The sequence below is a fragment of the Zingiber officinale genome, chromosome 9B, assembly GCF_018446385.1.
Source record: "Zingiber officinale cultivar Zhangliang chromosome 9B, Zo_v1.1, whole genome shotgun sequence".
In the NCBI taxonomy this organism is placed as follows: domain Eukaryota; kingdom Viridiplantae; phylum Streptophyta; class Magnoliopsida; order Zingiberales; family Zingiberaceae; genus Zingiber; species Zingiber officinale.
The window spans coordinates 30809110-30881198 of record NC_056003.1 but is presented as its reverse complement, the minus strand read 5'-3'; positions in this window follow the sequence as shown (position 1 = coordinate 30881198).

Sequence of the window (72089 nt, the reverse complement as noted above, 5' to 3'; positions counted from 1 at the left end):
CATATCCAAAGTGTTGGTACAAGTTACACTAACGGTCTAACTTAGGTTTTGATGAATGACAAATAAGTTAAGTTAGGTATTGGTGTGATCTAACCACCTTACTAAGTATGCAGGAAATCAACTAGATAGGTCAACGGGACGATCGGATATCTAGCACGAAGCCTAGATAGGTCAATGAGCTAATCAGATATCTGGCAAGAAGTCCAGCTAGATCAACGGGTCGATCGGATAGCTGGTATAAAGTCTGGCTAGGTCAACAGGCTGACCGGATAGCTGGTGCAAAGTCCAACTAGGTCAACGAGCCAACCGGATAGTTGGTGTAAAGTCTAGCTAGGTCAACGGGCCAATTGGATAGTTGGTGCGAAGTCCAGATAGGTCGACGGGATGACCGGATATCTAGTAGGAAGTGTAGTTGGATCTGTGGACCGAACAACTGGTAAGTAAAGGTAAGTCATTGGAGGAGAGTGACTAAGTGAGGGCGTGTCTCGGTCGAGGGGACAGTAGGCGTCGATCCAGGTTAGGTCTATTTCAGATCCCTAATTTGAGACCTTGACTAGTTTCTGGTCCTGGGAGGATAGAAACTAATTACTACCACTTATTATTGTGCTAACTTTGTTTTGCAGGGTAGATATTTTAGTTATTAGACTAACACATTTTGTATGGTAAAAAGGACCAAAAGCCTTCGAATGAATAGTGTCCGAAGGCGCCTTCAAGCAGTAAAGGCGCCTTCGTATTGTTCATGGAAGTGGAATGCGCGCACCTTCCAAGGGATGAAGTTTGGCGTTCGGAGCAGATAACACAGAATTTATGGGATAAAATATATCCCATTAAAGGCGCTTTCAACACCTATGGAAGGCGCCTTCCATGCTCTTTATAAGTCTACTTGCCCAAAGCTTCATTAACAACTAGTATACAAGCTACTAAGTGTTCTTTTGAGGTTCTGACTGCTCCGGGCTCTTGTTACAACTTAGCTGTGAAGGTGATATGCCAGATGACTATTCTGAGGACTTCTGATCGCGACCGGTAGACCGACATCGATACACGAACAAGCCACTATGATCCTAAGTGTTGGTAACATTTTTGTACTTAAATTCTGCAAATGGGAAGTGCAGTCTGTTGCACTTCTCCCTCTTCCGGAGGTACCGGAAGAGGTTTTAGTGAATTACCCATTGATAGGTCCGCGGGACGTGGGTCTTGGAGTGGGAGTCGTCGAAGGCTCCGAACTAAGTAAAATCGTTGGTGTTTCCTTGTGTTATTCTTTTTAAGTTTTCCGCTGCGTATACTTGTTTCTTTAAAAATGAAAAAGACTAGCTTTCCAAAAATCACGTGATTCACCCCCCTCCCCTCTCACATGTGTATCGGTCCAACACAAAGTAGTGATAAAATTTTCAAAAAAAAAATACTTTAAGCAGTAATGAATATTTTTTATAGAAAGATATATTTTCTAAAAAAATACTTAAAAATAGTTTCTAAGTTCAAAAAATTTTAAAAAATTTTCTAAGAATGTAATAGACCAAGTATTTTCTAAGAATGTAATAGACCAAGTATTTAGACAATTCTAAGAAAAAAATATTAAATCAATTTAAAAGTAAGACATGTATAAAAATTTAATCTAAGTATGATTTTGGAGCCCAACATATGTCCTTCCTACTGGATTAATCAAAAACTTTCTAGGAATATATTTTAGTGATAATTTTCTAATTTGACCCCTATGATATCTAAAATGCTAATTTAGTCCTTGATAATTTTTAAAATTTGAAATAGCAATATTCAAACATGTAGAATTCTTCAAATTTTCTTTTTGTTCTTTTAATTTTAATTTTTAATTTTTATTTTTTTCAAAATCTTCTAATCGACAAGATTTTACTAAAGTTCCTTTTAGTTCTTTGTTTTCTTTTAATAGTCTTTTAGTATCATTTTCTAGGTGATATGAATTTTTAGATAATATTTTAATAAATTTATATAACTAGTCAAGAGGTAGAGACCATACCTAACTTACCTTGTCAATTTTGATATGTGAAGTGTTGGTGTAATATCCCCTGTGTCAGGTTGACTAGGTTAGCTAAGCTTGAGTTGGCTCAATCTTGGGTCTTGATGTTTGGATTTCGATATTTGATAATATATGGAGACTACATATGCAATCATCCAATTGAGGAGCTTATTGGTGCAATTCCCTTCTAGTCAAGGTCTAACCAGTTAGATGTGAAGAAGAGTCAAGTAGGTCAAAGGGTTGATCGGATACTTGACTGGGAAACTCCTAACTAGAGATTAGGCAAGGAAAAATCCTGGTGAGTGAAGTTAGGTGAAAAATCCTAGTGAGTGAAGCTAGGTGAAAGCCCTGGTGAGTGAAGTCAGGCAGATGAAAGTCTCGGTGAGTGAAGTCGGACAATGGAAAAATCCTCGTGATTGAAGTCAGATAAAAATCCTAATGGGTAAAGCTAGGTGAAAGTCTTGGTGAGTGAAGCCAGGCATAGGAAAGTCCTAGTGAGTGAAGCTAGGTGAAAGTCCTGGTAAGTGAAGCCAGGTAGAGGAAAGTCCTAGTGAGTGAAGCTAGGCAGATGGAAAGCCCTAGTGAGTGAAACTAGGTAAATGGTAAGTCCTGGTGAGTGAAGCCATACACATGAAAATCTAAGTGGATCATGGAGGACCGGACACCTGGTGTTGGGAAGTCCAAGTAGGTCAAAGGAGTGACTGGATACTTGGCACAAGGAAATCCAGATGGGTCAAGGGTGACCAGACATCTGGGAAGGAAGTCCAAGTGGGTCATTGAGGACCGGACACTTGGCAAGAGACGGTAAGTCCAAGTCAGCCAAGGTTGACCAGACACTTGGCACGAGGAGAAAAATCCAAGTGGACCAAAGGATTGATCAAACACTTGGTGAAGAAGTCCCAGCAGGTCAAGGTTGATCGGATGTTGGGTTTGGGAGCCCTAAACTTGACTCGAGCGAGCTAGGGTTGGTCAATTTGATCAATTGGATATAGTGTTGCGACAAACAGCAGCTCAATCGATCAGTTGATAGATTAGGAAGCGAAGTCGCGAGCACAGAATGGTCCCTAATCGATCAGGCAATTGATTGGGCACCGCTAATCGATCAACCGATCGATTGGGGGTTGGAAATTGTGTGTGACTCGAGAAAGATGAATCGATTGGTCGATCGATTCAGGCTTTTCCAATGAAGAGCACAGAGGCGCTCTGAATCGATCAGCCGATCGATTCAAGCGTCCCCATTCGATTGGTCAATCGATTGGGATACGATTGTTGCTTAGGATGCAGATTTTGGATAGTCGAGATCACTGAGATCTGACGTGGCAATTGATTGGGAGGAGCTCCAATCGATTGGAAGCCCTAGAAGCGCGGATATAAAGGCGACGAAGCGTTCAAATGCTGTAACCTTTCTTCTCCAACTCACGCGATCTTCTTTGACACTCATCGCCAGTTCTTGGAAGCTCTTGGGGATAAGTGTTGTTGCACTTCCAAGGTTCAAGAGGCATTCTTCAACAACAAGGTCAAGCAAGGAGAGGTTTTTCTTTTGTATACTCGTATTTCCTTCTTACGTGTGTTGTATCTTGTTGTGTGAGTCTTGTGCGAGGTTTCTCCACCTCCGGTAATTACCGAAAAGAAGTATTTTTCATAGTGGAGAGCGTGTCGTGTGAGGATCCTTGGATTAGTCACCTCATCTTGAGGTGGATATCAAGTAAATCTTCATGTTAGTGTTGTGAGCAAGCAAACAAAGCGCGATGATCTATTCACCCCCCTCTAGCTACAAATCAACCTTAACAAGTGGTATCAGAGCGAGGTCGCTCTTCACCGGAATCATCGCCGAAAAGGGAAACAAGCTAGAGGAAGAAGAAGTTGAAGCAAATTTCAACAAGTCAAAGACTTTATCAAAGGCTCAACTTCAAGATGGAATTCCAAGATGGACTCGGATTTGACACAAGGGTGCCTCCACCATTCACAATGACAAGCTTTGATTCTTGGAAATCAAGAATCGAAAATTTCCTTCTGATAGAGATAGAGCAATAGTTTGCTCTAATGGAAGACTTTCAAACTCCAATGGATTCAAAATGCAAAATCCTCAAGAAAAGAAAATGGAGCAAGAAGCAAATTCAAAGGTGCAAAGAAAATGACAAGGTAACTAAATTATTGGTTAGTTTGTTGCCAAGCACAATCTTGAGTAAGATAGGAGAATTTAAAGATGCCAAAGAGCTTTCGAGTAAATTGACAAAGATTCATGAAGTACCCTCCACTACACCAAACCAAGAATAATCCAAAGAGGACGACTCTTTAGATCAAGATCAAGAGGAAGAGGACTCCGAAGTTAAGAGATGTTCAACTTCAAAAAAAAAAGTCCAAGAAGCTTCATCCTCAAAGAAGTGCAACCAAAAGAGCAAAGAGAGATCATACTCTTTGTTTCATGTGCAAGAGGATGAAGATGAAGAGGTCTCCACCTCTAGGATTGAGGGGGAGCATCATTCACTGACATCGGAGCAAGAAGATGCTTCCACCTCCAGGTCAAATGAAGAAGAAGAAGATGGTGCCACCTCCACAAATCAAGAAAACTCAAATGAAGGATCATGTGCCACCCTTACAAGCAAAGGTACAACAATTTCAAATTTAAATAATAAAAATCATATTATATATTTCGAGTGTAGGAAAAAAAGGCACTACAAGAGTAAGTGTCCCAAATTGGCCAAGAAGAAGGCCCAAGTGGCACCTAAGGGCAAGGAGAAGCCCAAGGAGACTGTTGGGGTTGCAAGGTTACAAACATAGTCCCATATTGGAAACACATGGGAAAGATCATGGGTTTATAAGAGAAAATATATCTCCATTGGTATGAGGCCTTTTGGGGAGAGCCCAAGAGCAAAGCCATGAGGACCTAGGTCCAAAGTGGACAATATCATGCCATTGTGGAGATATCTAAATTCTTTTCGATCCTACAATTGGTATCAGAGCCCGGACTACCAGAAGGTTTAACCGCCGACTGTGCACAAGTGCTATGGTCTGATTGAGCCATGTGAGTTCAATATTGACCTCGAACAAAGAAAGTGGGGGCTCCTATGTTCGGATCAAGAGGACCAGACACCAGGCAGGAAGTCCTAGTTGCGACTAGGCAAGGAAGTCCTAGTAGGTCAGGTGGACTGAGGGGCAGGAAGACCTGGTGGGTCGAGGATCGGACGTGGGAAGCCTATGGTCCTTTGTTTGAGGGGGGATTGTTGGGGTTGCAAGGTTACAAACATAGTCCCATATTGGAAACACATGGGAAAGATCATGGGTTTATAAGAGAAAATATATCTCCATTGGTATGAGGCCTTTTGGGGAGAGCCCAAGAGCAAAGCCATGAGGACCTAGGTCCAAAGTGGACAATATCATGCCATTGTGGAGATATCTAAATTATTTTCGATCCTACAATTGGTATCAGAGCCCGGACTGCCAGAAGGTTTAACCGCCGACTGTGCACAAGAGCTATGGTCTGATTGAGCCATGTGAGTACAATATTGACCTCGAACAAAGAAAGTGGGGGCTCCTATGTTCGGATCAAGAGGACCAGACACCAGGCAGGAAGTCCTAGTTGCGACTAGGCAAGGAAGTCCTAGTAGGTCAGGTGGACTGAGGGGCAGGAAGACCTGGTGGGTCGAGGATCGGACGTGGGAAGCCTATGGTCCTTTGTTTGAGGGGGGATTGTTGGGGTTGCAAGGTTACAAACATAGTCCCATATTGGAAACACATGGGAAAGATCATGGGTTTATAAGAGAAAATATGTCTCCATTGGTATGAGGCCTTTTGGGGAGAGCCCAAGAGGAAAGCCATGAGGACCTAGGTCCAAAGTGGACAATATCATGCCATTGTGGAGATATCTAAATTCTTTTCGATCCTACAGAGACCACCCCCGTGACAAAGAAGAGCAAGAAACATATAGTGTGCTTCTCTTGCAATCAAAAAGGACATTACCGGAAGTAATGTTCTAAGGGGAAGAAATTGACCAAGCTCAAAGGAGGAAGCTCAAGTCAAGGGGGAGCTCTTAAGAGCAAATCCCAGATATCATTTATTGATCCTATTCCTTTAAGTAATGATAAAAAAGAATGCTAGGAATAGTTTATATTATTTGAATGCTATTTATCATGAAAATAGGAAGCATGATAGAATTAAGGAAAAGCATGTAGCTTATCATGCTAAGACTGGCACACCTAGGGTTAGAAAGGTAGATAACAATTTAGGCAAAAATTCTAAGGACTTTAGACATAAGCCTAGAAATAGAAATGCTCAAGGATTTTATGAAAAATCAAAATCTATGGATTTATGGAAAAAAATCAAGTCTTGAGGTCAAGGCTTGATAAAATGGAAAAGACCCTAAAAAGAATGGAAAATATTCTAAAAGGAGAAAATGAGCATAACCAAGGCTTAGGAACACAAAAGCCATCAAATGATCATAGAGGTTTGGGATACAAACCTAAGGCCAAGAAGAATGTGGCTTCATATCATAGGGTTCCATATAGTTATAGAATCAACCCTAGGTCTAGGGGTCAAATCAAAAATACAAGGAAAGTAATCCCTAGAAGTATTTTTGCAAAAACCAATGTGACTAAGACTTCTAAAAAGTCTAGGCAAGTCACCAAGAAGGTCATATGGGAGGCTATCCCTAAAGTTGATCTAGAGAAAGTGACCAAGGCTCCTAACAAACCTAGGAAGGTCATTAGGAAGGTATCTAGGGTATAGCCCCGGCCCAGAGGCCGGGCCGTCCTAGGTTATTACCCAGGGCCCCAAGTTTGGGAGGGGCCCACAACTTTTAAACGTTTATATAATTTATATATGTATATATTAATTGAGAATCAGGTTAACTTGTAAACCTTGCACTGTTGCACATGCTCTGCCCGTTTGTCGCCACACAAGCTCTTGCAATTTCCGTCGACGCCTCTCCTTTCTCATATTCTCTCTATTTTTCAGTTTTCTCTTGGATTTTTTTTTACTAATTACATCACGTTTATCTTAGTCTTCCCTTTTCATTTTTTTCCTTTCTACCGACGACTCTGCGACGGTGTCACAGCGAGGCTGCACCTTTGCCTCTTCTCTACACGGCTGCACTAGCACCTCCTACACGCTACACTTGAAGGTTTTGAACCTCTACTGCTTGCGTTGTGGTTTGCGAGTTACGACGCTTGTGGGTTGCCATCTACTCATCTTTTTTATCTAGGTGCAATTATTCCAGTTGATTTAAATTATAGTTTTATTTCAATTGATTTAAATTATAGTATTGCAATTATTGTAATTTTGTGCATTATAATATGCTGCCTAGAAAACATATTTCTGGATGTGAAAAAAGAAAAAAAAAAGAATAAAACAATTAAGTGAATCACAAAGAGGTGCTCTTAATAAATTCTTTATTAAAAGATCAAGTTCTAATGAAAATATAAAAAATTTAAATTGGGATAATATAAATGAGTTTAAGGAAATACATGATGTTAACGAGGAGTCTAATGAAATTCATGACGTTAATGATGAGTCTAATGAAATTCATGACGTTAATGATGAGTCTAATGAAATTCATGATGTTAATGAGGATAGAGATAATTTAAGAGAGCATGAAAATGTTACTAATGTAATAGATAATGAGAATATTAATATTGATAAATAATTTGTTCCTCCACTTGATATATATGATCCAAGGAATTGGGATAATCTTGATAATAATTCACATAATATTTTAGTTGAAAAGAGGCCTATAAGAGAAATGAATCTCATATTTCCTTTTGATAATTACTCTAGACATTTTTCAAGTAATTATTTTAAAAAATTAAGTAATGGAGAGGTAAGAGACCGAAAGTGGTTGGTATACAGTAAACATGTAGATAAAGTTTATTGCTTTTGTTGTAAGTTATTTAAATATGAAAACAATAGAAGTTCTTTAGCAAATGATGGGTTTAGAGATTGGAAACATATCAGTGAACGACTTAAAGAACATGAAAATTCTATTGAACATATAACTTATATGAGCTCTTGGAAAGAATTAAAAAAGAGATTAGATAAAAATGAAATAATTGATAAAGATCTACAACTAGAAATCTATGTTGGTGCGGGAAGCATCCGACGATCGAACCTTAGTTTTGATAATGGCAAAGGAATTCAAAGTTAAGTTTAATTGTTATCTAATGTGTATGATTGAGTGTTTCAGGAAAGTCTTAGCTGCGGTTAGGAAAGGAAAAACCCCTAGGGGTGGTAACCCTAGGTCATAGGGGGTGGTAACCCTATGCGAGAAGTCTTGGCAGTTCGGAGCTTCGGGCAAAAATCCTAGGGGCGGTAACCCTAGGTTAAAATCCTAGTGTCGCTAACCGGGTATAAGTCTGGATGGGTCGAGGACCGGACATCCAGCATGAAGACCAGAAGCTTAGGACCCTGAGCAAAAGTCCAGTCGGTCTGGAGGACTGAACTGGCAAAAGGTAAATCTCCTGAGTGGAGTAGGTGATGACGCGTTCTCCGTAGAGGGAACAGTAGGTGTCTGTTCGACCTAGGGTTTCTGGTAGGAAATCCGAAGTCAGAACCGGATAGTTCGGAGACTGTCAAAATATTCTATTGTCATATTTTATGTGTGCTAACTTTGTTTTGCAGGGTATGTGTGTGTTTTATGGACTAACATGTCTTGCAGGGACAAAGGAGCAAGTCAAGCCTCGGTTGAACAGTGTCCGAGGCGCCTCCATGGAGCTTGGAGGCGCCTCGGGTGCAAAAGAGTAGACGTTGCACGCTGCAAGCTTTGAGGCGCCTTGAATAGAGGCTGAGGCGCCTTGAATGCTTCCTTTGAGGTGCCTCAGAGTGTGATTAAGGCGCCTCCAGACAGATAAGAGGCATTGACGAGAAGATCATCGCAGCACAAAACACGGGATAAGGCTCCATGTTTGAGGCGCCTCAATGGGGCTTTGAGGTGCCTCAAGCAGGCTATTTAAAGATATCTCGAACAACACTTCACTTTAGAACTTCCAAATCAATTCCTCTTCAAGTACGCTGCGAATGAGACATTCCGGTTGAGCTACGACAAGTCTCCGACGACCCGAAGCTTCAAGATTGTTATTTTTCATCGTCGGTATAATTGTTGTTTTAATTTTAACATTGTACTTCATACTTGTACTGAACTTTACGAGATTATAGTTGTTGCCCAACGTAAACGCTCAACGATCGTGGGCCTTGGAGTAGGAGTCGCTCAAGGCTCCGAACCAAGTAAATAGCTTGTGTTCGTGTGTTGTTCTCTTTCTAATTCCGCTGCATTTTCTCGAACGTTTTTACGAATCCGAAATGAGTGAAAGCCATGAGCGCTATTCACCCCCCCCTCTAGCGCTTTCGATCCAACAATCTCTAAAGAAAAATAGCATTGGAGACAAGTTGTTACAAGAATATTAGCAATTATAAAATGTCTTTCTAAACGTTGTTTGGCTTTTCGAGGATCTAATGAGAAACTATATCAAGAAAGTAATGGAAACTTTTTAGGGTTGATTGAAATGATTGCTGAATTTGATGTTGTGATGCAAGATCATATTAGACGCATTCAAAATCATGAAATTCATCATCATTATCTTGGTCATAAAATTCAAAATGAGTTGATTTCTCTTTTAGCTGATAATGTTAGAAGTATTATCATTAAGAAAAATAAGGAGAGAAAATATTTTTTAGTAATTATTGATTATACTCCAGATATAAGTCATCAAGAAAAATGACTTTCATAGTACGATGTGTTAATATGTCATCTAGCAATGTGAAGATAGAAGAGTATTTTTTTAGAGTTTCTAAAAGTTAATGATATATCTGGTTTTGGACTTTTTAATCAATTAAAAAATGTGTTAAAATCACTTGTTCTTAGTATTGAAAATATTAGAGGTAAGGTTACGATAATGGTTCTAATATGAAAGGAAAACACCAAGGAGTTCAAATAGGTTGCTTGAAATAAATCCAAGAGCGTTATACATGTCATGTGCTTGTCATAGTCTTAATTTGACTCTTAGTGATATGACACATTCTTGTATTAAAGTTGTTTCTTTTTTTGGAGTAGTCCAACGCATATACACAATGTTTTCAAGTTCTCCTAAAAGATGGAAAGCTTTACTTGATAATGTGAAAGGATTAACTGTCAAATATGTTTCAAACATGCGTTGGGAAAGTCGTATTAAAAGTGTTCAAGCTATTAGATTTCAGGCTCATGAAGTATGAAGTGCTTTATTAGAGTTATATAACATTTGTGATGATGCAAAGTCTAAGAGTGAAGCTGAAAGTATAATTAACTCAATTGAAAGTTTTGAATTTTAACTTGGTATGGTTATTTGGTATGACATTTTATTTGCTATAAACATGATAAGTAAAAAGTTACAATCAAAATCTATGTGTATTGATTCTGTTATGAAACAATTAGATGGTGCAAATCATATTTTGAAAATATAGGAACGATGGTTTTGCAACCAGTTTGATTATTGCTAAAAGTCTTGCATCTGATATGAATACAGATCCAATATTTTCAATGAAATGTCATATTTTTAGAAAAAAAAATAATTTGATGAGAAAGAAGATGATGAAATTCCACTATCACTGGAAGAATCTTTTAGAACTGATTATTTTGTGATTATTGTAGACATGGCAATTTCTTCTTTGAAAAGTAGATTTGATGAAATGAAAACATTTGAAAATATATTTGGTTTTTTGTTTGATTCGAAAACATTAAAATCATTAGATTATGATGAGTTGAGAAAATGTTGTGTTAATTTAACATCCACTTTTACGCATGAAAATTCATTAGATGTTGAGTTAGATGATTTGTTTACGGAATTAAAAATATTACAAGTAACTTTACCAAATGAGATAATGCCAGCAATTGATATTCTTAATTTTATGAAAAATATAGATTGTTATCCAAATGTTGCAATTGTTTATAGAATATTGTTAACTATGTCTGTTACCGTAGGATCAGATGAAAGAAGTTTCTCAAAATTAAAATTGTTAAAAACATACATGAAATCAACAATGTCATAAGAGAGATTGAATGAATTAGCAATTTTATCTATTGAAAAAGAGATTTTAGAAAATCTTGAAATTAATAATATTATAGATGATTTTGCATCTAGAAAAGCTAGAAGAAATCATTGTAAATAATTTTTACTTTATGAAAAAAGAAATTAAGACCTATTTTGATCGTTTCACCTCGGGCCTCCCGAATGTTAGGACCAGGGCTGCTAGGGTAGTCATCTCTAGTGAATACCTAGAGCATCCAAGGAGCACCAATAGGTTTTGGGTTTCTAGAAGCATATTCTCTATACCCTAGATGGGTTAGAGAGTGTCAACTCTATTTGGGTAGGGTGGTTAACCCAACCTTGATAAAGTTGACACTTTGAGGTATTTTCAAGATTTTTGTTAACCTTTGAAAATGAAAAGGATTAATTGATTACTCTTTGGAAGAGTAAAATGTGCCAAAATTTGAGGAATTGTACTTAATTTTAATTGGGATAAATAAAAAAGAGTTAAAAAAAAATGCCAAGTTGGGTTTTGACATTTTCTTGAGAAAATGTGGGCAATCTAGGATTAGATTTTAATTTAGCTCAGGATTAAGGATGCTTAGATAAATTATCTAGGTATATTTTATTTATACTAATTGCCTTGATTGTTTGCCCATTATTTGCCATGACATCATATTTTGCATTCATGCTTATTATGAAAAATAAATAAAAATATCATGTCATGTCATACATACATTATATAGTTATAGTATGTTTTCTTTTGAAAATTATTCTTTTTGATATATGTCATAACTCATCATGCATCGTTTTAGTTTCCTTGTAAATAAGGACAATGACATTTACTAACAAGTGACATCCTAGGTGGATGTTCAAAATTTCTAAAATGCCTAGATAGATATGTTTAATCCCTAGTTTAGGGTAAAACCAAAATCTACATCTTACAAAGACTATAAGTTGACTTGTATGTGTTTTAGTGCAAATTAGATACAAGTGAGATGTTAGAAGGGTGAACAAGACTCAAGATTTTGATTTAGTGCATCAATTTGAGTTTTGATTTCATCAAAATACATAGTTATGTGTACTCCAATCATTGGGAAAACTAATGTACAAGTAAAGTGCATTGAGCCCAAAGATCATGGTTAAAAATTGGTTTTGAAAATCATTTTAAATATACTTTGAAAAACCTTGGTGAAGACTATCTTTTGATAGTAATCATCATTGAAAAGTTAGGCACAAACTTGGAAGAAACATTAAAGTTTTTATAAGTTTTCAAGTTTATGTCAATCTTTGAAAATAAAGTGTATTTTCTTAGAAAACTATTTTTCAATGATAGTATATACCCTAAATAATATCTACAAGAGTTTTCATGATTTTTAGAAATTTGTAGAATTTTTAGGGCATTTCTGAATTTCGGCTAAAATTCACTTTCAGGAAATCAGACTTTCAATCGATAGCCCGATCGATTGGAGTGTCTCAATCATCATTTTTGTCGTCTCTCCCTCAATCACCTTTTTTTGCTGTCGCTCCTACCTGTGCCATTTTCGCCGTCGCCTTCGCCATTTTTGCCATCTCTCCCTCTCATCTCTCCATTTGGGCAACTCGATTTCTAGCTGAATCAAACAATGTTAGTGCTCGTTCAAATCATTATATTAGTTTTGTTAGATTTTGTGTTTAGGTTTCAAGTGTTCATGAAAATCTCTCGAATTTCAGTCGTGCGTCGTTCTTCCCTGGTTTTTCACTTGTTCATCTATAATTTGTCGAACGCACCAGGATCTGTTCCGTTATGGTCTAACGAATGCAACACAATGTGTTCGATCAATGAACATCGAATGAAACACTAAACGTTTGGTCTCCAGCAGCAGAACACTGACAGATTTGTTCGGTTGTGTGTTGTTGAACACATTGTGTTTTGTTCCATTTTGAGTGGCTGAACATCTCTGTTTCTTTTCAATACATGTTGGTTGTATATCTAATTCACTTGTTTTTTATGTGCAGTAAAAATGTTGAAAACATTTTCAAGGAGGAATAGGCCAACGACTTCTGACAGAAAGCATCGACAAGAGAGACTTGCATGAAAGGTACAATCATTACAAGAAGAGGTACAATAATCACAAGTACCCCAAGAAGAGATGCCACAACAAATAGATGTGCATGAAGAAGTACCAACACAAGTACCACTACAAGAAGATGTGCAGGAAGAGGTACCTCCACAAGAAAATTTACCTTCAGGAATGAATGAGGGTGAAGGAGAGCACAATCCCGTTGGAGAGAACGATGAAGATGATAAAATATTACACGAACCATTTCCAGGTGATCCACATGATCCATCACTGTTGTGGGATTTTAAAATGCATGTATAACTATCTTGGATACATTTCGATTTGATTTTGCATATATAACTATTTTGGATATATTTTTGGAGTAGTTTCATATGAAATATGTTTGTTGGAAAAAATTATTATTTAGAGTTTGTAAATATGAATATGTTTGTTAGACGAGATTGATTGGTAAGTTTGTCAACAATTGGTGAGCTAAAAGCTAAGACCCATGAGTAAAAGAATGTATCAATCGATTGACTAATCAATTGAAAAACATTCAATCGATTGAAAACATACTCGCGTGAACAAAGCGTTCTCAAATCGATTAGTTGATCGATTAGATTCCCAATTGATCAATCGATCGATTGAGAAGCATACTCATATGAACAGAGCGTTCTCAAATCGATCAGTTGATCGATTGAATTCCCAATCAATCAGCCGATCGATTAAGAAGCATACTCGCACGACAAGAGCTCTCTCTTTCTATCTTTTTTTTTTCTTTTTTTTTTTATTGTTGGGCCTGATATGGAGAGATATCAGACCCACATTGGGCCTGATATAAAGAGATATCAAGCCCAACGTGGAGATTAGGCTTGATCTCTCCTATAACAGAGTTGAGAAAAATAAGAAAAAAAATTACTTTTTTTAAAACCTTTGAACAACCACTAAGAATGCTGAAAATAACAATTGAGAGCATATTTAGAATTCTTGAAAAAAATAAATCACTCTTTTTTTTTGTTGGACCTGATATCTCCCCAAATTAGGTCCACATTGGGCCTGATATAGAGAGATATCAGGCCCACATTGGGCCTGATATGAAGAGATATCAGTGTTGGAGCAATCCCAATAGTTCGTGCGACCATGTGTTTTGGTGTTTGAACTAAGGGTTTAAGTTAGGTTCACCCTTGTATTTGATATGTGTATTTGAGTTGTGCAGGTTTGTAGGATACACATATGACTCAAGTTGATGACTTCGGGTCCGGTGAAGGATGGAGCATTCGAGGGACCGTGGACAAGGCAGTGAGGATAAGACCCGAGGGAAACGACTTCGAGGCATACGCGAAGGATGACATTGGAGACGAGCCGCGGGCTTGAATGCATCCGAGGGATGAGAGCCAAAGGAAGTAGGCTTGAAGGCAAGAGGTTTCAATCCAGATATTCTCTCCATTGTTATTTTTGGTATTCCTAGTGGTTGTCCAAAGGTTTTGAAAAAAATAAATCTCTCTTTCTTTTTTTCTTTTTTTTTTCTATTGTTGAGCTTGATATCTCCTCATATCATGGCCACATTGAGCCTAATATGGAGAGATATCAGGTCCATATTGGGGTTGATATGAGAAATATCAGGCCCAACTTGGGCTTGATCTCCTATAACAGGATTGAGAAAAAAAAAGAATTTATTTATTTTCCAAAACCTCTAGACCACCACTAGTAATGTCAAAAATAACAATGGAGAGCATATTTGGATTCCTTGTAATTTTAGAAATCCACATGACCAGAAATGGTTGCAATATGAAATCTCTAGGTCGATCAGTGGGTTTCGAAACCCATTGATCGACCTAGAGACCTCAGATTGCAACTATTTTAGTGTTGGTTATGTTGGTGCAACCTTAGGTCAAGGTTGACCTGGTTGACCCGACTCGAGTTGACTTGACTCGAGTTGTATTTTGATGTTTGACTTGGGAAGATTGTCGGTGCAACCTTAGGTCAAGGTTGACCTAGTTGTGTTGCATGTTGATGTTTGACACTCGTGAGAGAGTTCTATTCTTGATATGGGACAAGAATAGATGTTTGGGAGATTATTGGTGCAACCGTAGGTCAAGGTTGACCTGGTTGACCTGATTCGGGAAAAAGTCCAAGTATGGAGACTTGGCAACGGAAAAGTCCAAGCAGGGAGCTTGGCACGCGAAAAGTCCAAGTATGGAGACTTGGCACTGGAAAAGTCCAAGCAGGGAGACTTGGCACTGGAAAAGTCCAAGTATGGAGACTTGGCACTGGAAAAGTCCAAGTAGGGAGACTTGGCAACGGAAAAGTCCAAGTATGGAGACTTGGCACTGGAAAAGTCCAAGCAGGGAGCTTGGCACGGGAGAAGTCCAAGTATGGAGACTTGGCACGGGAAAAGTCCAAGTATGAAGACTTGCACGGAGAAGTCACAGTGAGTGAAGCCGGGGAAAGTCCTAACTGGGATGTTAGGCGGTTGGAAAGTCCGGTGAGTGAAGCGAGGTGGAAAGTCCTAACTGGGATGTTAGGCGGTTGGGAAGTCCTGGTGAGTGAAGCCAGGCAAGGAAAGTCCAGTGAGTGAAGCCGAGCGTGGGCAGGAAAAGTCACGGTGAGTGAAGCCGGCAGATTGAAATCCGGTGAGTGAAGCGGTGAAAATCCTAGTGAGTGAAGCTAGGTGAATGAGAAAGTCCTAACTGGGATGTTAGGCGGTGTGGAAATCCTGGTGAGTGAAGCCAGGTGGAAAGTCCTGGTGAGTGAAGCCGGGCAAGGGAAAATCCAGATGGATCAAGGGTGATCGGACATCTGGTGTTGAGAAGTCCAAGTGAGTGAAGCTTGGCATATGGAGTCGGAGAGGGCTCGGTAGCTCGTTCTCCGAACTAGGTTAGAGAGGGCACTCTAAACCGAGGAGTTGGATCGGTCTGGTGACCGATCCAGTGATACTGCGTTTGCCCTGATCGGTCTGGTGACCGATCAGAATCAGATCAGTGGCTCACTGATTGCAATCTGATCGGTCTGGAGACCGATCAGGAAGAACTCAGAAGCAAACTGAGTGCAATCTGATCGGTCTGCGGACCGATCGGTGATAATATCGCGGAAGGGAAGGGAGCTCGATCGGTCTATGGACCGATCCAGGTCCTCTGATCGGTCCACGACCGATCAGACCAGCCTCAGACCGATCGGATGGACCGATCGGTGCCAAGGCCTCATGCGCCTAGGCTGATCGGTCTGTAGACCGATCAGGGTTCTAGCCGTTGCGACACAACGGTTAGTTTCTTCGCTGTTTCTTCTTCGCAGGTATAAAGGATCGAGGCATCTTCTGTGCGAAAAGATCTCCTTCTTCCTTCTTGCTGTTCTAAGTGCTGCTGTGCTTGAGCTTTGTTGAGCTCCTCCAAAGCTTCGCGTGAGCGCTGGGTTCCTGCTGTTGTAGGCGTCGCGTGAAGTTGCTGCTTCACCTCCAGTCGACAAGAAAGCAAGCAATTGGTAGAGTGCGATTGTATTCATATTGTATTGCTTTTCTTACTGCTCTTGTACTCTTTGTTTGCTGTTGCAAACGTTTGTGGCGAGGTTTCTCCACCCACAAGGAGTATATTGTATTAGCCGGTTCTCCGGGGACTCATCCACCGACGGATTGACCGGACTCGTCCACCTTACGGACACGCCGAGGAGTAGGAGCCCTAATCTCCGAACCTCGTTACATCCTCGTGTTAAGGTTTGGTTTTCTTCTCTTTCGTTTCTTTGTATTTCCGCTGCACTAACCTAATCGTAGGAAGAAACGAGAGCAATTTGGGGCGGCTATTCACACCCCCTCTCTAGCCGTACGAAAGATCCTAACAAGTGGTATCAGAGCGAGGACGCTCTTCGTCGGATCAACACCCGTGGGAGCAAAGCTAGAGATGGATCAATTCGGAGAAGACATCACGATTCCACCCTTCTACAACGACAACTTCACATATTGGAAGGTAAGGATGATGTATTTTCTTAGGACTAATATGTTGAACTGGTTTTGTGTACAAGAAGGGTTTTCTCCTCCAATGGATAAAGAAGGAGAGCCTCTAGAGAAGAACAAGTGGACGAAGGAACAAGTCCACCAATCCACGATCAACAATGAGGTAACTAAAACAATTGAATTTTCATTACCTACTAATATTTTGTGTAAGATAGGTAAATACAACAATGCCAAGGAATTGTGGGATAACTTGGCCAAGTACCATGAGGAGAGCTCCACTTCAAGCCATGAAGAGGAGCCTAGTGAGCCAAGTAGCTCACATCATGGAGGGAGCAAATTGGGAGTTGAGGGCTACTCAACATCCAAGGAAGAAGAGGAGGAGAGTTCCTCTTGCTCAAGTTCGGAGCACGAAGAAGAAGCTTCTACCTCCGGGAGGGATGAAGAAGAGAACATCCATTCATCCTCAATCCTAGGTAACTCAAACACTTTAAGTTCAAGTAAATTGCATATAATGTGTTTTGAGTGTAGGGAATTTGGGCACTACAAGAGTAAGTGTCCAAAGAGGGTAAGAAAGACTCCACCGGCGCCAAAGGTCAAGGAAGCCGGAGTCCCGAAACGCAAGGGCAAGGAGCACATCGTGTGCTTCCAATGCAAGCAAAGGGGACACTATAGGAGTCATTGTCCGAGGGGGAGGCAACCTCACAAGGGCAAGAGACCGGGCACATCGATAGGGGGAGCTAAGGCAAACCCTAAGGTATCATTTAAGTCTCATTCGTGCAATACTAGTAAGATGCATGCTAGAAATTTTATTGCACTAGTCAATAATGATAAGCATGATAACATTAGAAATCGATACACATGCTTAGGTGCCAAACATGTTAGCCTAGATAAGAACAATTCTAGAAATGCTAACCTAGAATTAACTCATCTAAGGCTAAGGAGAACCTAGGTAGAAACCCCAAAACAACTAGACACATGCCTAGGAATACCTCAAAGAAAATGACAAATCAAAATTGAGGTATTAGAGAAGGAGAATCAAGTCTTGAGGTCAAGACTTGATACTTTGGAAAAGGCTCTTAAGAACTTGGAGAAGTCATCTCTAGGGTTTAAGGGTCAAAACCAAAGCCAAGGACAAGAAAGGTTTGGGTCACAAACCTAAGTCCCAAGTGGTCAAGCCCACTTACCACAATGTTCCATTCGATTATGGAATAAAACCTAGGGCTAGGAAGATCACCACCAAGGTCACAAGGGGAGTCACCCCTAGAGTTGATCTTGATGAGACCCAAATGACCAAGGCTTTAAAGCCTAAGAGGGTCATTAGGAGGGTTGCTAGGGAAGTCATCCCTAGTGAATTTTTAGTGAACCCAATGAGCTCAAGTAGGTATTGGGTTCCTAGGAGCATTTTCTCTACCCCATAGATGGGTTAGAGAGTGTCAACTCCAATAAGAAGGGTAGTTAACCCAACTTTGAGGAAATTGACACTCAAGGAGCATTTTCAAGGTTTTGAGAACCTTTGAAAATGAAAGGGGATAATCTTTATCATTCACTCCTTGGAAGAGTAAAGTGTGCCAAAGTGAGAATATTTTAATCTTATTTGGCACAATTTAAGAAACCTAGAGAAAAACCATAATTGGGATTTTGGTTTTCTCTTAGGGATATATGGGCAATCTAGGATTAGAATTTAAGTTAACTAAGAGATTAAGGATACTTAGATAGGTAATCTAGGTATTTTATTTGTGTTAACTTACCATGGTTGTTTGCCATATGACATGTCATGACATCATGTTTAGTTTTATCATCATTTGAAATGTCATGATAGTGCTAGGCTAGTTTATATGTCATGCTTTATTTAAGTTTTCAAACTTTATGCCATGACATCATGACATTGGCACATGTTTTTACTTATGATATCATTATATGCCATGTCATCATCTCTTGCATTATAATCAATGTAATTGATTTAAGGACAAACATATAATTTGATATTGAGATCAAATTGGTGTTTAGAGAATGCATGAGACCTTAGTCTAAGATACCTAAACTCATATCTCACATCAAATTTGACTTGGATGTGTTTGATACACTTTAGATGTGTGTGAGATATTAGGATCATGAGTTAGGATCAAGGTGCATAGTTCTTGTACCTAGATGAGCCTAATTCAAGAAATTGAGGATCATAGGGAAAGCTTGTGTACAAGTCATGTACATCTAGCCCTAAGATTATGGTCCTAAATTCAAATGGTTTTAAAAGCATTTTAAAATTGATTTGAAAAACCTTGATGAAGCTTTCCTAGTGATAGCATTCATCATTGAACATTGTGATACAAAGTTGAGTTAAAACTTGAACTATTTCAAAGTTTTTGAACTTTGTATCAAGATTTGAAAATGGAAACTATTTTCATAGAAAATTATTTTTCCATGGTAGTGTATGATATGAGGAATGTATCCTCAAAATTTCACAATTTTTCGAATTTTCTGGAATTTATTAGGGGTTTCTGAATTTCGGGAGAGGAAAAATCAGAAATCCCTGTGATCAGTGTCTGGATCGGTCGCTGGACCGATCCAGGGAGGGCTGGATCGATCACTGGACCGATCCAGAGTGCTGTGGATCGGTCTGGTGACCGATCCAGTGAGGTCTGATAGCGTGCCAATGTGCTGAAATTCGACTGCATGTCTGAAATTTCGGCTGAAAGTTGGTTTTTAGATTTCTAAAGGTTTGAAACTCTCCAAGACATTGTTGGTGCAATGGTCAAGGGGGAGTTGGCCTTTAGGGGGAGTTTTAACTATTAGTCAAGGGGAGTTGACTTTTAGGGGGAGTTTTTACTCCTTGAGGATTAGTGATATGGGATTATCACTAAGTGGACTGTTGAGCTTAGTATCAAGGGAAAATAAGAGTTTCAATGAAAGGTATGGGACTTTCATTAGGAAGAAACTCTTGACCTTGATACCCTCCTTATTCTTTTTGATGTGTGTCAAAAAGGGGAGAGTGTTCATTGGAGAATTATTGGAGAACCCAAGTTAGGTTATCGGTTTAACCTAAGCTAGGGGAAGATTGTCAAGGAATGTTCGAGGAAGAACATTGGAATACTTTTTGATGTGTGTCAAAATGGGGTGCAGTTAGTATAGAACCCAAGTTAGGTTATCAGGTTAACCTAAGGGGAGAATGTCTAGAGAATGTTCAAGGAAAGAACATTGGACATTGGAAGATGGTTGGAAAACCGAAGTTAGGTTATCGGGTTAACCTAACTTGATTATGGTTTTGTCAAACATCAAAAAGGGGGAGATTGTTGGTGCAACCTTAGGTCAAGGTTGACCTGGTTGACCCGACTCGAGTTGACTTGACTCGAGTTGTATTTTGATGTTTGACTTGGGAAGATTGTCGGTGCAACCTTAGGTCAAGGTTGACCTAGTTGTGTTGCATGTTGATGTTTGACACTCGTGAGAGAGTTCTATTCTTGATATGGGACAAGAATAGATGTTTGGGAGATTATTGGTGCAACCGTAGGTCAAGGTTGACCTGGTTGACCTGATTCGGGAAAAAGTCCAAGTATGGAGACTTGGCAACGGAAAAGTCCAAGCTTGGCACTGGAAAAGTCCAAGTATGGAGACTTGGCAACGGAAAAGTCCAAGCAGGGAGCTTGGCACTGGAAAAGTCCAAGTATGGAGACTTGGCACTGGAAAAGTCCAAGCAGGGAGCTTGGCACGCGAAAAGTCCAAGTATGGAGACTTGGCACTGGAAAAGTCCAAGCAGGGAGCTTGGCACGGGAAAAGTCCAAGTATGGAGACTTGGCACGGGAAAAGTCCAAGTATGAAGACTTGGCACGGAGAAGTCCTGGTGAGTGAAGCCAGGCAGTGGAAAGTCCTAACTGGGATGTTAGGCAGTTGGAAAGTCCTGGTGAGTGAAGCCAGGCAGTGGAAAGTCCTAACTGGGATGTTAGGCAGTTGGGAAGTCCTGGTGAGTGAAGCCAGGCAAGGGAAAGTCCTGGTGAGTGAAGCCAGGCAGACGGAAAAGTCCTGGTGAGTGAAGCCAGGCAGATTGGAAATCCTGGTGAGTGAAGCCAGGTGAAAATCCTAGTGAGTGAAGCTAGGTGAATGAGAAAGTCCTAACTGGGATGTTAGGCAGTGTGAAATCCTGGTGAGTGAAGCCAGGTGGAAAGTCCTGGTGAGTGAAGCCGGGCAAGGGAAAATCCAGATGGATCAAGGGTGATCGGACATCTGGTGTTGAGAAGTCCAAGTGAGTGAAGCTTGGCATATGGAGTCGGAGAGGGCTCGGTAGCTCGTTCTCCGAACTAGGTTAGAGAGGGCACTCTAAACCGAGGAGTTGGATCGGTCTGGTGACCGATCCAGTGATACTGCGTTTGCCCTGATCGGTCTGGTGACCGATCAGAATCAGATCAGTGGCTCACTGATTGCAATCTGATCGGTCTGGAGACCGATCAGGAACCTCGCGAGAAGAAAACCGTGGATCGGTCTGCTGACCGATCCACCCATGGCCTGATCGGTCGGCAGACCGATCAGGCATAGATCAGTGGCGTGAGGAACCGAAGCCTGATCGGTCTATGGACCGATCAGGAGGTTCCCTGATCGGTCCACAGACCGATCAGGGCTTCGATCGCGACACCTGATCGGTCTGGGGACCGATCAGGTGACAAACAGAAGCCTCATGCGCCTAGGCTGATCGGTCTGTAGACCGATCAGGGTTCTAGCCGTTGCGACACAACGGTTAGTTTCTTCGCTGTTTCTTCTTCGCAGGTATAAAGGATCGAGGCATCTTCTGTGCGAAAAGATCTCCTTCTTCCTTCTTGCTGTTCTAAGTGCTGCTGTGCTTGAGCTTTGTTGAGCTCCTCCAAAGCTTCGCGTGAGCTTCCGGCTGGGTTCCTGCTGTTGTAGGCGTCGCGTGAAGTTGCTGCTTCACCTCCAGTCGACAAGAAAGCAAGCAATTGGTAGAGTGCGATTGTATTCATATTGTATTGCTTTTCTTACTGCTCTTGTACTCTTTGTTTGCTGTTGCAAACGTTTGTGGCGAGGTTTCTCCACCCACAAGGAGTATATTGTATTAGCCGGTTCTCCGGGGACTCATCCACCGACGGATTGACCGGACTCGTCCACCTTACGGACACGCCGAGGAGTAGGAGCCCTAATCTCCGAACCTCGTTACATCCTCGTGTTAAGGTTTGGTTTTCTTCTCTTTCGTTTCTTTGTATTTTCCGCTGCGACTAACCTAATTGTAGGAAGAAACGAGAGCGATTTGGGGCGGCTATTCACACCCCCTCTCTAGCCGTACGAAAGATCCTAACAGGTTAGTCCTAAGAAAATCGTACCGGTTCCACTGTACAAAATTTTTTTGTACAAGTGTCGAACCTTTCCTTAAATAACCTATTGTGTTCTTTAAAAGTTAAATTATGAATCGCAGACGGAACTTAACATCATTGATTCTAAATTTAACTTATCTGTTTTTAATGGTTTAGATTTGAATCACAAGCAGAACTTAACACTATTGATTCAAATCTACCTAAGTTATTAATTCCATAAATATTAATTTCCAAAATTGGCTTCCAGGACTGCATGGCAAGGCACATGGCCTTCTTGGATATAGGAGCAACCACCACCGCCTAGGCAAAGCCTTTTAAGGAAAGCTAATATTTATTTCCTTAAATAACTCTAGGTTAACCAAAAAGAACAATCGAATAACAAATTCGAAAAAAAAAGAAAACACAAATTCGAAAAACTATTTCGAAAACTCTAGAATCATATGTCTCTTGTGTTTGGTATTTCCAAAAATAACAATACAAAGAAAACTAGTATGATGCGGAAAATAATTACTAGTTATACCTTTCTTTGTAAGCAAAAATAATCTCGTGATCTTCTACCGTATTCCTCTTCTAACCTCGGACGTTGTGTGGGCAATGATCTTCCGAGACGAGAACCACCAAGAACTTTCTTCTTCCTTCTAGGTTTCGGCCACCATAATTCTCCAAGAGAAGTAGAGGTCCGGCCACCACCACCAAGCTCCAAGGGATGCAAGAAACAAAACCTCCTTTCTCTCCTTCTTCTCCTAGTTAGAACCGGCCACCATCAAGAGCACCAAGAGGGGTTGCCGCCGGCCAAAAGAAGAAGAGAAGAGGGAGAAGCTAGGGCCGGCCACCAAGGAGGAAAAGATAGGAGAAGAATAATAGAGTCGTTAGCCATGAAGTCACTTCTACCCTCTCTTTTATAATCCTTGTCTTGGCAAATAAGGAAATTTAATTAAAAACTTCCTTAATTCTTTTGCCATGAAAAGGAAAAAATTATTTAATTAAAAATAATTTTCCTTTTCATTATTATATGGTCGACCACTTATTTCCCCAAAACAAGGAGAGTTTTAATTAAAATAAAAATTAAAACTTCCTAATTTGTTTCCAGAAATTTATAAAAAATTTCTCCAATAATTTTTCCCTTCATGGTGGATTATAAAAAAGAAAATTTTACAAATTAAAATCTTTCTTTTAAACATGTGGATGATTTCCAAAAAGGAAAGTTATTTCTAAAAATTAAAATCTCCTTTCAATCTACAAATAAGGAAAGATATCAAATCTTTTCTTAATCTTTTGTAGAAACTAATAAAAGAGAATATTTAATTTTTAAAACTCTCTTTTAAATTATGATCATGATTAAAAAGGAAAGTTTTCTCAAAATTAAAATCTCCTTTCAATCTACAAATAAGAAAAGATTTCAAATAATTTCTTAATTTTTTGTAGAAAGCTATAAAAGGAAATATTTAAATTTTAAACTCTCTTTTAAAAACATGATATCCACATAAGAAATAATTTTAATAAAAATCCTTTTTAATATTCTAGTGGCTGGCCACCTAAGCTTGGGACCCAAGCTTTGGTCAGCCACCTATAATTGGCTCCACCAATAGCTTTGGCCGGCCCTAGCTTGGGCTCCAAGCTAGCTTGGCCGACCACCTTAAGGTGGGTAGAAAGGTGGGTATAGGTGGGTATAAATCTCTATATACAAGAGGCTACGATAGGGACCGAGATGAGGAATTGATTTTGGTCTCCCGATGAAAATAAGCTTCCCGTGTTCGCCCCGAACGCACAACTTAATTCCATCAATAATAATTCATTCCACTAAAGAACTATTATTGAACTACCGCACCAATCCCAAATTACATTTTGGGCTCCTTATTATGAGTGTGTTAGTCTTCCTGTGTTTAAGATGTTGAATGTCCACTAATTAAATGAGTTACTGACAACTCACTTAATTAATATCTTAGTCCAATAGTAGTACCACTCAACCTTATCGTCATGTCGGACTAAGTCTACCTGCAGGGTTTAACATGACAATCCTTATGAGCTCCTCTTGGGGACATTATCAACCTAGATCACTAGGGCACAGTTTCCTTCTATAATCAACAACACACACTATAAGTGATATTATTTCCCAACTTATCAAGCTTATTGATTTATCAAACTAAATCGCACCCATTGATAAATTAAAGAAATAAATATCAAATATATGTGATTGTTATTATATTAGGATTAAGAGCACACACTTCCATAATAACTAAGGTCTAGTTCTTTTATTAAATCAGTATAAAAAGAACTTTCCTTAAATGGTCCTACTCAATACACTTAAAGTGTACTAGTGTAATTTATTAGTCAAGATAAACTAATGCCTAATTACACTACGACTATTCCAATGGTTTGTTCCTTTCCATCTTAGTCGTGAGCTACTGTTTATAATTTTTAAAGAACCGATAACACAATCTTCTGTGTGTGACACCACACATTATGTTATCTACAATATAAATTAATTGAACATCTACATTTGGTATATATAAATGTAGACACTTGACCAATATGATTCTTATAAATGTTTATACAAAAGCTAGGCTTTTAGTATACACTCCAACAAATTAGGTCCACATTGGGCCTGATATAGAAAGATATCAGGCCCACATTGGGCCTGATATGAAGAGATATCAGTGTTGGAGCAATCCCAATGGTTCGTGAGACCATGTGTTTTGGTGTTTGAACAAAGGGTTTAAGTTAGGTTCACCCTTGTATTTGATATGTGTATTTGAGTTGTGTAGGTTTGTAGGATACATATATGACTCAAGTTGATGACTTCAGGTCCGGTGAAGGATGGAGCATCCAAGGGACCGTGGACAAGGCAGTGAGGATAAGGCCCGAGGGAAACGACTTCGAGGCATACGCGAAGGATGACATTGGAGACGAGCCACGGGCTTGAATGCATCCGAGGGACGAGAGCCAAAGGAAGTAGGCTTGAAGGCAAGAGGTTTCAATCCAGATATGCTCTCCATTGTTATTTTTGGTATTCCTAGTGGTTGTCCAGAGGTTTTGAAAAAAATAAATCTCTCTTTTTTTTTTTCTTTTTTTTTTTCTATTGTTGAGCTTGATATCTCCCCATATCAGGGCCACATTGAGCCTAATATGGCGAGATATCAGGTCAATATTGGGCTTGATATGAAGAGATATCAGACCCAACATGGGCTTGATCTCCTATAACAGGATTGAGAAAAAAAAAGAATTTATTTTTTTTACAAAACCTCTAGACCACCACTAGTAATGTCAAAAATAACAATGGAGAGTATATTTGGATTCCTTGTAATTTTAGAAATCCACATGACCAGAAATGGTTGCAATATGAAATCTCTAGGTCGATTAGTGGGTTTCAAAACTCACTGATCGACCTAGAGACCTCAGATTGCAACCATTTTAGGTCCTGTGAATTTTTAAAATTACAAGGAATCTAAAGATGCTCTCCATTGTTATTTTTGGCATTCCTAGTGGTTGTTCAGAAGTTTTGAAAAAAAATCTCTCATTCTTTCTTTTTTTCTATTGTTGGGTCTAATATCTCCCCATATCAGGAGATATCAGGCCTAATGCGGGTCTGATATGGAGAGATATCAGGTCCACATTGGGCCTGATATGAAAAGATATCAGACCTAACGTGAGTCTGATCTCCGTAGAACATGTATTTGATTCCTATTAAATATCAGAAAATATTATAACATTACAAATATAACTTTACAAAATGTAAAAATATGCATTAGTATTGTTCACCCAGTGTTCGACTACAAATGGACAAACATGACTCACATGCTCGGAACTAAGATACCAAACATATTCAGCTATGTTCGGAAACAATCAACCGAACATATTTCGTTATGTTCAATTTCCAAAAGCCGAATATTGCTCAAAGTGTTTGGCATGGTATGACCGAACACTGCGTTTGAATAACTTTCAGACTACTACAATTCAAATCACAATGATAAAAATATATTATTATACTACACGAAAAAAATGGAAAAAAAAACTTACATTGTTCGTGGGAATTGGATCTTCATGATCCATCGTGTTTGATTTGTTATAAAAATGAAGTTTTGAGATATATTAGATTGTTAGAGTTTAGATAAAGAGAAAAAAAGAAAGCAAAAGAGAGAGGCGGAGGAAGGAGAAAGAGGGGCGGAGGAAGAAGAAAGAGGGGAGGGAGATATAAATTTTATAAAAAGGACAGACTTTTCACTTAAGGATATTTTTGAGAAAGAAAAATTGTGGTGTGTTTAGCTATCCATAGGGTGCGGATAGCCGCTCCCAAAAATAATTCGAGAAGAGATTTAGAAATTTTGACCTTCAAGTGCACGTTCCTATACGGATTACGTTGATTTAAATTTATAAACCAATGAAAATCATAATTAATTATTTTAATATTTCCCCCATTTTCCGTCTAATTAATTTAATAATTAATTATTGTACGAATTTTAAATTTGGTTTAGAATAATAAACTGAAAATATAGGAAAATAAATACTTTATGAAAAAAATAATAGAACGCTTCATTTAAAATATATATATATAAACTCTCTATTTTTTTTCCAACGTCATCATAATAATTTTTTCCAAGTGGTTGCTTTTTCAATTTAGTCAAAGTAGCTTCAATATTACTAAAATTATTATCTTTTAAATTTGATTAAATTATTACATGTGTAATAAACTTTAGCCAAAATTATTATCTATCAAATTATTTATAATGATTTTAGTTAAAATTAGTATAACTAAAATTACTAAAATAATATTTGAATGAGAATATTTTAAAAAAAAAATAAGATAAGTACGTTTAACATTTTTTTAAAATAAAATATCCTTTTTACAATAATAAAAATAAAGGAAATCTTATAACACAGCAATTACTTTTTTTTTACTAATCAAATAGAATTATTTATAAAAAAATATTAATTTTTTAGTTTTCAATGTAAAAATAATAATTAATTGATCTGGTGCGACTCACAGAACAGCCAGAGCGTGGGCCCAGGCTTGGCCCAGTTCTGCAACCGAATCAGATGGCTCCGATCATATTATTGTTTCGGATTTGAGCCGTTTTAGTCCTTATCTCGATCGAGTTGCAAGCAAACGGGACCGGTCTAGGCTCAGCCAACTAATCAGAACCGATCAATGTTAGATTTTAGTAAGAAATATAAATGATCCGGAGACTGACGAGCTTGGATAATAGGAGGGATAAAAATTGTTAAAGTAGTTCTTAAATTAAAAAAAATCTCAGTCCTCTTGGTTCTATAATTTTTCTGGCTGGCTGATATGTATAGATTATATATGCTTTTATGTATATTTTGATGCACATTCACGTACTTTTATTAATGCTTGATTTGTACATTTTTACACCTTTTATCATATGTTTAGCATAATTACTCTTGTTTATCGAAGATTTCTTCTTTGTGTATTTTTCTATTGACATGAGCCACTTTTGGGATGAAAATAGTGCTCGTAGATGATTCAAAGAAGCAAAGACAAAGGACTTGGTCGTGTGAAGGTCAAATGGTTGTGCCACTTATAAAAGGTGGAGAAGACTCTAGGCGAGTGATTCCACACGGTCGTGCCAAGAAGCAGGGGAGGAGATAGATGGCCACAGCCGTATGAAGCCACATAGCCGTGTGGCCTTCTAGAGGAGTAACGGACCTTGGTTGTATGAAATCCATACGGCTATGTGGATCATCCAGAGACCAAGGAGAACATGGTCATGTGAATCCATACAGTCATATCACCTAACCAAAGGAAAGGGTGGTCGTGTGGCATCCACAAGGCAATGAGTGACACAAGTCGTGCCAGGCTCGTGCCTAGCACTACTTAAGAGGATTTCTTCTCCTTTCCAAGGGGAGGAAGGTTCTCCCTTTAGGAGATCCATCTTAGTGTCGATATACATTCTCCCCACTCTCCATTTGATGATTTAAGGTTGTTATCATCATCTTATCGACTTTAGAAATAAAGGATTAGATCCGAAGTGTTGGGATTTTTGGGCCGCAAAAACCATTTTTTCACGTTGCGGAAACCCCGAATCTCCCATGCCACCAGATATGTGTGAAGTTTATAAAACATAATTTCATGTACGAGTTTACTAAAGCCTAGATCTACACTAGGAGAAGGAATTTTACCCTTGATGCGAAGCCCTTCGCAATCCCGCTAGTCCTCGGTTCGTCGGATCTCGAAAGTGTTAAAGTAGACACTTCTCTATGTGTATCCACACAAGCAAGAGATGGAGAGGCCAAACAAAAGGTGTGTTAGCACCTATGAAGCGTTCGGCCAAGAGAGGAGAGGGAGAAGAAAATTGAGCGCAAGAGGAAGAAGATGGAATATTAATGACTGCCTTGAATGAAAAAATCAATCTCATTCAACACTAAAAGTGGCCGGCCACTTCAAGGCTTGTAACCCCCATGGAATATCAAGAGTCAAGTCTCTTGATCTCCTCCATGAGGTGGCATTTGGTCAAGTCAAACTTGACCAAATGAAGAAGCCTTGATGATGTGGCATTGGTCAAGTCAAAGTCAAGTCAAAACTTGACTATTCATCTTCCTACTTGATTCAAGTCAAACTTGACCACTTCTCTCCCTTGGTTGATCTAATCTAACCATTGATTCAAGTCAATTTTAATTTAATGAATCTCTATTCATTGAATTATATTAATTAAATGAGTCTAAGTCCAAATTAGACTCACTTAACACATGAACCAAATTGAGTCCAACTCAATTAGCTCAATTTGGATTACTCTTAATCCAATTGGGTTCATCATATGAACCTAATCATTTAGGTTCATCAAATAAACCTAATCTCCATCTAATTGCCCTTTGTGTGTGACCCTATAGGTTCTTGTAACGTTGACAATGCTCCTAAACCCATTTAGAAGCATAAGTAATGAGCGGTATCTAGAAACACATCATTACTACCCAAGTTACAAGAATATTGAGATCCAACATCACCTTGTGACTACTAATTGTGACTCCTCACAATATATGACAAGTGTCCTTCTATCATAGACATCTAGATTGATCAATGTGAGGCATAGACCGTGTCATCCTCTAATCAATCTAAATCTTGAACTCCAAGTAGACTCACTCGATCAAATGAGCTCAATATCTCATATTGACTCATTTGGGCATGGCCATGTACTTAGTGGTCTCACTCTATCAAGAATATCGATGTCACTCCCGTCATATAGGAGGGATAGATCTCATCTACATCACTCACATCCCTCTGCATAATTCGTTACATACCCAGTAATCACCTTTATAGTCCACCCAGTTACGGGTGACGTTTGACGAAACCAAAGTACGTAACTCCTTATGTAGGAATCCATGGTGACTTTAGGTCCAAGGACTAGTAGTCATACTAATAGCCACATGAGAAAGTATATGCCACTCATATAACGATCCATGATACTTTCTCATGGCGGGTCATTCAGTATACATTCTCCAATGCATACTCATGTGTCAACTTGATATCTCCATATCCATGACTTGTGAGATCAAGTCATCGAGTTGACCTACATGCTAGTCTCGTCGCATTAACATTCTCCCTGAATGTTAATACTCGACTAGGAATGATTAAGAGTAGTGTTCCCTATATCATCTCACTATCGGTTCAACTAACCGATTGATATAGGTAAGAACCATCTACTCAAGGACGCTATTATACTTAGTTATTTGGCACCAATACGAGTAAGTATAATAACCAAAACAAATACCTTTATTTATATATACAAGAATATAATACAATGAGTCCATACAATAATCATCAAATGATTGGCTCAGGGCTCTAACTAACAATCTCCCACTAGCACTAGTGCCAATCAGTGTAGGCTCTAAGCCCCAATGACCTAGTGTGACCATAATGCTTTCTCTATGCCAAAGCCTTGGTCAACGGATCTGTGATGTTAGCCTCTGTGGGTACTCTGCAAATCTTCACATCTCCTTTATCGATAATCTCTCGAATGAGATGGAAGCGCCGTAGTATGTGTTTGGTCCGCTGGTGTGAGCGAGGTTCCTTCGCTTGTGCTATAGCTCCATTGTTGTCACAATAGAGGTCAATAGGGTCAGCAATGCTAGGAACCACCCCTAGTTCAGCGATGAACTTGCGGATCCAAACTGCCTCCTTTGCTGCTTCTGATGCAACAATATACTCGGCCTCTGTCGTAGAATCAGCTACTGTGTCCTGCTTCGAACTCTTCCAGCTCACAGCACCACCATTTATCGATAATCGTCCTGGTCGGTCTGGAAGCTGGCATCACTGTAACCCTTTACAGCTAGCTCGTCATCGCCTCCATATATCAATAAATATTCTTTAGTCCTTCTTAAGTACTTAAGAATATTCTTGACCGTTATCTAGTGACTTTCACCTGGATCTGACTGGTATCTGCTCGTCATGCTCAAAGCATATGAGACATCAGGACGAGTACATAGCATGACGTACATGATAGATCCTATGGCTGAGGCATAAGGGATCTGATCCATGCGGTCTCTCTCCTCTCTAGAAGAGGGACCTTGAGTCTTTGAAAGACTCACACCATGTGACATCGGCAGAAATCCCTTCTTGGAGTTCTATATGGCAAACCGAAGGAGTACCTTGTCAATATATGTACTCTGACTTAGGCCAAGTAACCTCTTAGATCTATCTCTATAGATCTATATGCCTAGAATGCGGGATGCTTCACCTAAGTCCTTCATTGAGAAACATGTCCCTAGCCAAGTCTTGACAGACTGTAGCAAAGGGATGTCTTTCCCAATGAGCAGTATGTCATCCACATACAATATAAAGAAGACAATTGTGTTCCCTACAACCTACTTGTAGACACAAGGCTCATCTTCGTTCTTGATGAAACTAAACTGTTTGATTGCATCATCGAATCGAAGATTCCAGCTCTGAGAAGCTTGCTTTAGTCCATAAATGGACCTATGCAGCTTGCATACTCTGTTAGTATGCTGTGGATCTAAAAAACCCTCAGGTTGCGTCATATACACATCCTCGAGTAGGTTTCCATTCAGAAACACGGTTTTGACATCCATCTGCCATATCTCATAGTCATGGTATGCTGCAATAGCAAGCATGATCCGAATGGACTTAAACATCGCTACTGAATAAAAGGTTTTATCATAGTCAATACTATGGATTTGCTTGAAACCTTTAGCTACCAAGCGACCCTTATAGATAAGTCCATCCATGTCAATCTTTCTCTTAAAGACCCACTTACACCCTATGGGTTTTACCCCTTCAGGTGGATCAACCAAAGTCCATACTTGGTTAGTGTACATGGATTCCATCTCGGATCTCATGGCCTCTAGCCATTTCTCGGAATCTAGTCTCATCACAGCTTCCTGATAGGTGGTGGGCTCATCCTCTATGAGCACAACGTCATCATGGTCAGACAAGAGAAATGAGTATCTCTCAGGCTGATGACGTACCCTATCAGACCTGCGAAGAGGTATGTCTACTTGAACTGGTTGTTGTTCCTCAACTCTTTGTGGAACAACATCATCTACAACACTTTGTGGTTTTAGTTCAACTTTCATCGAGGCTTCAGTGCTATGGTCCGCATTTTGAACTTCTTCAAGATCGAACGTACTCCCACTAGTCTTTCTAGAAACAAAGTCCCTTTCTAGAAAGACCTCAGTCTTTGCCACAACTACCTTGTGCTGATTAGGAATGTAGAAGTAATATCCCTTAGTTTCCTTGGGATATCTAATAAAGTAACACTTGTCATATTTTGGTCCTAATTTGTCTGAGACTTGACGTCGAACGTAAGCCTCACAACCCCAAATCCTCATAAAAGACACCTGGGCATCTCTCCTAGTCCATATCCTATATGGTGTCTTTATCACGGCCTTGGATGGAACTCGGTTGAGTATAAAAGCTGCCGTGTCTAGAGCATAGCCCCAAAGAAATGTAGGAAGATCTGTGTGACTCATCATAGACCGTACCATATCTAATAGGGTACGATTCCTCCTTTCGGATACACCATTCACTATGGTGTTCTAGGAGGAGTGAGTTGGGATAGAATCTCACACTCAGCTAGATAGTCACGAAACTCATGGCTAAGGTATTCCCCACCATCCTATCGAAGTATCTTAATACTTTTGCCAAGCTGGTTTTGTACTTCATTCTTGAATTCTTTGAACTTTTCAAAGGATTCAGACTTATGTGTCATCAAGTACACATAACCATATCTAGTGAAGTCATCAGTAAATGTAATGAAGTACCTATAACCACCTCTAGCAGCGACATTGAAAGGGCCACATACATCACTATGTATAAGTCCTAACAAATCAGTCGCTCTTTCGTTGTGCCCACTAAAGGGAGTCTTGGTCATCTTGCCTAGTAGGCATGACTCGCACGTCTCATAAGATTCAAAATCAAATGAGTCCAGCAAACCATCCTTATGGAGCTGGGATAAGCGCTTGTCATTTATATGACCTAAGCGACAGTGCCAGAGATAGGTTTGGTTCATGTCATTTGACTTGAACCTCTTGGTATTTATGTTATAGATAGGGCTTTCAAGGTCTAGAATGTAGAGTCCGTTCATCAGAGGTGCACTACAATAGAACATATCTTTTAAATAAACAGAACAACATTTTTCCTTTATTATAAAAGAGAAACCTTTCTTGTCCAAACAAGAAACTGAAATTATGTTCTTAGTTAAAGCAGGCACATAACAACATTCATCTAATTCTAATACAAGCCCAGAGGGCAGAGATAGATGATAAGTTCCTACAGCAACAGCAGCAACCCGTGCTCCATTGCCTACTCGTAGGTCCACCTCGCACTTCATCAATGCCCTGCTATTTCTCAGCGCCTGCACATTAGTACAAATGTGAGAAGCGCATCCGGTATCTAATACCCATGATGAAGAAATAGATAGATTTACTTCTATAACATATATACCTGAAGTGGAAGTCTCACTTCGCTTCTTCTTAAGATCTTCCAGGTACACCTTGCAGTTCCTCTTCCAGTGCCCGATTTGACCGCAGTGGAAACAGGTAGCATCCTTGGCGACCCCTCCTTTAGCCTTAGTGCCTTGCCTTTGCCCTTGGCTTGGGACTTTCCCTTGCCTTTGGGCTTGCCCTTGCCCTTATGTTTCTGAACCATCAGAACAGAGTTGGGCTTAACCTTCTTAAGGTTAAGCTCAGCAGTTCTTAACATGCTAAGCAGCTCGGGCAGTGGCTTGTCAATTTCATTCATGTTGTAGTTTAGAACGAATTGACTATAGCTATCTGGCAAGGATTGCAAGATCAGGTCAGTGGTCAGCTCTTGGCTAAGCGGGAATCCCAATCTCTGTAGGTTTTCTATGTACCCAATCATTTTGAGTACATATGGGCCTACGGGAGCCCCATCTGACATCTTGCACTAAAATAGTGCCCTTGGGATCACAAATCTCTCGTGTCGTGCTTGTCCTTGATATAGTTGACGAAGATGTTCAACCATATCATAAGCACCCATTAACTCATGTTGCTTCTGAAGCTCAGAGTTCATGGTCGCGAGCATTAGACATGATACATCTAATGCGTCATCTTGATGCTTCTTGTAAGCATCTTTGTCTGCTCGCGTGGCATTGGCAGGAGGAGCCTCCGGAATGGGCTGCTCCAGAACGTACAGTTTATGTTCCTGGGTGAGAACTATTCTCAGATTCATGTACCAGTCCAGGAAATTTGCTCCGTTAAGCTTGTCCTTGTCAAGGACAGAACGCAGAGAGAAGGTGTTCGTGTTTGACGTCATGGTTATCTACAACAGAAAAATGTAGAAAATAAATAAACATCATATTCTAGTAATCATTTAATTAGGTATTTAATTAAATGATGCTCCCACTGAATTCTATAATTCATGTGGGACAAGATCTACATCATACTAACCCTTGAGTTAGCTTTGGCTAATACACCCAAGATTTAGTATGATCGGTAGGTAACGATTTACCAATTACATCTCTATGCAACTTTTGTTTATAGGATCATTATCCGCATTTATATTAAAACTTGAGTTAGCTTTGGCTAATACGCCCAAGAATTAATATAAATGTGATTTATGTCCTATCTTTCCAACCGTTGGAAGAATGCCTACAGTTAAACTCGATTTAACTAGTTGTACTCAATCAAATTGAGTCTCTACTCACCCATACGTTGATAGGCGGGACCAAGATTGTCCCTCCGTACCCTACCAAGATAATATGTGTTGATCTGCTTTGGCAGATTCAATAACACATGTGATCGAGGTAGTGATAGGTATCACGGCATGGTAGGCATTTTAGAGTTGACACGATTGAGATCTAATCTAATCGTAGGGTGCATCTTGTACACGATTTAGATCTAATCTAATCGTTAAGGCGCTAATTAACTACTTTACTAGCATGCATCACACATACACACACAAGTAATTAATTAAATTATTTGTGATTAGTCATGACCCTACTACGATCTTCTCAAGCCAATGAGAAGATCGGATGGTCAACCAACAGCTTCTCCAAGCTCATCCCTTTGACCACCTTGTGTTGTTCGCGCCCTCCTCGTAACTCCATCTCGAGTGGACCTTCCACCGCTCCAATTTTGTACATTACATTTTTGAAACTCGAGTTACATTTGAGTCTAAACTAATTTACAAAAAGAATAAATGGAGAAAGGCACGACGCGCAGGTCGCGTATCAAGTATACAGCACACACAACACAAATGACGGCGCACAGGCCGTAATATGAATTACAACACAATTTTCAAATCCAATTTGGGTCTTTTGGGCCATGACTATCACAAAATAATACATAATTCTAAATTATGTATTTTCTATACTTTTCTATAATTTTTACTACAATTTTTACAATTTTTATGAGTAAAATTCCCGACGGTCCCGTTTAGCGGGTTTTCGGGCGCAATCGCGGAACGAATCCCCTTGCGGGGTAGGGGCAGCACCCCTACCCGCGATATAACCATCGCGAGTGTTCCTTACCGATCCTACAGCACCTTAGCCCGCTGTCCCAAAACATTTTGGGGCAAAACCTTGCCGTTTCGGTAAAATCTTCTCGGTAGTCGAAGCCTACAAGTGTCGAAACACTTGTGCTTCGCTTCTACGAGAAAAATACCCATAAAAACCATAAAATTACAGAAAGTTACAGAACTGATATTTTTCTAAAAATACAAATTAAACTCGTACAAAACTTCACACGTGGCTCTAATACCACTGTTGGGATTTTCGGGCCGTAAAAAATGCTTTTTCGCGTTGCGGAAACCCCGAATCTCCTATGCCACCGGATCCATGCGAAGTTTATAAAACAAAATTTCATGTACGAGTTTACTAAAGCCTAGATCTTCACTAGGAGAAGAAATTTTACCCTTGATGCGAAGCCCTTCGCAATCCCGCTAGTCCCCGGTTCGTCGGATCTCGAAAGTGTCAAAGTAGACACTTCTCTATGTGTATCCACACAAGCAAGAGATGGAGAGGCCAAACAAAAGGTGTGCTAGCACCTATGAAGTGTTCGGCCAAGAGAGGAGAGGGAGAAGAAAATTGAGAGCAAGAGGAAGAAGATGGAATGAATGCCTTGAATGAAAAAATCAATCTCATTCAACACTAAAAGTGGTCGGCCACTTCAAGGCTTGTAACCCCCATGGAATATCAAGAGTCAAGTCTCTTGATCTCCTCCATGAGGTAGCATTTTGTCAAGTCAAACTTGACCAAATGAAGAAGCCTTGATGATGTGGCATTGGTCAAGTCAAAGTCAAGTCAAAACTTGACTCTTCATCTTCCTACTTGAGTCAAGTCAAACTTGACCACTTCTCTCCCTTGGTTGATCTAATCTAACCATTGGTTCAAGTCAATTTTAATTTAATGAATCTCTATTCATTGAATTAAATTAATTAAATGAGTCTAAGTCCAAATTAGACTCACTTAACACATGAACCAAATTGAGTTCAACTCAATTAGCTCAATTTGGATTACTCTTAATCCAATTGGGTTCATCATATGAACCTAATCATTTAGGTTCATCAAATGAACCTAATCTCCATCTAATTGCCCTTTGTGTGTGACCCTATAGGTTCTTGTAACGTTGGCAATGCTCCTAAACTCATTTAGAAGCATAAGCAATGAGCGGTATCTAGCAACACATCATTACTACCCAAGTTACAAGAATGTTGAGATCCAACATCACCTTGTGACTACTAATTGTGACTCCTCACAATATATAACAAGTGTCCTTCTATCCTAGACATCTAGATTGATCAATGTGAGGCATAGACCGTGTCATCTTCTAATCAATCTAAATCTTGAACTCCAAGTAGACTCACTCGATCAAATGAGCTCAATATCTCATATTGACTCATTTGGGCATGGTCATGCACTTAGTGGTCTCACTCTATCAAGAATATCGATGTCACTCCCGTCATATAGGAGGGATAGATCCCATCTACATCACTCACATCCCTTTGCATAATTCGTTACATACCCAGTAATCGCCTTTATAGTCCACCCAGTTACGGGTGACGTTTGACGAAACCAAAGTACGTAACTCCTTATGTAGGAATCCATGGTGACTTTAGGTCCAAGGACTAGTAGTCATACTAATAGCCACATGAGAAAGTATATGCCACTCATATAACGATCCATGATACTTTCTCATGGCGGGTCATTTAGTATACATTCTCCAATGCATACTCATGTGTCAACTTGATATCTCCATATCCATGACTTGTGAGATCAAGTCATTGAGTTAACCTACATGCTAGTCTCGTCGCATTAACATTGTCCCTGAATGTTAATACTCGACTAGGAATGATTAAGAGTAGTGTTCCCTATATCATCTCACTATCGGTTCAACAAACCGATTAATATAGGTAAGAACCCTCTACTCAAGGACGCTGTTATACTTAGTTATTTGGCACCAATACGAGTAAGTATAATAACCAAAACAAATGTCTTTATTTATATATATACAAAAATATGATACAATGAGTCCATACAACAATCATTAAATGATTGGCTCTAGGGCTCTAACTAACACGAAGATCACTCAACGCAATTAGATAAGCTTCTTCTTCTTCCTCTTCTAGTTAGGTTTTGATGCTTTCAATTATTACGTCTTTGTATTCTTCCCTTCGTGTCATGGAATATATCTATTGTTCTAGGATTAAGAGAGTAATTGTGATGTGGATTGATATAAGAACTCATGGATATGTCAATTTTCTATCTATATGACATTATCATGCCTTGTATTTGTTTGATTTTATATGCATGTATTGTGTTTGAGCTTAATTCTCATGTTTGATTGAATATTTGTGTAGAATTGTTAATCTCATACGAGAATGCCCTAAATTGTATAACCGAATGACCATAGTGACAAGGTAACCCATTTCCGAATATCTAGGGCATTATCTTAAAAGGAGAAGCAATTCCCCATAAGGAAGTAAGGAATTGGGTGTAAGTGTTATCTCTATCTCTATGGTTATTTAGTATGAGTGAGTTCTTGTGATTTAAGACCGAGTGACCCTAGTAACAAGGATGACCCGTTACCGAACTTCATAAGAACCATTTCTATTTAATAGAATGAGATATGAATCCAAATATCATTTCATCTTGACCACTGCAGGGAAGAGCCGGTAATGAATTTATCTTCATACAAGTGCATGAGAATTGAGGATGGGCAATTGGTGAACCATGATACATTGATAAATATCACAATGAAACTGAACCCCTAGAACATCTCTCAAATCAAGTCTCTTTCTCTCTCTTTCCTTTTCTCAATCTCATTTCTCTTTACTTAATACGTGACTCTTAACCATTAATTATTTAGCTAATTCTCCGTGAGAAATCACTAGTACTTATAATCAGTTCTTGTGAGTTCGACAATCTTTTATATTACTAACGATATAGTCGTGTACTTGCAGCTTCGTAACACTCTCGGACCTCCTAATTCCACGATATATCTTCTTGGGCCTCCTAGCTCCATAGTCTCCTTAGGCCTTTCGGACCTCATAGCTCCAAAACGATACGAGATGAAGAACCATTTCAGACAAAGAATAACCATCATAAAAATTTCGGATTATTATGGAAAAAATAGCAGCAAGGAGAATAAATTTGATATTATTAAAAGAATTAAACAATGACAATGTGAGAATCGGAACAGAAGGAAAAACTCTATTAATCTCAGTTATTATAGGAAAAACAAAGACAATGGAAAGATTATTTAAGAAATTAAATGATGACAGTACGAGAGATACGAAAGAAAAATATGTGCTTTCTCTTTATAAAAGGTAGTCCTTTTGACATCCAATGTACATCAAAAGCCTAATATTCATCTTCTTCGTCATTTAACTTGAGTGTCGGAGTGGTTGTATGGAGAAATCTCTTGGTCGTCATTCTATCTTCTACTTATTTACTTTCAGCTAGGCTTCTCACCACTTCATCATCTCCGTTATTACTCAGCGATTGACGATTAAATTGGCAATAGAGCTAACTCACCGATGAATCACATGTCCACGTTGTGGGCAAGATCAATAAACATTATACTAATTTGATAAAAATAAAAGATTGTGCTCACCCTAAGATAATGGTGTAACGGCATAGTATCTTTTTAATTTTACAGATATCTACATTAAGTTTTAATTTTGATAAATTAACGGATAAAATTTTCTTAATGAATAATTAACTTGAAAATATTGTTTTTTTTACGGACCTGAACACATTTTTCTATCGGGTTGATTAATCGGGTAAATTGAATATAGAGGGTCAGTTAAAAAAAATCAAAAAACGATTGACATTGACAATTTCAACACGTGATAAAATTTCAACGGACCATATCCAACCGATTATATAAATTTCCAAGGTCGACATATGAAAAAGTGTATTTAATTTGTCAACTTAAGTGTGGTTCTATAGTAAAGTCAATTTTTACTTAAGATTTTTTTAGCCTTTACCTTATTCGAGACAATAATTTATTTTTAAAGAATATAATAAATAATTTTCAAACAAATTAATAGAATAAGTAAAAGAAAGGAAACTTATTGTGTGATTTTATGATTCGAATTATAATGTAGGTAGAGACAGATGTAGATTAAGGCTATTTAAATTTAATTAAGTATTAGTTTTTTTAATAAATATATAAATTAGATATGAAGTGAAAATGCTCAATTAAAATTGGATTAAGGTTTAACAAAGTTATCGGTATGGAAATAGTATTTTAGTTTAAGTTGAGGTTGATTTGATCAAATTATGATTAAATTAGATTAAATCAATCCAATAAATTTAGAATTTTAAAAAAAATCTTTTTTTTATTATTATCTTCCACGTACAATCTTGCTCCCACTTTATCATGTGTAAGTTTTCTTGAATCGTAGCTTAATTGTTTTTCTTCAACTCAATGAACTCATCTCTCGTTTTTTACTTCTTGTTCTTAAGAGCAATAGCCCCTTTTTTTTATTGTTTTTGAGCCGACCAACCACCCTCATCCTTCTTTCACGTTTCAATACAAATATTTGTCCCCTAAAGCTACCGTGCAACGAGAGTTGAATATTTCGCAGGGTACATCATACGCATGTTAAAACCACTTGTAATGCTCGGTCGTCTGCTAAAACTTAGCTGTGTTAGGGTCGATTTGTAGCTAGGGGGTGAATAGCTCATCACGTTTCGTTTGCTTGCTTCGGTGTTGTTAATTTGCAGCGGAATAAACTTGAAACAAGACTCACAACACTAACACAAAGATTTACTTAGTATCCACCTCAAAAAGAGATAACTAATCCAAAGATCCACACACGACACGCTCTCCACTATGAAAAATACTTCTTTTCGGTAACTACCGGAAGTGGAGAAATCTCGTACAATACGCACAATAAGATACACCACACGCAAGAAGGAAATACAAGTATACAAAAGAAAAATCTTTTCATGCTTGACCTTCTTGTTGAAGAATGCCTCTTGAATTTTGGAAGTACAGCAACACTTGTCCCCAAGAGCTTCCAAGAACTTGGGGAGAGTGTTGGAGAAGATCGTGTAAACATTGTGCCAATGTTTTGAAGAAGAAAGCTCGCCACTGTTTTATATTCTGCTCTTTTAGGGCTTGCTCTTTTAGGGCTTGCTCTTTTAGGGCTCCCAATCGATTAGGCTTACTCTCAATCGATTGTCACATCACATCCACACAATCACAGTCGTCCATCCCTCACTTCATGCGCAACAATCATATCCCAATCGATTGAAGAGGCTTGAATCGATCAGCTGATCGATCCAGAGCTTCTCTGTGCCCTCGTTGGAAAATGCTTGAATCAATCAGTTGATCGATTAAGCCTTTCTCGCGTCATGCAAGATTTTCAGCCCCCAATTGATCGACGAATCGATTGGCGGTGCCCAATCGATCGGCTGATTGATTGGACTGCATTCTATGCTCGCGATTCAGGCTCCCAATCGATCGGGCGATCGATTGGGCTGCTATTTATCACATCACTCTCCCAATCGATCGGCTGATCGATTGGGCTTCGGTTCAATCGATCGGCTAATCGATTAACCACCCTTGACTTACTTAACTCAAGCTCAAGGGTTCCCAAATCCAGCATCCAGTCAACCGTGACATGTTGGAACTCCACATGCCAAGTATCTGGTCAACCTTAACCTGCTAGGACTTCTTCACTAAGTGTTCAGTTAATCTTTTGACCCACTTGAACTTTTCTCCTCCTGTCAAGTGACCGGTCTGTTGGGATCTTCGGATGGCTAGAGAGGGGGGTGTGAATAGCCTCCTCTAAAAGCTTAAAGAATTTCTTCCTACAAATCGTTAGCGCAGCGGAAATATGCAAACGAAAAGATAATACAAGAAAAAGAGACAAACACCACTAACACCAGCATGTACGAGGTTCGGGAATAACTTGCCCCTACTCCTCGACGTGTCCGTAAGGTGGACGATCCCTTGATCTTTCGGTAGATCACACCCCGGATAGATTCCGGCTAAAGTTTTTCTCCTTCTCGGTGGAGTAACCTCTCCACAAAGTCTCCGAAGATATGTAAATAAAGCACAAGACTTACAATGATCAGTGGCTAAAGAGAATGAAAAATATGCTCACAGCCACGCGAAGACGACAGTGAAAGCAGAGCGCAAGACGGACGCAGCTTCTCAGCACAGAGCTCAAAGCTTAGCACACTCGTTTTTTTTCAGTTCCTCCTAAAATCTCTTCATCCTTCTTCTTATGCCTCTGCTTTTCCACTGCGTTCAGCCTGTATCGAATCGCTGTCAACCTGCACCGAATCGCTGCTGCAAGCTAAGGCGTCGCCAATCACTCTTCCTCCTCATCTGGTTCTCTGAACTCACACCAATAGAACCCATGGTCTTCACGGGTGTCTCTGAGCTCGAACCAATAAGCAGAAGTCAAGCTGATTGCCAACCGATCGCAGCCAGATTGCAGCCAGTAAACGTTGATGCTCCAATTGCACCATTTGCAGCGAAACACAGTAGAAAGAACACTTTGTCTTATTCTTCTGATGGAGCTTAATTTAAATTTAAGCATTGTCATGATACCTGCAAACTACAAATTAAAAAGCTCACCGCAGATGGTTAAATCAGACGAATCAGAAGTTGCAAAGAAACAGCAGAAACTACAGACATTATTGTGGATCGGTCAGCAAACCGATCTACAGCCTTTTTGGACCGATCAGGCCATAGCCTGATCGGTCCAGGAAGGCTCTGATCGGTCTGTGGACCGATCAGGCTATAGGTGGATCGGTCAACAGACCGATCCAATGCCTATGTAGGTTTAGAGCTTCCCAGCCCTAAACCCTAAAGCCTTCCTAGTCTAGCGAACGAGCTACTGAGCCCTCTCTGACATAGTCCGGAGAACAAGCTACCGAGCCCTCTCTGACTTCGTCCGGTCCAGAGAACGAGCTACCGAGCCCTCTCTGACCTAGTTCGGAGAACGAGCTACCGAGCCCTCTCTGACCTAGTCCGGAGAACGAGCTACCGAGCTCTCTCCGACTTCGTCCGGTCCAGAGAACGAGCTACCGAGCCCTCTCTGACCTAGTCCGGAGAACGAGCTACCGAGCCCTCTCCGACTTCGTGTGCCAAGTTTCCATACTTGGACTTTTCCCTTTCACCTGATCAACCTTGATCAGTACTCAATCTAAGTTTAATTAATATCTGATACAAACTTAAATCAGTGTCAACATCAAAACAACAGCCAGGTCAGACTGTATCAACAATTTCCCCCTTTTTTGTTGTTTGACAACACGATTTAAGTTTAGATCAGAAATGCTCATATTTCCATAATTTCAGGGGAATCAAGATCCTCCCCCTAAGACGGATACAATACTATGTAAGGAAGTCAATAATCATCAAGGTTATCCTCTCCCCTAAAATCAAAACTTCATTCATCTCTAAACTTAGTTATCTTCTCCCCCTTTGTCAAACACCGAAAAGGTGCGAATTAGGTAATAAGACTTAAAGGACTCCCCCTCAACCCATACTGTCTCTTTCTTAATCCACATAGAATTCTTTCTAAGTGTATTATCGGACAGTAAAAAAAAAAAGAGACAATCAAGATATGACATATGAAAAGTATATAAATAGCCAATAAGAACTGAAACATAAAGAGAAGCAAGTAATAGAAAAACGAGTAGCATAAATATATGAAAATAGCTAATATCCAGGTCAGACACATGTATCTATCAAACAGTATCCGAAGCATAGACAACCAAAATGACCAACATAAAACAAGGTGTATCAATCAACATCCTCGATATGAGGAGCATCATCATCATCAGCTGGAGGAATGAGTCCCTGAGGCGGCATGCTGCTGCTCGAGGGTGGATAGCACGAGAAATACTGCGGAGGTGGGTAGCTGGCCATCCATCCCAGAAGCACCTGCTGCGTCGCCAAATACTGACTACGTAGATCATCGTAATGCTGGTCAATCCGAACGCGCAGCCCATGGAGCTCAACAGCTAGCTGTTAGAGTGTATACTAAAAGCCTAGCTTTTGGTATAAACATTTATCTAGAAATAAGAATCACATTGGTCAAATGTCTACATTTATGATAAATGAAGTTGTTCAATTAATTTATATTGTAGATAACATGGTGTGTGGTGTCACACACAGAGGATCATGTTATCAGTACCTTATAAATTATAAACAGTAGCTCACGACCATAATGGAAAGGAACAAACAATTGGAAGGTCGTAGTGTAATTAGGTATTAGCTTATCTTAACTATATAATTACACTAGTACACTTAGAGTGTATTGAGTAGGACCATTAGAGGTCGTTTCTTTTATACTGACTTTATAAAGAAACAAAGACCTCAGTTATTATGGAAGTGTGTGCTCTTAATCCTAATATAATAACAAGCACATATATTTGATATTTATTTCTTTAATTTATCAATGGGTGAGATTTAGTTCGATGAATCAATAAGCCCGATAAATTGGGAAATGATATCACTTATAGTGTGTGTTGTTGATTATAGAAGGAAACTGTGTCCTAGTGATCTAGGTTGAGAATGTCCCCAAGAGGAGCTCATAAGGATTGTCATGTTAAACCCTGCAGGTGGACATAGTCCGACATGACGATGAAGTTGAGTGGTACTACTCTTGGAGCTAGATATTAATTAAGTGAGTTATCAGTAACTTACTTAATTAGTGGACATTTGTTATCTTAAACACAGGGAGACTAACACACTCATAATAAGAAGGAGCCCAAAATGTAATTTGGGATTGGTGCGGTAGTTCAATAATAGTTCTTTAGTGGAATGAATTATTATTGATGAAATTAAGTTGTGTGTTCGGGGCGAACACGGGATGCTTAATTTCATCGGGAGACCAAAACCAATTCCTCCTCTCGGTCCCTATCGTAGCCTCTTGTATATAGAGATTTATACCCACCACATACCCACCTTCTTACCCATCCAATGGGGCCGGCCAAGCTAGCTTGGAACCCAAGCTAGGGTCGGCCAAGACCAAGTGGATGAGCCAAGTAGGTGGCCGGCCAAAGCTTGGGTCCCAAGCTTGGGTGGCCGACCACTAGAATATTAAAAGGATTTTATTAAAATTATTTCTTATGTGGATATCATGATTTTAAAGAGAGTTTAAAAAATTAAAAATTTCCTTTTATAGCTTTCTACAAAAGATTAAGAGAAGAGATTAATCTCTTTCCTTATTTGTAGATTAAAAGGATGGTTTTAATTTTTTGTAAAAACTTTCCTTATTTGTAAATCCTCTACATGTTTAAAAGAGAGTTTAAAATTTGAAATCTTTCCTTATTTGTTGATTAAAGGAGGATTTTAAATTTTAAGAAAACTTTCTTTTTAACCATGTTCATGATTTAAAAGAAAGTTTAAAATTAATAATTCTCTTTTATTAGTTTCTACAAAGATTGAGAAAAGATTTGATATCTTTCCTTATTTGTAGATTAAAAGAGATTTTAATTTTTAGAGATAACTTTCTTTTATCCACATGTTTAAAGAAAGATTTTAATTTATTAAATTTCCTTTTATAAACCAATCATGAAGGGATTAAATTATTGGAGAAATTTTATAAATTTCTGGAGACAAATTAGGAAGTTTTAATTAATTAAAACTCTCCTTGTTTATAGCTTGATGGTGGCCGGCCATGTAAATTGAGAAAAGGAAAATTGTTTTTAATTAAATAAATTTTTCCTTTTCGTGGCAAAAGAATTAAGGAAGTTTTTAATTAAATTTCCTTATTTGCCAAGACCAAGGATTATAAAAGAGGGGGTAGAGAAGGCTTCATTGTGAACAACCTCTATTATTTCTCTCCCTCTTTTCCTTGGTGTTGTGGCCGGCCAACCTCTCTTCCTCTCTTCCTCTTGGTGGTGGCCGAACCTTCTCTATTGGCTTGGAGCTCTTGTGGTGGCCGGATACTACTTGGAGAAGAAGAAGAAGAAGGAGAGAAAGCTTGTATCCCTTGGAGCTTGGATGGTGTTTTGTTCTTCGTCCTTGGTGAAGCTTCTTTGTGTTGGCCGAACCTAGCTAGGAGGAGAAGAAGGTGCTTGGTGGTTTCTCATCTCGGAAGATCGTTGCCCACACAACGTCCGAAGTTAGAAGAGGAATACGGTAGAAGATCAAGAGGTCTTTCTAAAAGGTATAACTAGTAATTTTTCTTTCCGCATCATGCTAGTTATTTATGGAAATAATACCAAATACAAGAGGCTTACGATTCTAGTATTTCGAATATGTTTTTCGAAGTTGTGTTCTTTTGTTTTATTTTTCCTTGTGATTTGATTGTTCTTTTCGGTTAACCTAAAGTTATTTTAGGAAATTAAATATTAGATTTCTATAAAAGGTTTTGTCTAGTCGGTGGTGGTTGCTCCCATATCCAAGAAGGCTATGTGCCTCGCCACGTCAGTACTGGAAACCAATTATGGAAATTAATATTTAATGGAATTAATAACTTAAGGTGATTTGGGTCGAACGTGTTAAGTTCCGCAGGAGATCCAAGTCAAAACCTAAAAGAACAAATAGATTAAGTTTTGGATCAAACGTGTTAAGTTTCGCAGGCGATCCAAAATTTAATTTAAAAGAACACATGGTAGCTAGGAAAAGGTTCAGACCTTTGTACAAAATTTTTGTACAGTGGAACCTCTAGGCTTTCCGAGTAGCAACCAACAATTGGTATCAGAGCTAGGGTTTTGCCTCTGTGTATTTGGTATTAGTTTAATTATGCACATGTCATACATAATTTAGGCAAGATAATAGTAGGATGTGCTAACTTTTTGGATGCAGGATCCAACTATTATGGCTTATGGTTATTATGTGTGTGATTGGACCCTTGGATATGTCAAGGGCATTTTATTGTGTGTGCATGATTGTATTATAAAATACAGCAGGAGCTGTATTTAGTTTTATTAGGATTTTATTTTTGATCTAGATACATGTACATTCCTTTTATGGAATATAGGATCAAAATGTAAAATTCTATTTATGTCGCGGATCGAATCTTGCAAAGCGTGGAACCTTCTGAGGACCAGAGGCGCAGCGGAACTAGGAGCAAGATGGATGCGATAGCTAGACCCGGTGGCGGTGGCCAAATATGGCAGCAGCTTGGGATGACAACACACGGAGGACAACTAGAGATAAAAGCCATAATAGTTGAAAATTAAATTTTCTATTTATTGCTTTTATATTGTGCTGTGTGTGCATGTTAGTTTACATATTTAGTAGGCTAGCATAGTTAAAATTCCTCATTTATAAATAACTAAGTGGGAGAGGATTTTAAGTAAATCCCATGGTCTTCTTGGTTTGGCAGGCAATCATGATCACATCTCCCTCTTTTGTTTCTTGGTGTGGATCATCATGATCATCTCCCTGACTTCCATTTTGGATGACGGAATTTAAAGGCGTGTGATCTTCCCCAACGGAAGGGGCATAATCTTATTAATGGACTTAGTGTCAAGTAATGGTATACACTTAGACACATTTAATAGTATCCTCCCCATCGGAGTCACTGCTATTATTTGTGAGACCAAATGATACCAAATGATACCAACTATTAATTTTATTTGTCAAAAAGTTAGGTTGACAAGATAATAAAATTAATGGGTTAAAACCCTCCTTTTACAAATGTTGAATTTGTATACGTCCACACTAACGTGGCATGCAAAATTCACGGTGTTTAAGGTGTTGGTGAATTTAAATAATATTGTTTGAGGAATCAATATTTTTTAAAAATTCAAAAGTTTTTGACCAAATATTTGATCAAAGACAGATCAACTATTAATTTTATTCGTCATAAAGTAAAGTTGACAAGATAATAAAATTAATGGATAAAATCTCCTCTTTGATTTTGTATACGTCCACACTAACATGGCATACAAAATTCATGGAGATTTTTAAGGAGTTGATCTTGACCAAATATTTTTTTGTGATTCTTAGGATTTAAATATTTGTCAATTCCCTAGTAGTCATACTATAGAAAAGACTTAGTAGTCCCAATTGTAATGATTGGAAATAGGACTTGGACATTAAGGTAGAATGTCTTCTAAGAACTAAGAACAATTTAGGTGTATTTAATTCATTAGTTGAAACATGTCTAGTGGTGTTATCTACCAGAACCTGGAGTGTAGATACAAGATGCCATTAATCATGTCTGCAATTCATTGCAGGGTTCCAGGAAACCCGACAACTAAATGAAAGGTAAATCACCGTCCACATGGGCACTACTGTAAAAGTGGTAGCTGTTGCAGTGGGAGATGTTTATCCTTTGATAAGAATAAAATATGGATTTTAAGTAATTGTCTTTACGTACCAAATTTAGAAAGAACCTGATTTCAGTTTCTAAACTATTATAAATATAGTGTCTATTTTGATAACAAAGTTGTTATCAAGAAAAATAGGGAAGTTATCTATTATGGTATGATGGTTGATAATTTATAATCCAATAACTCCCACGATGCAACAAATGGAAATTAGTAACACATCTTCTAATTTTAAGAGAAAGCAACCTTCGGAAATGAACCAATTATATCTTTGGCATCTAAAGCTAGGTTATACTTGAGTAGGATTCATTGGTAGCTGATGAACTTTTGGGTTCATTGGTAGTGAGAATCTTTCCAACCTACGAGTCTTACTTGGAAGGAAAATAACCAAGAAGCTTTTAAGTCCAAGGGGTATGGAGTCAAAGATATGTTGAAAACGGTTTATTCTGATTTGTGTGATCCTATGACTATCCAGACAAGAGGTAGTATTGAATATTTTGTCTATTTTATAGACAACTATTCAAGATACAAATAAATTTACTTAATGTACCGCAAGACTAAGTACTTTGATTAGTTCAAAGAGTACAAGGTTGATGCGGAGAAATGTTAAAGTAAAAAGTCACTATGGAAGATCGTAGTGGCAAGTACCTCTTGAGACATTTTAGGAGTCACTTATCAGAAGTTGGATTTCAATCCCAACTAACTGCATCTGGTACACCCCAACAGAATGGTGTAGTAGAAATAAGGTAAAGGACTCTTATGGAATAATTAGATAGATGATGAGTTATTCAGAAAATTACCAAATTTGTTTTAAGGATAAACTCTGAAAACGAAAGTGAACATAGTACCTTCCAAATTAGAACTCTCTACTCATATAGAATTGCTGAATAGGTGAAAACCTATTTTGAAGCATATTCGGATTCGGGTAATCCAGCACATATGTTAAAGAGAGACAATGATAAGTTGGATAGTAGTTCACTTGTTTGTAAGCTATCCTAGATAAACAAAAGTAGGTTTATAGTCTTAAAAATCAGAAGGTCATTGTTAGCATCAATGACTGATTTTTTAGAAAAGGACTATATAATGAACCACATGCTCATAACTAAATTTGTTCTTAAGGAAATAATAAAGGACATGTCTAACCTAGTACCAACTGTACAAGATGAGATACCACAAGAAAACTGCAACACGTATCACAAATGATACACAATTGTAGTAAGTGCCTTGTCGTAGTGGGAGGGTTGTTAGGCAACCTAAAAAGATTCATGTTTTGGGAGAGTTTTTGGACTCGATCCCTGGAGGACATGAACCTGATCTCCGGTCATATGATGAAGCACTCCAAGATAAAGATGCAGCATCTTGGCAAAGAGTAATGAATAATAGAATTAGAATATATGTATTCTAATAAAATCTGGAAGCTTGTAGAATCACCAAATGGTGTAAAAGCCGTTGGGTGTAAAAAGGTCTATAATAGGAAAAGAGGGATAGACAGGAAGGTAGTAACTTTCAAAGCAAGACTTGATGAAAAAGGAAACTTTTTCACTGGTAGCCATGCTTAAGTCTATCCGGATTCTTTTATCTATTTGGCAAGTGGATGTCAAGACAGCATTCCTTAATGGAAGTCTTGAAGAAAGCATCCATATAAAGCAACCAGAAGGGTTCATTACAAAGGGCTAAGAGCATCTTGTGTGCAAGCTCAATCAGTCTATGGACTGAGGCAAAGCTTCAAGGTCTTGGAACATCCGGTTTATCAAAGTAATCCAGATCTATGGATTTAGTAACCGGATAAGTCTTGTGTATACAAAAGGTGTGATGGAAGCGTAGTGGTATTTCTTGTACTATACGTAGATAACATTTTTGGTAGTTGGAAACAATATCAAAATGTTGTCAGAAGTAAGGGTATGGTTGTTCAAACAATTCGATATAAAGGACTTGAGAGAATGTATATATTCTTAAGATCAAAGTAATAAGTGATCGCAAGAAAAGAATATTTTACTTATCCCAAGCTTCATATATCAGAAAAATCCTTGCTCGTTTTAAGCATGCAAACCTCCAAGAAAGGTTTCTTACCTTTTCAGGATGGAGTAACTTTATCTAAAGATATGTCTCTGTAGACATCAAAGGAGATAAAGGAAATAAAGGCAGTTCTTTATGCTTCGGCTGTCGGAAGCCTAATGTATGCTATGCACGAGAAATCTGTTTTGCCAAGGGCATAGTTAGCAGATATCAAAGTAACCCTGGACAAGGACAGTGGATTGCAGTAAAGCATATATTAAAGTACCTTAGAGGCACTAGAGAATATATGCTAGCTTACAAGGCAGTTAATTTGGTCCTTGTGGGTTGCATGGATTTTGACTTCAAATCGGATAGAGACAATAATAAGTCAACCTCGGGGTTTTGTGTTTACTTTAGGAGGTAAAGTCATAACTATGGAAGAGTGATAAGCATAGGTGTTTTTCTGGACTCCACCATAGAAGTTTAGTATATGGCAAGCCTCTGAGGTAGCCATAAAAGCTGAATGACTCAATAACCTCAAGATAGACTTAGATATGATTTCTGGTTTGTCCAAAGATTATTACAATTTATTGTAATAATATTGGTGCAGTAGCAAACTCGAAGAAACCATAAGTCTATAAAGGCAAGTAAAACACAATAGAGCGCAAGTACCACCTAATACGAGAAATCGTATAAACGAGGAGAAGTTGTTGCTGCCTAGAATGCATCAGATGATGACCTATAGATCTTTTCACTAAGGTCCTTAAGGCGAGAGCTTTTGATGGACATGTTGAAGGGTTGGGAATCAGATGTATGACAGCAGATATGGCAGCTTAGTCTTTTAGTATAAGTGGGAGATTGTTAGAGTGTATACTAAAAGCCTAGCTTTTGGTATAAACATTTATCTAGAAATAAGAATCACATTGGTCAAATGTCTACATTTATGATAAATGAAGTTGTTCAATTAATTTATATTGTAGATAACATGGTGTGTGGTGTCACACACAGAGGATCATGTTATCGATGCCTTATAAATTATAAAGATAGCTCACGACCATAATGGAAAGGAACAAACCATTGGAAGGTCGTAGTGTAATTAGGTATTAGTTTATCTTAACTATATAATTACACTAGTACACTTAGAGTGTATTGAGTAGGACCATTAGAGGTCGTTTCTTTTATACCGACTTTATAAAGAAACAAAGACCTCGTTATTATGGAAGTGTGTGCTCTTAATCCTAATATAATAACAAGCACATATATTTGATATTTATTTCTTTAATTTATCAATGGGTTAGATTTAGTTCGCTGAATCAATAAGCCCGATAAATGGGGAAATTATATCACTTATAGTGCGTGTTGTTTATTAGAGAAGGAAGCGTGTCCTAGTGATCTAGGTTGAGAATGTCCCCAAGAGGAGCTCATAAGGATTGTCATGTTAAACCCTGCAGGTGGACATAGTCCGACATGACGATGAAGTTGAGTGGTACTACTCTTGGAGCTAGATATTAATTAAGTGAGTTGTCAGTAACTTACTTAATTAGTGGACATTTGTTATCTTAAATACAGGGAGACTAACATACTCATAATAAGAAGGAGCCCAAAATGTAATTTGGGATTGGTGCGGTAGTTCAATAATAGTTCTTTAGTGGAATGAATTATTATTGATGAAATTAAGTTGTGTGTTCGGGGCGAACACGGGATGCTTAATTTCATCGGGAGACCAAAACCAATTCCTCCTCTCGGTCCCTATCGTAGCCTCTAGTATATAGAGATTTATACCCACCGCATACCCACCTTCTTACCCATCCAATGGGGCCGGCCAAGCTAGCTTGGAACCCAAGCTAGGGCCGGCCAAGACCAAGTGGATGAGTCAAGTAGGTGGCCGGCCAAAGCTTGGGTCCCAAGCTTAGGTGGCCGGCCACTAGAATATTAAAAGGATTTTTATTAAAATTATTTCTTATGTGGATATCATGATTTTAAAAGAGAGTTTAAAAATTAAAATTTCCTTTTATAACTTTCTACAAAAGATTAAGAGAAGAGATTAATCTCTTTCCTTATTTGTAGATTAAAAGGATGGTTTTAATTTTTGGTAAAAACTTTCCTTATTTGTAAATCATCTACATGTTTAAAAGAGAGTTTAAAATTTGAAATCTTTCCTTATTTGTTGATTAAAGGAGGATTTTAAATTTTAAGAAAACTTTCCTTTTTAACCATGTTCATGATTTAAAAGAAAGTTAAAAATTAATAATTCTCTTTTATTAGTTTCTACAAAAGATTGAGAAAAGATTTGATATCTTTCCTTATTTGTAGATTAAAAGAGATTTTAATTTTTAGAGATAACTTTCTTTTATCCACATGTTTAAAAGAAAGATTTTAATTTATTAAATTTCCTTTTTATAAACCAATCATGAAGGGATTAAATTATTGGAGAAATTTTATAAATTTCTGGAGACAAATTAGGAAGTTTTAATTAATTAAAACTCTCCTTGTTTATAGCTTGATGGTGGTCGGCCATGTAAATTGAGAAAAGGAAAATTGTTTTTAATTAAATAAATTTTTCCTTTTCATGGCAAAAGAATTAAGGAAGTTTTTAATTAAATTTCCTTATTTGCCAAGACCAAGGATTATAAAAGAGGGGGTAGAGAAGGCTTCATTGTGAACAACCTCTATTATTTCTCTCCCTCTTTTCCTTGGTGTTGTGGCCGGCCAACCTCTCTTCCTCTCTTCCTCTTGGTGGTGGCCGAACCTTCTCTATTGGCTTGGAGCTCTTGTGGTAGCCGGATACTACTTGGAGAAGAAGAAGAAGAAGGAGAGAAAGCTTGTATCCCTTGGAGCTTGGATGGTGTTTTGTTCTTCGTCCTTGGTGAAGCTTCTTTGTGTTGGCCAAACCTAGCTAGGAGGAGAAGAAGGTGCTTGGTGGTTTCTCATCTCGGAAGATCGTTGCCCACACAACGTCTGAGGTTAGAAGAGGAATACGGTAGAAGATCAAGAGGTCTTTCTAAAAGGTATAACTAGTAATTTTTCTTTCCGCATCATGCTAGTTATTTATGGAAATAATACCAAATACAAGAGGCTTACGATTCTAGTATTTCGAATATGTTTTTCGAAGTTGTGTTCTTTTGTTTTATTTTTCCTTGTGATTTGATTGTTCTTTTCGGTTAACCTAAAGTTATTTTAGGAAATTAAATATTAGATTTCTATAAAAGGTTTTGTCTAGTCGGTGGTGGTTGCTCCCATATCCAAGAAGGTCATGTGCCTCGCCACGTCAGTACTGGGAACCAATTATGGAAATTAATATTTAATGGAATTAATAACTTAAGGTGATTTGGGTCGAACGTGTTAAGTTCCGCAGGAGATCCAAGTCAAAACCTAAAAGAACAAATAGATTAAGTTTTGGATCAAACGTGTTAAGTTTCGCAGGCGATCCAAAATTTAATTTAAAAGAACACATGGTAGCTAGGAAAAGGTTCAGACCTTTGTACAAAATTTTTGTACAGTGGAACCTCTAGGCTTTCCGAGTAGCAACCAACACTAGCAGCTCATCGTGCTGATCGATGCGGCTCTCCATCTCAGCGATCTGCCAGCGCAGATCAGGATCTGCCTCTCCATACTCAGCAATTGCAGGAGGAGGAGCAGCAACAGGAGCAGCATCAACCTGTCGTGGAGGTGCCCATGGTAACTCACCTAGTGCTCTCCCGTCCTTCCAACGAACCGCCCCATACTGTCCTATGATGCCAGACTTAGAAAATGCACGTTTTCCAAGTTTGTAGTCCTGCCTCACCATCTTGACTATCCTTCCCTTGGAGACATCAATCTGTAGGGTCTCGAGCCAATCCGTAATTATATGCCCATAAGGCATATAAACGGTGAAGCTGTTAGACTCACTATAGGAGATAATAGACGAATAAATGCTCGACATGATGTCAAAATCAAGACGCCGACGCAATCCATAAAGCATCAGGCAGTGATATGGTCGGATCTCTGACAAGGGTTTAGATGTGATTGCCAGAAGATAATTTGTGACAATCTTAAAGAGAATGTAATCTGGGGCAGATAGTCTCAGGGCTGCAAAGGTAGGAAAATCAACATCTAACTCATCTTGTCCACCCGGTCTAGGATGTCCGAAGAAATACTCATAAATGGAGTCAGATGAGACATCAAAGGGAGAAGGTAAGGGGTTTGGTAAATCAGGATATATGGAAAAGACATTTCCTGAACACCTCCGGCAAGCTAGATAATCAAAGAAGGCCGAGAAATGGAAATCAATAGTCTACTTAGCAACTCTAGTTTTATAATTAACATCATTAGTGTTGGGTTCTTCGGGCCGCGAAAACCGCTTTTTCGCGTCGCGGAAACCCCGAGTCACCCAAAGCCGTAGATCCGTGCAAAGATTCGTAAACAAAAACTTTTCGAAAAACTTTTTCTTGTACGAGTTTGTAAAACCTTTAGATCTACACTAGATAAGGGTTATACCTTCGAAGCGTGCCTTTCGCTTATCCCGCTCGTCCAAGGAATTGCCGGATCTCTAGACCGTCAAGCGCCGGTCCTCTAGAAGTATCCACACGGACACGTAGGTGGAGAAAACCTCACACAAAGGTTTGCTAGCACCTTGGTGAGATTCGGCCAAGCAAGGAGGAGAGGGAGAGGGAGAGCTTGAGAGGAAGAAGGAGGAAGAATCACCACACTTGAATGAAATGAATGAAAAAACAAATCCAATTCAAAAGTGGCCGGCCACTTCTCATCAAGAATAACTCCCCATTAAATGCAATTAATGTGAAGTTAATAAGAAAATAGCTTTGTAACTTCCATGAGGTGGCACACCATGATGATGTGGAACATCATCATTGGTCCACCTAATGCCAACTCACCAATGAGGTGGCAAAAGGTCAAGTCAAAATTGACCTTTGGTCTTCCTTCTCTAGTCAAGTCAAACTTGACTCAATCTCTACCATGGTTGATCTAATCCAACCATTTGATTCGAGCCAACTTAATATAATGAATCTAATTCATTAAATTAAATTGATTTAATAAGTCATAATCTAAATTAGACTCATTAAATACATGACTCAACTTGAGTCGAACTCAAGTTAGCCCAATTAGGATTACTCTTAATCCAATTTGATTCATCAAATGAATCTAATCCTCTTGGTTCATCATATGAACCTAATCTCCATCTAATTGTCCTAAGTGTGTGACCCTATAGGTTCTTGTAACGTTGGCAATGCCTAAACCCATTTAGGAGCATAAGTAATGAGCGGTATCTAGCAACACATCATTACTACCCAAGTTACAAGAATGTCGAGATCCGACATCACCTTGTGACTACTAATTGTGACTCCTCACAAAATAATGACAAGTGTCCTTTTATCCTAGACATCTAGATTGATCAATATGAGGCATAGACCGTGTCATCCTCTAATCAATCTAAATCTTAAACTCCAAGTAGACTCACTCGATCAAATGAGCTCAACATCTAATGTTGACTCATTTGGGCATGGTCATGCACTTAGTGGTCTCACTCTATCAAGAATACCGATGTCACTCCCGTCATATGGGAGGGATAGATTCCATCTACATCACTCACATCCCTCCGCATAATTTGTTACATACCCAGTAATCGCCTTTATAGTCCACCCAGTTACGGGTGACGTTTGACGAAACTAAAGTACATAACTCCTTATGTAGGGATCCATGGTGACTTCAGGTCTAAGGACTAATAGTCATACTAATAGCCACATGAGAAAGTATATGACACTCATATAACGATCCATGATACTTTCTCATGGCGGGTCATTCAGTATACATTCTCTAATGCATACCCATGTGTCAGCTTGATATCTCTATATCCATGACTTGTGAGATCAAGTCATCGAGCTGACCTACATGCTAGTCTTATTGTATTAACATTGTCCTTGAATGCTAATACTCGACTAGGAATGATTTAGAGTAGTGTTCCCCATATCATCTCACTATCGATTCAACTAATCGATTGATATAGGTATGAACCTTCTACTCAAGGACGCTATTATACTTAGTCTATTTGGCACTAATATAAATAAGTATAATAACCAAACAAATGCCTTTATTAATATACAAGAATATGATATACATGAGTCCATACAATCATCAAATGATTGGCTCTAGGGCTCTAACTAACAATCTCCCACTAGCACTAGTGCCAATCAAGATAGGCTCTAAGGCCTAAAGACCTAGTGTGACCATCATGCTTCCTCTGTGCCAAAGCCTTGGTCAAGGGATCTGCGATGTTAGCCTCTATGGGTACTCGCAAATCTTCACATCTCCTCTATCGATAATCTCGAATGAGATGGAAGCATCGTAGTATATGCTTGGTCCACTGGTGTGAGCGAGGTTCCTTCGCATATAGCTCCATTGTTGTCACAATAGAGCTCAACTGGTCACGATGCTAGGAACCACCCCAAGTTCGAGAATGAACTTGCGGATCCAAATCGCCTCCTTTGCGCCTCGATGCAGCAATATACTTTTGTAGAATCACCATCGATCCCGCTTCAACTCTTCCACCGACAAGACCACCATTAATGCAAAATACGAACCATCATTGCGATCGGTAATCATCCCGATCGGTAAGCTGGCATCACCGTAACCCTTTACGGTTAGCTCATCATTGCCTCCATATATCAAGAAATATTCTTTAGTCCTTCGTAAGTACTTAAGAATATTCTTGACCGCTATCCAGATGACTTTCACCGGATCGTATCTGCTCGTCATGCTCAAAGCATACGAGACATCAGGTCGAGTACATAGTATGGCGTACATGATCGATCCTATGGCTGAGGCATAAGGGATCTGATCCATGCGGTCTCTCTCCTCTCTAGAAGAGGGACCTTGAGTCTTCGAAAGACTATCGCCATGTGACATCGGCAGAAATCCCTTCTTGGAGTTCTGCATGGCAAACCGAAGGAGTACCTTGTCAATGTATGTACTCTGACTTAGGCCAAGCAATCTCTTAGATCTATCTCTATAGATCTGTATCCCTAGAATGTGGGATGCCTCACCTAAGTCCTTCATTGAGAAGCAACTCCCTAGCCAGGTCTTGACAGACTGAAGCATAGGGATGTCCTTTCCAATGAGTAATATGTCATCCACATATAATATGAGGAAGACAACTATGTCCCCTACAACCTTCTTGTAGACACAAGGCTCATCTTCGTTCTTGATGAAACCAAACTGTTTGATTGCATCATCAAATCAAAGATTCCAGCTCCGAGAAGCTTGCTTTAGTCCATAAATGGACCTATGCAGCTTGCATACTCTACTAGTATGCTGTGGATCTACAAAACCCTCAGGTTGTGTCATGTACACATCCTCGAGTAGGTTTCCATTCAGAAACGCGGTTTTGACATCCATCTGCCATATCTCATAGTCATGGTAGGCTGCAATAGCAAGCATGATCCGAATGGACTTAAACATCGCCACTGGAGAAAAGGTTTCATCATAGTCAATACCATGAATCTGCTTGAAACCTTTAGCTACCAAGCGACCCTTATAGATAAGTCCATCCATGTCAGTCTTTCTCTTAAAGACCCACTTGCACCCAATGGGTTTTACCCCTTCAGGTGGATCAACCAAAGTCCATACTTGGTTGGTGTACATGGATTCTATCTCGGATCTCATGGCTTCTAGCCATTTCTCAGAATCTGGTCTCATCACAGCTTCTTGATAGGTGGTAGGCTCATCCTCTATGAGCACAATGTCATCATGGTCAGACAAGAGAAATGAGTATCTCTCAGGCTGACGACGTACCCTATCAGACCTGCGAAGAGGTATGTCTACTTGAACCGCGTGTTGTTCCTCAACTCCTTGTGGAACAACATCATCCACAACACTTTGTGGTTCCAGTTCAATTTCCATCGTGGCATTAGTGCTATTGTTCGCATCTTGAACTTCTTCAAGATCGAACGCGCTCCCACTAGTCTTTCTAGAAACAAAGTCCCTTTCTAGAAAGACCCCAGTCTTTGCCACAACTACCTTGTGCTGACTGGGAATGTAGAAGTAATATCCCTTAGTTTCCTTGGGATATCTGATGAAATAGCACTTGTCGAATTTGGGTCCTAATTTGTCTGAGACTTGACGTCGTACGTAAGCCTCACAACCCCAAATCCTCATGAAAGACACCTGGGCATCTCTCTCAGTCCATATCCTATATGATGTCTTTATCACGGCCTTTGATGGAACTCGGTTGAGTATGAAAGCTGCCGTGTCTAGAGCATATCCCCATAGATATGTCGGAAGATCTGTGTGACTCATCATAGATCGTACCATATCTAATAAGGTACGATTCCTCCTTTCGGATACACCATTCCACTGTGGTGTTCCAGGAGGAGTGAGTTGAGATAAAATTCCACACTCAGCTAAGTAGTCACGAAACTCATGGCTTAAGTATTCACCACCTCGATCTGATCGAAGTACCTTAATACTCTTGCCAAGCTGGTTCTGTACTTCATTCTTGAATTCTTTGAACTTTTCAAAGGATTCAGACTTATGTGTCATCAAGTACACATAACCGTATCTACTAAAATCATCAGTAAATGTGATGAAATATCTATAACCGCCTCTAGCAACAACATTGAAAGGGCCGCATACATCACTATGTATGAGTCCTAACAAATCAGTTGCTCTCTCGCTATGCCCACTAAAGGGGGTCTTGGTCATCTTGCCTCGTAGGCATGACTCACATATCTCATATGATTCTAAATCAAATGAGTCCAGCAAACCATCCTTATGGAGCTGGGATAAGCGCTTGTCATTTATATGACCTAAGCGACAGTGCCAGAGGTATGTTTGGTTCATGTCATTTGACTTGAACCTCTTGGTACTAATGTTATAGATAGGGCTCTCAAGGTCTAGAATATAGAGTCCGTTTATTAGTGGTGCACTACAATAGAACATATCTTTCAAATAAACAGAACAACATTTGTCTTTTATTATAAAAGAGTATCCTTTCTTGTCTAAACAAGAAACTGAAACTATATTCTTAGTAAGAGCAGGCACATAACAACAATCATCTAAATCTAGTACAAGCCCAGAGGGCAGAGATAGCTGATAAGTTCCTACAGCAACAGCAGCAACCCGTGCTCCATTGCCTACTCGTAGGTCCACCTCGCCCTTTGCCAATGCTCTGCTATTTCTCAGCGCCTGCACATCAGTACAAATGTGAGAAGCACATCCAGTATCTAATACCCATGATGTAGAAATAGATAGATTGACTTCTATAACATATATACCTGAAGTGGAAGTCTCACTTCGCTTCTTCTTAAGATCCTCCAAGTATACCTTGCAGTTCCTCTTCCAGTGTCCGGTCTGACCCAGGTAGCATCCTTGGCGACCCTCCTTTAGGCTTCAGTGCCTTGCCTTTGCCCTTGGTTTGGGACTTTCCTTACCTTTGGGCTTGCCCTTGCCCTTGCCCTTGTGCTTCGGACCATCGAATGGGCTTAACCTTCTTAAGGTTAATCTCGGCAGTTCGTAACATACTATGTAGCTCGGGCGTGGCTTGTCAATCTCGTTCATGTTATAGTTGAGAACGAATTGACTATAGCTATCCGCCAAGGACTGCAAGATCAGTGGTTAGCTCTTGGCCAAGTGGGAACCCTCTTTGTAGGTTCTCTATGTACCCAATCATCTTGAGTACATAAGGACCTCGCATGATATTGACATGCAATGATATGAATTCGGATCTCAAATCTCTCATGTCTCGCTTGTCCCTGATATAGTTGGCGAAGATGCTCAACCATATCAAAAGCGCCCATCAACTCATGTTGCTTCAAGCTCGAGTTCATGGTCGCGAGCATTAGACAAGACACATCTAATGTGTCGTCTTGATGCTTCTTGTAAGCATCTTTGTCGGCTCATGGGGCATTGGCGGAGGAGCCTCCGGAATGGGCTGCTCCGAACGTACTACGCTCCCAGGTGAGAACTATTCTCAAGTTCTGTACCAGTCCAGGAAATTCGCTCCGTTGAGCTTGTCCTTCTCAAGGACGGATCGCAGGAGAAGGAATTCGTGTTCGACGTCATGGTTATCTACAACAGAAAATTTGCAGAAATAAATATCATATTCTTTAAAAATCATTTAATTAGGCCTTTTAATTAAATGATGCTCCCACTGAATTCTATAAATCTTGTGGGACAAGATCCACATCATACTAACCCTTGAGTTAGCTTTGGCTAATACGCCCAAGGCTTAGTATGATCGGTAGGTAACGATTACCAATTACATCTCTATGCAACTCTTGTTTATAGAATCAATATCCGCATTTATATTAAAACTCGAGTTAGCTTTGGCTAATACGCCCGAGAGTTAATATAGATGTGATATTGACCTGTCTTTCCAACTATTGGAAGAATGCCTATAGTTGACTCGATCCAACCGAGTAACTATGAATACTCAATCTAATTGAGTTTGTATTCACCCATGCGTTGATAGACGAGACCAAGATTGTCCCTCCGTACCCTACCAAGATAATATGTATTGCTCTGCTTTGGCAGATTCAACAATACATGTGATCGAGGTAGTGATAGGTATCACGACACGGTTAGGCATTAGAGTTGAGTCGATTGAGATCTAATCTAATCGAAAGGGATGCATCTTGTGCACGACTTAGATCTAATCTAATCGCAAGGGTGCATCATGTGCACGACTTAGATCTAATCTAATCGTAAGGCACTAATTAATTAACTACTTATTAAATATGCATCACATACACAAGCAATTAATTAATCTATTTGTGATTTAGTCATGGCCCTACTACGATCTTCTCAAGCCAATGAGAAGATCGATTGGTCAACCTAGGGTCAACAGCTTCTTCAAGCTCCTCCCTTTGACCACCTTGTGTTGCTCGTGCCCGCCTCGGAACTCCGTCTCGTGTGGACCCTCCACCGCTCCAATTTGTACATTACAATTTGAAACTCGAGTTACATTCGAGTCTAAATCTAATTTACAACAAGAAAATAAGAGAAGGCACGACGCGCAGGTCGCGAATATAATACAACACTCGCAAACACATAACGACACGCAGGCCGTATTATGAATTACAACACAACCAATCATATTGGGCTTTGGGCCATGACTATCACAAATTTATATATAATTCAAAATTATATATTTTTTCATAATTTTCTATAATTTTAAAATAATTTTTACAATTTTTATGAATAAAATTTCCCGGCGGTCCCGTTTAGCGGTTTCGGGCGCAATCGCGGGCCCAGGGGCAGCGCCCCTACCCGCGATCTAACCATCGCGAGGGTTCCATTGCGATCCAACAGCGCCTAAACCCGCTGTCCCAAAAAGATTTGGGTCGAGATATTGCCGTTCCCGGCAGGTTCGTTTTTAGCGATTTCGGGTGCAATCGCGAAGCAAATTCCCTTGCGGGGTTAGGGGCTATGCCCCTACCCACGATCTAACCATCGTGAGTTGCTCCTTTGCGATCTAATGGCACCTGACCCCGCTGTCCCAAATAGATTTGGGGCAAAACGAAGCCGTTTAAAAGAAAACTTTCCGGTAGCCGAAGCCTACAAGTGCCGAGACACTTGTGCTTCGCTTCTACGGAAAAATTACTCATAAAAACTCTAAAAACTCAATTTTTACAGAAAATTACAGAAGGTTTATTTTTCATAAAAATACAAACGAACTCGTACAAGTCTTTGCACGTGGCTCTGATACCACTGTTGGGTTCTTCGGGCCGCGAAAACCGCTTTTTCGCGTCGCAGAAACCCCGAGTCACCCAAAGCCGTAGATCTGTGCAAAGATTTGTAAACAAAAACTTTTCGAAAAACTTTTTCTTGTACGAGTTTGTAAAACCTTTAGATCTACACTAGATAAGGGTTATACCTTCGAAGCGTGCCTTTCGCTTATCCCGCTCGTCCAAGGAATTGCCGGATCTCTAGACCGTCAAGCGCCGGTCCTCTAGAAGTATCCACACGGACACGTAGGTGGAGAAAACCTCACACAAAGGTGTGCTAGCACCTTGGTGAGATTCGGCCAAGCAAGGAGGAGAGGGAGAGGGAGAGCTTGAGAGGAAGGAGGAAGAATCACCACACTTGAATGAAATGAATGAAAAAACAAATCCAATTCAAAAGTGGCCGGCCACTTCTCATCAAGAATAACTCCCCATTAAATGCAATTAATGTGAAGTTAATAAGAAAATAGCTTTGTAACTTCCATGAGGTGGCACACCATGATGATGTGGAACATCATCATTGGTCCACCTAATGCCAACTCACCAATGAGGTGGCAAAAGGTCAAGTCAAAATTGACCTTTGGTCTTCCTTCTCTAGTCAAGTCAAACTTGACTCAATCTCTACCATGGTTGATCTAATCCAACCATTTGATTCGAGCCAACTTAATATAATGAATCTAATTCATTAAATTAAATTGATTTAATAAGTCATAATCTAAATTAGACTCATTAAATACATGACTCAACTTGAGTCGAACTCAAGTTAGCCCAATTAGGATTACTCTTAATCCAATTTGATTCATCAAATGAATCTAATCCTCTTGGTTCATCATATGAACCTAATCTCCATCTAATTGTCCTAAGTGTGTGACCCTATAGGTTCTTGTAACGTTGGCAATGCCCTAAACCCATTTAGGAGCATAAGTAATGAGCGGTATCTAGCAACACATCATTACTACCCAAGTTACAAGAATGTCGAGATCCGACATCACCTTGTGACTACTAATTGTGACTCCTCACAAAATAATGACAAGTGTCCTTTTATCCTAGACATCTAGATTGATCAATATGAGGCATAGACCGTGTCATCCTCTAATCAATCTAAATCTTAAACTCCAAGTAGACTCACTCGATCAAATGAGCTCAACATCTAATGTTGACTCATTTGGGCATGGTCATGCACTTAGTGGTCTCACTCTATCAAGAATACCGATGTCACTCCCGTCATATGGGAGGGATAGATTCCATCTACATCACTCACATCCCTCCGCATAATTTGTTACATACCCAGTAATCGCCTTTATAGTCCACCCGGGTGACGTTTGACGAAACTAAAGTACATAACTCCTTATGTAGGGATCCATGGTGACTTCAGGTCTAAGGACTAATAGTCATACTAATAGCCACATGAGAAAGTATATGACACTCATATAACGATCCATGATACTTTCTCATGGCGGGTCATTCAGTATACATTCTCTAATGCATACCCATGTGTCAGCTTGATATCTCTATATCCATGACTTGTGAGATCAAGTCATCGAGCTGACCTACATGCTAGTCTTATTGTATTAACATTGTCCCTGAATGCTAATACTCGACTAGGAATGATTTAGAGTAGTGTTCCCTATATCATCTCACTATCGATTCAACTAATCGATTGATATAGGTATGAACCTTCTACTCAAGGACGCTATTATACTTAGTCTATTTGGCACTAATATAAATAAGTATAATAACCAAACAAATGCCTTTATTAATATACAAGAATATGATATACATGAGTCCATACAATCATCAAATGATTGGCTCTAGGGCTCTAACTAACAATTAGTTTGATGAAGATTATTATAAAACTCAGATACTAAGTCGTAACTGATGTCTCGTTCTAAATAGACTAGAGAATCAAGTTTGTAATAGGCAAGTATTTCCGACACAGATGGACAAAATTCATCCATGAATTTTTGATCCACAGACTTACAAGGAAGCAGTTTGAAGGTTCTTTGTTGAAAGGCTTGTTCAAAGTGATGGTTTGGAAATCTTCTAGAAACGGATGGTTGAGGTCGGGAGGGAGCCTTAGATTTAGATTTCTCAGTTGACGACTTAGAAGTTCCCTCACTAACTTGTTTCTTCCTAAAGGTTAAAAATGTGACACGGACGGGGCAAACAGGTGAGCACGGAAGCCACCAACAACCGAGAACCAAGCCAAATTACAAAGATACGGTGAGAAATGAAAATGAAGTGCCAAAATGAATAGAGCTCGGGGAGAATGGAGTTACCTTGGTGCCATTTATGTATCTTTCGGAGAACGGAGAGAAGAGTTGAGGCGTAGGAGGGTGTCGGCTAAGGCTTCGACGTGCAATGGGAAGAGAAGGGATCGGGAAAAGTTAAGAGGGATGGGTGATCGATCCAAGTGTTGATATGATCGGACGATTGTCGAATCAGGAGAGATCCTGACCGATCAGGGAACCTCCTGATCGGTCAGGGAATACCCTGATCGGTCGTGGACAGATCAGGAAGCCTCCTTGCGTACTGATCGGTCCCTGGACCGATCAGTAAACAAACAGAGAGTTCTGGATCGGTCGACAGATCGATCCAGCCTCTCCTGATCGGGCTGTAGACTGATCGGTGTCTGACAAATTGAAGAGTCTCCAGGAATTTCAGTAACTGAAATTCGTAGAAGTTTTCTATCAAAAATTTTGAAGATTCAGAACTTCAAGAAGCTCAGAAACTTTCAAATTCAGAACCTAGAACCTGAAGAATCTACAAACATAAATATTTCTGAAAGATGAGCTCTTACGGTCTGAAATTGTTCAGAACCGGAAAGTTCCAAACATTTAAACACTCAGACCAACTCCAAACGCATAGAGTTCAGACGTTTTGAACCTTAAGGATTCAAAACCAGAAAAACTTCTGAAACTATGATCTATAGTGAACCAAGGTATTAATCAAGACTCAGGCTATTTATTACCTGGTTCAAAACACATCCTTGCTATGATCAGTTTCGAGTTTGTTAAAGTATATCCAAATTGCTATCATTACTTCAACAACTTGTCCTATTTTCAATCAAAATTATGAAAGGTATCGATCAAAGGTATCAATCAACACATCAACCAAAGTTAGATAATTTCTAGGTAAAGGTCCAACCAAGTTTCCTTGGTTGGAATATATGAGTAAGATCTAGGAACCAGATACACATGAATTATGTAATGGTCTTTCCCATACTCGATTTATGTCTCTTCAACCTAATTATTCAAGGGATGCATGATACATTTTGAATAATTTGACTGATCCTAGCATCTCACCCCATTTCTAGCAAACAAAAATAATTTGTTAAACCTTATAGTTTGTGTGAGATGTCCCCAAGTTGTCCAAATTAATTTCCCAATTTCTCTTGTCGTTTTAATTGTCCTTATTGATCATGATGAAGTCCTAATGGCCTATTGAGCCAAACACATTCTCAATTCTCTCCTTAAATGACTAAATTCATTTTACGGAAGGGGTTTGGTGAAAATATCGGCTAGGTTTGATTTTGACTCAACATATGTGAGCGCAATGTCTCCCCTAGCTACGTGATCTCTAATGAAGTGATGACGCACTTCAATATGTTTGGTCCTTGAATGATGGACTGGATTTTTCTTTAGATTTATTGTGATGATGTTGTCACACAACACTTGCACTCCCTTATACGAAAGCCCATAATCTTCTAGGGTGTGGATCATCCACAACAATTGTGATACACTCTCTCTCATGGCAATGTATTCAGCCTCGGTCGTGGAGAGAACAACGCAATGTTGCTTCCGACTTGACCAACTAACCAATGATGAACCTAAAAATTGGCAACCCCCACTAGTGCTTTTCCGATCCAATTTGCACCCAGCATAATCGGAGTCGGTATAACCTATCAAATCAAAAGACTCAGTACGAGGGTACCAGAGACCTACTCTAATTGTGCTCTTAAGGTATCTCAGGATTCTCTTAACTACAATTAAATTAGATTCCTTGGCACATACTTGATATCTAGCGCACATGCCCACAGCAAAAAGTATGTCCGGTCGACTAGCTGTGAGATATAGAAGACTACCGATCATGCTTCTATATTGCGTTAGATCAACTGATTTTCCATTCTCATCATTGTCAAGGCGAGTGTTTGTCGCCATTGGAGTGGATACTTCCTTAGAGTCACTCATTTTGAATTTCTTGAGCATCTCTTGAGTGTATTTTGTCTGATGGACATAAATGTCATCTCGAGTTTGTCTGATTTCAAGTCCAAGGAAGAATGTCAATTCTTCCACCAGACTCATCTCAAACTCACTTTCCATGTGAGTGATAAATTCATTCAAGTAGCCCTTGTTATTGTAGCCATAAATTATGTCATCGACATACACCTGGGCTACAAATATGTTTTCACCATCTCTACACAGAAATAGTGTTGGATCTATTTGACCTCTTACAAAACCCTTTTCTAGTAAGTAAGTTGACAACCTTTCGTACCAAGCTCGAGGTGCTTGTTTAAGCCCATAAAGAGCTTTCTTGAGCTTGTACACGTGGTTTGGAGCTTCGGTATTCACAAATCCCGGTGGTTGTTCAACAAAGACCTCTTCTTTAATGAAACCATTTAAGAATGCCGATTTAACGTCCATTTGATAGAGCTTGAAGCCTCTATGTGCAGCAAAAGTTAGCATTAAACGAATGGATTCTAATCGGGCCACGGGAGCATAAGTCTCATCATAATCGAGGCCTTCGACTTGACTATAGCCCTTAGCTACAAGTCTTGCCTTGTTTCTTATGACTTCTCCCTTTTGGTTTAACTTATTTTTGAAGACACATTTGGTTCCAATAATGGTGGTCTTCTTAGGTCTAGGAACTAAGTCCCACACTTGGCTCCTTTCAAATTGACCTAACTCATCTTGCATAGCTATGATCCAGTCAGGATCGTGCAATGCCTCACCAACTAATTTTGGTTCGATTTATGAGATCAAGGCGACCTCATTAGACTCATTTCTAAAGAATGATCTAGTCCTAACCCCTTGTTGGATGTCTCCAACAATCTGGTCTTGGGGATGACTAGACGCTATCCTGGATTGCCTTGGTGTTGGCGGTGTCTCATGAGTGGTCTCACTAGGCACAGGCAAGGACTCAGTATCAGGCAAGGGATCAGCCTGAGCCCTTTGTTGCCTTTGCTCATCATCATTGGAGTCAACTTCGACTCTCTCTATGTTTTGATCATTCAAACTTAGACTTTCTAAATTCAAATTGAATTTCTCCTACATCCCTCGATTGATCATTTGATTTAGGGATTTCTTTAAATGCTACATCCGAGGATTCTTCAATCAATTTAGTCCTATTGTTGTAGACTCGATAGGCTTTGCTGATGAGAGAGTACCCGACCAGTATCCCTTTATCAGCCTTAGCCGTGAACTTTCCAAGATGATCCTTGGTGTTCAAGATAAACACCTTACAACCAAACACCCTAAGATGTTTAATTGTAGGGGGTTTCCCAAACCAAAGTTCATGGGGAGTTTTTCCTAAAAACCTATGTATCAAGACTCGGTTTTGCACATAGCAAGCTGTATTTACAGCTTCAGCCCATAAGTAGCTCGGTAGTGAGTACTCATTGAGCATGCTTCGTGCAGCCTCTTGCAAGACTCGGTTCTTTCTCTCCACAACCCCATTTTGCTGTGGGGTCCTTGGAGTAGAGAACTCATGCCTATATCCTTTTTCTTGACAAAATTCTAAAAATCTATGGTTTTGAAATTCTCCACCATGATCACTTCTAATTGTTTTAATTGTTGTTGATTTTTCATTTTCAGTTCTTCTACAAAAAGAAACAAAAATATCGATGGTTTGATCCTTATTTTTCAAAAAGAAAGTCCATGTATATCTAGTAAAATCATCAATGATCACTAAGCAGTATCTACTTCCATTCAATGAAATGACACTACTGCAATCAAATAAATCCATATGCAATAAATCTAAAGCAGTAGATGTACTTACAACGCTTTTACCTTTATGAGATGCTTTTGTTTGCTTACCCTTTTGACATGCATCACATAATTTTGTCTTTTGATACTTGATGCTTGGTAGGCCTCACACTAATCCTTTGTTGGCCAGCTTTCAAATATTCTTCATGTTCACATGGGCCAACCTCCTATGCCAAAGCTATGATTCTTCTTCTTTTGACATGAAACACTTATCAGAGTCATTAGTAGCACTTTTAAAAGATACTTGATAAATGTTATCTACCCTTGTGCCTACTAGTACCGTGTCAAGTGTGTCAATGTGTTTGACCAGACATTGACTTGAATGAAACTCAATTGTGTAACCCGTATCACACAATTGGCTGACACTTAGGAGATTAAAGGTCATCCCCTTGACTAGAAGGGCATTCTTGATTTGGAGACATTCAAATATATGAATGTCTCCAACTCCTATAACCTTAAGGCTACCATTATTACCAAACGACACATTACCTCTATTTTTGTTTTGAAGGGTAGTAAAGAGTGACTTGTCCCCGGTCATGTGCTTGGAGCATCCACTATCAACAAACCAAGTTGATAGATGCTCCCCCTTGACCAATGCCTACAAGACACGAAAGACAGACGTTTTAGGTACCCAAATCTTGGGACCTAATGCATCTACAATGAACGACCTAGGAACCCATGCCTTGGTCACAACCTTCCTAGTCTCATGAACCCTAGAAGCATGTCATCTATGAAATTGGGTTCTAGACACTAGCGAAATGAAACTAGACTCCTTAGGTTGATATCCTAACCCAGCCTTGTTGTAGACCGCCCTTTGGGCATTTAGAATCATATCTAAGGTCTTAGAGCTAGTTGAGAATTTTTCAAGCATTTTCTTGAGTTTCTCAACTTCACCCTTTAAGGCTTTGTTTTCATCCTCAAGGTCCTCTTGATGTAGGTCATCAACCTCATCTTCCCTAAGGGCCCTCAAGTGCTTTACTTCATCTTTTAATGATTTAATTTGATTTTTTGATTTCTTAAGCAAAGTAGATAAATGTGCAATGGTTTTATAACATTTTTCTAAATGAGGAGAAGTTACCTCTTCATCATCCGAAGATGATGAACTCGCGGCTGAGGTATCACTCGTGTCACCATCACTCCCGGAATCTGATTCCTCCCTTGCCATGAACGCTAATTGACGTGTGCTTTTCTCCTTCTTCTCTTCCTCCGATGAGCTTGAGGAGGATTCATCCCAAGTAGCTTTGAGAGCTTTCTTCTTCTTGGCCCTTTCCTCTTTCTTCTTGAGTTTTGGACACTCACTCCGATAGTGTCCTTTCTTGCTACACTCAAAACAAGTGACATTAGTTTTATCAACATTTTGATCGATAGATGTACCTTTCCCTTTGTATCTCCGGCTCCTTCTCATGATTCTCCTTACAAAGTTGACCATCTCGCTTGATGATGATCCACCTTCATCATCGGACTCGGAGGAGGATGAGGATGAAGGAATCTCTTTTTCCTTCTTCTTTTCTTTCTTCCTTCTTCCATCTTTGCTCTTTTCTCCTGCAACTAAGGCAATACCTTTCTCTTTTTGACACTTGTTAGCAAATTCATGGAGCTCCATTTCACAAAAAAATTCATCTAATTTAACAATTGAAAGGTCCTTGGAGACCTTGTAGGCATCTACCATAGATGACCACAAGGCATTCCTCAGAAAGGCTTTGAGAACATACCTTACAAGATCGCGATTCTCTACGCGTTCATCTACGGAATGAAGACCATTGATAATTTCTTTGAACCTTCCGTGTAGTTCACTTACCGTCTCGTTCTCCTTCATGGTGAGGTTTTGTAATTGATTTAAGAATAAATCTCTCTTGGCGATCCGAGAGTCTCGAGTTCCTTCTTGGAGCTCGATGAGCTTGTTCCACAAGTCTTTTGCGCTCATGAATGGACCTACCTTGACGAGTTGGTCCTTGGCTATCCCACATTGTAGAGTGACCACTGCCTTGGCATCGGCTTGTCCTTTGCGAGTTTGCTCGGCGGACCACCTTGATGAGTCTAGTTCCTTACCTTCTTCGTCCTTCGGAGGTGTAAACCCTTCCTTGACGGAGAACCACATTGAGATGTCGGTCTTGAGATAATATTCCATGCGGCTCTTCCAATATTGAAAGTCTGCCCCGTCGAAGAAGGGTGGACGATTAGTGCTAAACCCTTCCTTCATAGCCATCTTCTTGCTCTTTAGGGTGTTAATCCGGATGAAAAGAACCTTGCTCTGATACCACTTGTTGGGATCTTCGGATGGCTAGAGAGGGGGTGTGAATAGCCTCCTCTAAAAGCTTAAAGAATTTCTTCCTACAAATTGTTAGCGCAGCGGAAATATGCAAACAAAAAGATAATACAAGAAAAAGAGACAAACACCACTAACACCAGTATGTACGAGGTTCGGGGATAACTTGCCCCTACTCCTCGGCGTGTCCGTAAGGTGGATGATCCCTTGATCTTTCGGTAGATCACACCACGGATAGATTCCGGCTAAAGTTCTCCTCCTTCTCGGTGGAGTAACCTCTCCACAAAGTCTCCGAAGATATGTAAATAAAGCATAAGATTTACAATGATCAGTGGCTAAAGAGAATGAAAAATATGCTCACAGTCACGCGAAGACGATAGTGAAAGCAGAGCGCAAGACGGACGCAGCTTCTTAGCACAGAGCTCAAAGCTTAGCACACTCGTTTTTTTTCAGTTCCTCCTAAAATCTCTTCATCCTTCTTCTTATGCCTCTGCTTTTCCACTGCGTTCAGCCTATATCGAATCGCTGTCAACCTGCACCGAATCGCTGCTGCAAGCTAAGGCGTCGCCAATCACTCTTCCTCCTCATCTGGTTCTCTGAACTCACACCAATAGAACCCATGGTCTTCATGGGTGTCTCTGAGCTCGAACCAATAAGCAGAAGTCAAGTTGATTGTCAACTGATCGCAGCCAGATCGCAGCCAGATTGCAGCCAGTAAACGTTGATGCTCCAATTGCACCATTTGCAGCGAAACACAGTAGAAAGAACACTTTGTCTTATTCTTCTGATGGAGCCTAATTTGAATTTAAGCATTGACATGATACCTGCAACCTGCAAATTAAAAAGCTCACCACAGATAGTTAAATCAGACGAATCAGAAGTTGCAGAGAAACAGCAGAAACTACAGACATTATTGTGGATCGGTCAGCAAATCGATCCACAGCCTTTTTGGACCGATCAGGCCATAGCCTGATCGGTCCAGGAAGGCTCTGATCGGTCTGTGGACCGATCAGGCTATAGGTGGATCGGTCAACAGACCGATCCAATGCCTATGTAGGTTTAGAGCTTCCCAGCCCTAAACCCTAAAGCCTTCCTGGTCTAGCGAACGAGCTACCGAGCCCTCTCTGACCTAGTCTGGAGAACGAGCTACCGAGCCCTCTCCGACTTCGTCCGGTCCAGAGAACGAGCTACCAAACCCTCTCTGACCTAGTCCGGAGAACGAGCTACCGAGCCCTCTCTAACCTAGTCAGGAGAACGAGCTACCGAGCCCTCTCCGACTTCGTGTGCCAAGTTTCCATACTTGGACTTTTCCCTTTCACCTGATCAACCTTGATCAGTACTCAATCTGAGTTTAATTAATATCTGATACAAACTTAAATCAGTGTCAACATCAAAACAACAGCCAGGTCAGACTGTATCAACACGGTCAACCTTGACCCACTTGGACTTATCATCTCGTGCCAAGTGTCTGGTCCTCCTTTGACCTACTTGGACTTCCCAACACCAGGTGTTCAGTCAACCTTGATCCACTTGGATTTGCATGTGCCTGGCTTCACTTATCAGGTCTTTCCACCTGCCTGATTTTATTTACCAGGACTTTTCCACTGCCCGGCTTCACTCACTGAGACTTTCACCTATCTAACTTCACTCACCAGGACTTTCTCACTACCCCGCTTCACTTACCGGGACTTTCACTTGTCTGGCTTTACTCACCAGGACTTTCAACTCCAATTGTCCGGTCAAAACTGACCTGCTTGGATTTTCACTTCCGTCAACCTTCCTGTTAGACTTACCTTTGTCTAACCTCCAGTTAGGACTTTCCCAGTCAAGTATCCGGTCAACCTTAACCTACTTGACTCTTCTTTACATCAAACTGGTCAGACTTTGACCAGATGAGAATTGCACCAACAATCTCCCTAATCGGGCGATTGCACCTGCAATCTTTATATATTGTTAAACATCAAAACTCAAACATCAAGACCCAAGCTTAAGCCAATTCAAGCTTAGTCAACTTGGTCAACTTTGATCCAGGGATATTGCACCAACAAGCTGTGCTTCCCGGATTTATTAGGATGACCGATGAAAATTTTCTGTAGGATCGAACCAGTCACCTATTCAATTAATCGATTCAAAAAGTTAGATACCTAATTATAAAAAAAATAAATCCTAAATCTCAAATCTTAAACCCTAAACCCGAAGAAGAAGAGCATTGCCACTCAAGTGTTTATCACCCTAGGGCTACAGTGAAATGTAAGAGTGTTAAGTTTCACCTAGATATCTATGGTTCGATCTCCAGTTACAATACAGTTATAGGGATTTTTCTTCAAAATAGAGCACACAACTATAGGGTGTTCGACTTCTGTGTCACCTGCCATTGGCGCTTTATGATTTACCTAGTGGCTGGTAGAAATTTTCTGTGGTATTGGATGGGTTACTAGTTCAACATTTTGAGACAGGGTTTGGTCGGCTGGGCATTTCGTGCTTGATCTTTTCAACTTCGATCGGCACTGGGTTCGGAGCTGGAGTTGTTCCTTGCACGCGCCTCTATGGACTGGCCGACGTCGCCGGCCATGGGAACCGAGGTGGAAAGCATGGGACGGCGTTGAGTAAGCGGCTTCACGTTGGGAGCTGCAGACTGCAGCAATGGCAGAAAGAGGCACCAGAGG